This window comes from Pelecanus crispus, chromosome 4, assembly GCF_030463565.1.
Source record: "Pelecanus crispus isolate bPelCri1 chromosome 4, bPelCri1.pri, whole genome shotgun sequence".
NCBI classification, from domain to species: Eukaryota; Metazoa; Chordata; class Aves; order Pelecaniformes; family Pelecanidae; genus Pelecanus; species Pelecanus crispus.
In genome coordinates this window covers 19,717,655-19,784,754 of record NC_134646.1, presented here as the reverse complement: position 1 = coordinate 19,784,754, position 67,100 = coordinate 19,717,655, and the positions used below count along the sequence as shown (strand labels likewise).

The 67,100-nt window shown below is 44.4% G+C and overlaps 1 protein-coding gene across 3 annotated transcripts; it reads right to left on the bottom strand.

Annotated features, from left to right (window-relative positions):
• Window positions 1–23,456: 23,456 nt before the first annotated feature.
• Window positions 23,457–45,774, bottom strand: ABCG2 (ATP binding cassette subfamily G member 2 (JR blood group)). Of its 3 annotated transcripts, none has more exons than XM_075708722.1 (16): window positions 45,581–45,774; window positions 39,587–39,799; window positions 37,632–37,691; window positions 37,043–37,157; window positions 35,107–35,259; window positions 34,552–34,709; window positions 33,626–33,777; window positions 33,055–33,159; window positions 31,299–31,549; window positions 28,741–28,823; window positions 28,044–28,133; window positions 27,335–27,459; window positions 26,029–26,183; window positions 25,001–25,090; window positions 24,209–24,306; window positions 23,457–23,737 (listed from the first exon to the last, which is right to left on the bottom strand). In XM_075708722.1, exons 2-16 carry the CDS (start codon window positions 39,790–39,792, stop codon window positions 23,587–23,589), a joined length of 1,992 nt encoding a protein of 663 aa, XP_075564837.1. In that variant the 5' UTR covers window positions 39,793–39,799; window positions 45,581–45,774; the 3' UTR covers window positions 23,457–23,586. The 3 variants fall into 3 exon arrangements, with proteins under 3 accessions (XP_075564837.1, XP_009489087.1, XP_075564838.1); XM_009490812.2 differs by having other exon boundaries at window positions 31,299–31,546; XM_075708723.1 differs by lacking the exon at window positions 33,055–33,159.
• Between the last annotated feature and the right edge of the window lie 21,326 nt (window positions 45,775–67,100).

Genomic DNA, 67,100 nt, shown 5'->3' with positions numbered 1-67,100 from the left:
ACTTGGAAACAAAAATGTGGAAGACAGAATGGAAATCAGGTGTGACAAAATCTACCTGGACAGAATTTTGGTTCCGTACATGCATTATGGGGAACACTGTCATGAGGGCAGCAAGCTTCAGACAAAATAAACACCACCATAAAAATCACCAATGATCATAGAATTAAAATGTGCTGTGGCTAAAACAGTCAAATGAAAGGATGTGAGGTTTCTGCTTTCTATTGGAAAATATGACTTTTAAATGCTTGTAAAAGCAATTTTTAAAAAAGGATGGCATCAATTTCTTGTCTTATTCATTACAACAGCTGATACTTTCCAAAGAGATAAAACAGCACTTTTTTTTTTTTACTTTGAGTTGCTACCTATTTTTCTGAGTTACTCTCGGTGTACTAACATCTTAATTAACTTAAAATGTTCATTTTTACTATTTTTGAGAAATACTATGTTTCTTTAAACAGAAGAAAATGCATTTAGTTTGTACAACTGTAAATCACATTATTCCATAATAGAAACTGCATGCATTACATGTTTTTGCATTTCATTAGCATTTCAAAAGTAATATTTGAGAACTGCTCCTTCACACCCAACTAATGTAATCATTTTCAGCTTTGTTGCAAAGTGCTCATTTTTTGATGCTATATTTTCATGATCTAAGGGTTTCTGGGATAAACATTCCACAGGTTCTTAGGTAAATATGGTTACTTTGCAGAAAATATATTATTTAAAAGCACACAATTGAAAAACACTAACTGTTCCTTGGGTGTGACAGGGAAGGGGGCAGAGAAGTTGCTGACAGTTGGGAAAATCCAATTTCATGCTCTATCATGTTCTAATCATGTCTCAACTATGTAGTCTGTATTTACATTTAACAGAACTGCTTGTAAAATTATTAGGTATATTTCTACATTTGCTTTTCTGCTGAGGTGCAACATGTGATTCCTTTGGAAAGGTGTTTGTAGTATAATCACTGATTTTTAGTATTTCATTTCCTCTGCTTTCTGTGTCATAGAAGCTTTTGGTTTTTTGAAAGGAGATGCAACACTGAAATTATGTTGGTTTCCTATAGAAAGCATTGAGGCGTAGTGTTCGTAGCTTTGCCTAGCAACATGCTTCCATATGTGGAATGCTGGTTTAGGAGGGAGGTTGTCAATTGTATTTTTTTCCTGAAGATGGCAGTTGTCTTGTATTTAAAGACTTAGAGCTGGTGTAAAGGAAAATGGAAAGCTACGTAATCAAACAAATCTTAGCTATTAGTAGGGTATATAGAGGAAAAAAAATGCCTATTTAACAAAGTATAAGTAGAATGGATATGTTATGTTGGTGCTTTTTATTTCAAAAAGCAGTTGTTGCCAGGGGTTAGCACCTCATTCTTGTGGTAGTACTGCTTAGGCAAAGCGTTCATCTTGCATATGTTCTTACAGCTGCATTGCCTGGATGTACAACGACTCAGAATGCCTTCCCTCTAACCAGAGAACTTGCTAAAACTAAATAGATTTTGTGCCTTTTCCTATTTTTAGGTTTACGAGAAACCTAATGCACAGAAAATTAATGCAAGGTGGAGCAGGAGGAAGTTCAGTGTGGAGCCTGGAATTTCTTAGTAGCTTTGGCTGGAGAACAGAACAATGTGGGAAAACAAGTTATGATTCTTGTGAAGTATTTTTTCTTTCTGTGGGTTATTTTGTCCTGTATTAGGAAGAAATTCATACTGTTTCACAAGAGACTCCGTCAACTTCCCAAAACAGCGCACAGCACAGTGGTTAGGGCATTTGTGTGAAGCAAGAGACACTCAGACTAAGCTCTGTCTTGCCTTGATTGAAAGCTTTTTGGACCTTAGAAACCTTCCTGAGGAAAGCTTTCCTGTGTTGAACTGGCATTTCTGGCTTTAAACAAACAAACAAAACAAAAAACCACTAGCTGTACACATAGCTAGCTGGTGTGCAAGGAAAACAGAAAATACACTACAAAGCAATTTAAATATACATAGCTTTGTCTTTATATTCATATCCAAAATAGTGTGTTGGTATGTGATACGATTCGCAGCTTAAACTTTGAAGCATGCTAACTAATTACATGTGTGTAACATGTAATTGATGTTGGGTTTCCAGGGTCAAGGGTTAACTAAATGCTAAGATAGTATTTAAATAATCATGTACTCAAAATCAGTGACTTCAGTCAAATGATGCAACTTGAGTTGTCCAGCAATCAGCTGGAACCTTATTAAGAATACTTTGTGTTAAGGTTTGTTCCTGTGGCCTGTAACGCATGTGGCATGCTGAGGTTCGTGGCAGCAGGGGCTGGGGAGTGTGCAGAAGTGACCTAGTGGTCGTCTGTTGAGGTGAGGCAGGGCCTTCCTGGGGGAAAAGAAAACAAAACTAAACCTATCAGTATGATTTTAAATAGGTTTCCTGTAAAAATGTATCTTTCAAAATGTAAATTCAATCATGCAGTTCATCTTTATTTGTAGTATATGTTTATTATGAAAATGAAAATGTTTGCATTCATAGCTGTATTTGTTGAGGTATATTTCTGTAACGTGTCGTTACTTAATAACAAACTTCATCTTGAAGTGCAGTAAGTTTTCATGGGGTACCCGTGTGCATTGACAATGGGCCTTGCAGTAAGTGCCTGGCCACTTGACAAAAGTTACAAACATTTTATTATTTCATTTTTCAACTTTAGATTATAATATCATTTGTCACTTATTACAAAGGCAAGGTTTTTGCATAGTAATGTACAGTGTTTGGTCTTATTAGGAAGCTGTTAATTATGCAAGTCTTCTACAATGATCAAGAATGTATTGATCTGTAAAACTGAGCACTTTACTTCCTAATAAACATTTTATATCATCTATAAGGCAAACATTGTGCCATGCACTTGGTTTGTTTATAACGGAACATTAAGAATCCTACGTTTTATTTGTGTGCATTACTAATATCTCATACCTTATTCTCAGATTATCTAATAATGTAAAAAGGGAGTACAGGGTGTAAATGAACAGAGAGGACTGGGCTGGTCCTACTGCTTCATTGCCCAAACAGTACTTTTTTTAAACGCTTTATTTCACATCTGCGTTTGTGCAAGTGCGCAGGTCTATTTTCTGCTATTTCAGGTAGCAGCTCCAACTGCTAGTAACTCTGTCCCTTTATTACTTCACAGTTGCTGTGTAAGTTAATGTCTCTACTCTTTTTCTCTGTTCCCCTTTATTTTGTCCCTTTGTTTCAGGGAATCCTACAGGATCTGGAGGGTTGAATGGTCCTTGGAAATCCCAGGCTTGCATATAAATCCATCTCGGTCTTCAACGAAATACATGCATACTGAATTTATTAAGTATATTAAGCCTTTAGTCAGTGCACTATAAAAGCCATAGTGTGTGGAAAGTGGGATTTTTTTTTTTTTTTTTTTTATTTAATACTGTGTGTATGCTATAGTGTTGCTGACTTTTGAAAATTTCTTCAGGAATTGCTGTTTGAGATGCACATTTGGAATAAGAGCCACGTAATTCTTCCATATCCCACGGGCATCACTTGGATGCCTTGTGTATTCAAATACTCTTCTCCAGTAAATCTAAAGGAAAAAAAAAAAAACCAAACTGAGAAAAAGGGAAAAAAGTTAACATTATGATAAAACATCTGCAAGCAATTGTTACTTGTATATTTAGGCACCAATGGGGCTTTTTTGGTTCCCTGCTTATATGTGCAGTGTGTACGAAGAGGATAGCAATCGGAGGTGGAGGAGTCCTTCCCAGAGTCCGTTCTGCAAGCAGTCCTTTAGGAGAAGGTTTTTGCTGCGTTTGTCCCTGGACCCTCCCCATACAGCATCCCTGGCCCTGCTGGGGTCCCCAGGGCAGCGACGAGCCCCCTTGGAAACACAGGTAATTGGTGGTGGGAGGACCCATAAGCAGTGCTGCTTCCAAGAGGAAAGGCAGAGCCTAACATTTCAGAGACACTTAAGTCGTGTCCGTCTTTTTCTGAACTGAATCGCTGAAATTCTGATGCTCGCCAACCGTTCTTCCCTTTCTGCACACAAACTGAATTAATTCAGAAGTACGGTTGTCTTCTGTTTTACTATGAAAAAACATTTTTAGCACCTCAGATTATGCCCTGTTTTTACCTGAAAGTACCTGTGGATGGCTGGAAGAAAATCAGTTCTCAATTGCTAGCAAACAAATGATGAAGTATTATTTACTAAAGCATGCTAAATGGAAGAAAACATTACTCCTTAGTTTAGTTCGTGCTCTGTCTCTTCCAGAAAAGATACAATGTTATATTTCGAAAGAAAATAAATAGTTTGCAAAACAAACCAGTCTTCTACAGTGGAGAAATGCAAAAAAACTGTCAGAAACTTTTTTCCCTTTGTGCGATCTTAACAAAAATAGCAGCTTGGGTACGGACTTGTTTTCAGGAACGTAGGAGTGCGTTAGAAGATTTCTGATTTCACAGTGAGTCTGTGTTCCTCCTGTGCCATAACGGTCCTTCCAGGTTTTAAGCGCTGATCATGCAAAACAGGTACAGAAAGGTGGAAGGACAGCTTAATGATTCGGATGGTAGACTGACGTTCAAAAGAGTTGTCTCTCTTTTATACATGTCACCTCACCCTGATGTGTTAACACACAAATTCAACTGGTCCCAGCTTGGTTCAAAGGACTGTTATAAATATGCTGGTGCTGAAGTGTGGGAAACACTAAATGCTAAAACAGCAGTGGGATCACAAGCAAGTTTTCCTTGGGCTGGAGATTTCTGGCAGCACTCCTGCTTTGCTTCTACTCTAAGGAATACTCCGGGAGACTGAAACTGCATCCCAGGAGGCAAAGGGCAGGCCTGAAGGCAGCAAACTTGTGCCTCTTGTAACAGACCTGAATTCGGACTTAGTGTGAGAGCAGCCTTCCTGCAGCCAGGCGTTCAGGTATCTTGGAGCAGGCCTACCAGCAGTAGGATGCTAGGAAGAGTCCAAGAACTTTTTTGAGACTTGGGGAGTGTACTGGGTTTGTGTGGCTCTCAAGAAGTTATTAGTAATAAATGCAATACTTAGATTGCCAGTGGACTGATGGTGACAATTTGCATCAGCCACAGTTTTGCTGGTGACATTTTCACAAAATTTAGACCAGTAAGTGCATTCATTTGCAAAGCCTTGAAACAAGTAAGAGAAGATTAGCAGATACTCACAGGGACTAAATGCTCCTTGAAAGACTATTCACGCAAAACAAATCAACAACATTAAACTGTTACAGAGCTAGAATTTGTTTAACTGCTGTCCAGATTTTGAGACTTCTACTTCTGAAAAAAATCCTTCCACGGAGAAGAGTTGAGCTTTGTTTTCAGGTAAGTCACAGTTAAGGTATTTTTGAAATACTCTTAACAGTGCCTTGACTGCCAGAAATGCCTGTGTGTGCCTGCACAGGCTGCTGCTTTTCACTGTTGTACGGAGAATGGTATGATGAAAATTCCAAGAAACACTCAAAACAAAAAAACACTCCTTTCAGGCTACACTTGCAATTACTGGTTCATTCCAACATCTGAGGTAAGCACACTTTTGTACTGCTATCAGCTTTTCCTGCAGCTGAGATGGAGAGTGTAAGACCGGGTTCCCTGACTCCCCAGTTACTGATGGCTGTGAGAAACCTTAAGCTGCAGGAAGGCAGACCTGGCGAGCGTTGGAGACACTCAGTGTCTAGCTGTGAGCTGCCAGGGGCCACTGCTGCAGACCCACAGGAACAGCCAACTCCAGCGAGCGCCGCGTCCGGAGCTTCCTGGGGAGTCTCCTTCCGCAGCTGGTGGCACCCAGCCTCTTAGCTGCCTCCCAACCATTTCCCGACATAGGAGGAGGTAGCCCCAGATCTGAAAAGCTCTCAGCTCAAGTAAGTTTTCATATTTATCATATAGAAAAGGTATGCAGCTGTTCTGGTTTTAAAACTGTTATATGTTACTGAGCTTTGAATACTGTTACTGTAAAGATACTAGCTGTGCTTGGCCAATTAGTCTTGCTAAGCCAGGTAAATGTCAACAGAAAGAGATTCCTTTAGCAGGAATTCCTACCCCAGTATGACCCATTTCATCATAGTAATGCTTATCAAGGACCGAGGCGGATTTACTGAGGCATGGCTTTAGAAACTTGAGCACAGATAATTTGCCTAAAATTTGTGACACTTCTCCCCCTTTTTCTAAACAGGCAGCAAGTCCCCTTGCAAGAACCTCCAACTTCCATTTTGGAAAAATGATTGCTTTCTCATTGCAACCCCCAGAAAGCAGGGAAGGAATCCTTGCATGAGTCATGCTTTTGTCCTGATAAGAAATTTCTGTTTCTTTCTATGTTCTTATTACACAGCTCTAACATCATAAAGGCCAGTTAGCTTTCCTGGCTTGGTCATTTAAAACAATTCGGTGAAGAAACAGGTTTGACAAGGGTTTTAACTGTTTAACTGGCTGTTAATTCATGCCCAGCAAGCAATAGGAGGGAGACTCAGACTGGGAGAGAAAAGGCATTTATCTTATGTTCAGAAGTCTTTTCCCTTTTTTTGATAGCTGGCAGCAAGATGAATGTAGAAGGAGAACTCACTAAACAAAAGGAGGGAAATGTTTAGATTGAAAGAAGTTGTTTATATCTGTAAGAACCATAATCACACAGACACAGATTATTTAGAAAATAGAACTGTGTCTCATGGAAGATCCAGGGGAGCAACTCCAGGAGTCTTTGTTGTCATTGCTGCTATTTACATTATCAGATTGTACTCTCTTGTCCTGTGCTCTACGTTCTGTGTAAAAAATATACAGCTAAAAACAAAGTGAGTGATTGCACTTTAGTGAATGTTCAAGAGACAGCAAGTTGATGTTTATGAAAATAGCATTTACCAGTTAATATTAGAAAATCATTGCCCTTTTTTTCCCAAATTAAATGATGGTCTCTTTGGGAAGATTATTTGAATAAAATATGCAGAAAACCTAGCGCTATTAGGCTGTGGTGAGGAATACTGAAATTTTTCATTCAGGAAAGAAAAACTTGAATACTTGTAGTATTTATCAGCATCCCAGAGGAAATCTGCAAACAGAAAATATGTAACTACAAATCCATAACAGGGATTGTTTGAAGAGGTTTGACTACCTTGGACTGATGCCAGCGCATGTCCAGAAACAATTTTCGTCACGTTACCAGAGGTGCCTGACTGCAGGGTATTGCATCCTAAGCACTTGACTCTGTGCCCACTAGGTCAATGGAAATATAACCAATGCCTTAGAGGAGGCAGGTGGCTGTTTCATAATACTGGAGAGTGAGGGAATAATTGCAGTGTTGTATTCTTTGAAGAAGAAGGGTGCCTAGAATATTAGCAAGGCAGCTTTCTTGAGAATGAAATGGTCTGCTTAGCATGACTCAAAACCCTATGGAGGCAAAGATTATTTCTCTCAAAATATGAAGGAAATACATGAGACTGGAGAAGCACGATTTACTTATTTAACAGGCTATGTTAGGCTTTAGTGATGTTTGGATTTCTGCAGCAGGAATGTAGTCAAAAACAGGGGCAAGAACTGAGAGAAAGCGTCTGGGCCTATGAACGCATTTTGACCTGTTTGTGAGCTGTATGGGTTAATCAGTATGTCTGATGACTACTTTTACCCTTGTTTTGTGATTATTTCAATTCCATGTAGGGTCTTTATCTTTTTGGATAAGGATGGTTTGCAACAGTTTTCACCCTTTTCCTCATCCTTGTGTCCAAAGAAGGGCAACAAAGCTGGTGAAGGGTCTGGAGCACAGGCCTTATGAGGAGCAGCTGAGGGAACTGGGGTTGTTTAGTCTGGAGGAAAGGAGGCTGAGGGGAGACCTTATCACTCTCTACAACCACCTGAAAGGAGGTTGTAGTGAGGTGGGTGTTGGTCTTTTCTGCCAAGTAACAAGCAATCGGACAAGAAGAAATGGCCTCAAGTTGTGCCAGGGGAGGCTTAGACTGGATACTAGGAAAAATTTCTTCACCAAAAGGGTCATCAAGCATTGGAAGACGCTGCCCAGGGAAGTGGTTGAGTCACCATCCCTGAACGTATTTAAAAGACGTGTAGACATGGTGCTTAGGGACATGGTTTAGTGGTGGACTTGGCAGTGCTAGGTTAACAGCTGGGCTCCAGATCAAAAGATCTTGAAGGTCTTTTCCAACCTATTCTATGATTCTATGGAGTTGTCCAACTACATGTAAATATTTTACAGAATCAATTAAATAACTGACTTGCTAATATCAGTTTTGAAAACAAGGCAGCAATTCTGAAAACGAAATTTGCTTTCTATAGTGTCTAGCCTTCTGCTTGCTTCATCAAAAGCCCTTCAAATTGTTCTACTGCCAGGCTTACTAATGCATTTCAAATTCCACTGGAATAATTCTTTATTGCAGCAAAATTGCTCCACCAGTCGATATTGTTGATTATTAAATACCTTTTTAGCTACAGAGAAGTAGCTAAAAAAGTAAGAAATGTGGGGGTTTTTTAAACGAAATATCTTGTTGAAAGCTATAATAACCACAATATAAGACAAATATAAATACAAACATAAACTAACAAACAATGAAAAGGGATTTATGAAATTCCGAATTTTTTCAACCTCGGAGGTTAATTAGAAGCATAACAGTGTAATCTTAAGGTAAGTCACTCTTCAATGAGTTTTACAGACACAGATGATTTGCATAGTCAGTGAAGGCTATTTGTCTCTATTTCTTTATTTGTAGTTAGGACAAAGTGCTTTCAAATCAATAAGGCTCCTTCCTTTGTAACAAAACAAAACAAAAAAGTACACAGGAAGCCTTGTTAGGCACCTTGTTTTCTGTATTGGTAATATTTTGAAGCTTTGTGTATTAAGTTTTAAGAACTAAAATTGTCATAACTCAGGCTGAACTTCTACACAGCATTAACCATAGGCTACAACATGGTAAATCCTTAACAAAGCTTGCTAATGCATTATAAATAAAATGTAGTTGTTTCAGAAACATATTCAAACTTGATGTGTAAATTTCAGGGAAATGGGAAACCCACCAGATCTTTAGTTACTTGTGTAATTACTGTAGTTAGTTTTTAATTTTTGTTGTTATTTTTTTAAATTGCATTTATTTCCAAATTGGATACAAATTACTTCAGTTTTGTCAGCAGCCTTCTGCATATTAAAAGCTCTCAATTAATACAGGATTTCTCCTTAGGCTGCTATCACCACTTAAGTTACCTTTTACTTTTTTGCTCTTCTTAATAAATGAACATAGAGCTTTTTCAGGCTTCTCTGAAGTAAGGCATTCAGAACCTGTACAAGTTTTAAATACTCTTTCTGAAACACACTTGAATTGGATGATGTATGCTAACACTGACTAACAGGTCCATTTTTGGGGCACTGTAAATGTAAATTCACAGTAAATTTCTTCTGTAAGGGGTCTTAAGGATTATTAAGGCCATTTACACCTTCTGATGAGTGAGTGGCAAGACTAGATCCCTATGGAATTAAATGATGATTCTGCTGAGGACTGTGTATCAAATCTGTCACTTGTAATCTATGTAGTAGGTGCTGTAATTGCACCTATTCTTTAGCCGTAACAAGGCCTGTGATAGAAGTGAGAACTCTGATAGAAGTCTTAGTATATTGAACCCGTCTTTACTGATAAACACATACATTTGTAAAATAGTACTTCAAAGTCACTTGAAAAGATGCAGTTTTCCATTTAAAAAAAAAATCCAAATTGGATGTCTTTCCTATAATTATTTATTACTTTGAAAACTGGACTTCAGTCAATTACGTGTTGTAAAATAAGTAAAAGAGGAAGTTGCTTCCCAGGCAGCACTAGGGCAGCATGCTTGAAAGTACTAGCTGTATCTAGCCAGTTTAATATCTGTTCTTGCCTGTTACGTAGCGGTAACATTAGGTGCTTGCTAGTAACAGAATTTATGGCTGGGAGATTGTAACAGCTGATCAAACAGCTGGAAAAGTTGTAACTTCGACAATGAGCAAAAAGAACGCTCATACTGAGCAAGTCAGAAATGAGTATCTCGCACGACATATGCCAGTATTTGGGAGGAAAAACACTTCCCACAAGATCCCTGGTTTGCTGAGGAGGAACAAGGGTTAATAAAAACATATACCACCTGCTACTTAGCAACACTATACTATTAATTACAGCAAATGGAGCATTCATTACAAGGAACAAGGAATTACTTTCAGTTACTGGCACTGAAAATATAAAAACCTTACTTTCTGTACTGAAAGCAATAAAATTTAAAAGTGGTAACTTGTAAGATTATTGTTATTGTAAAGCTTCCTTCAAACTAATCAATTCAAACAAATTATAGTACCTCTTTAGAAAGTAACAACCTTCAGACTGTGATTTATTTTTAATTATTTTAAAGTTGTTCAGATGGAGGATTTAGAATAAAAATCTTCAACCAGATTGAATAATTTCACATAAAACCTAAACATAAGTAAGTCTTTTAAAGTTTCCCGGAGTCCAGATTAAATCACTTACTGTTAAATGTAAGCAAACTGCAATAGGAATTTTCATACACAAAACCACATTTTCAATTGGGTTAGTGATATAATCAGAATTATTAAATTCTGTACCTCACAACTGTTGAAGGCTAAGTTCAAATGACAAAAATCTCAGGAAAACAATGGTATCAGGCAGTTCTGTCATTTTTAAGCCTGAGCAATGCATGAGTCTTAACACTTATAAACCACTTGATCCATGGTGCTCTGTCACTAAGATCCTGCCGAAAGGAACAAATGCCAGGGATAATTCAGCTCCTAAACCAATTGCGGTGGAAAACAGGGATCATATCAAGACCAATTTGGAGCAGATTAATGAAAAAAGGCTTAATGAGCCATGTACCTCTCAAAGAATGCTTGTAAAATCCATCCCTAATGAGGGTGGGGAGATAGAAAAGATTGTGAGAAACAAGTCAGGACCATTAACCTTGGGGTATTACGAGATCCTTGAGAGTCTAATTCTTGTCACAAGGTCAAGCTTTTACAAAGCAATTATTAAGGATCTCCATAGTATCAACATGCAGACACACACACATACTCAAAGCCTTTTAACCTCGGGGATTCTGGACTCATTTCCCTTCTCCTATCAATCACTTTTTTCTTTTTCCTGCTTTCCTTGTTCATAAAGTTACCTATGCAGATGATGTATCACCTGGCTTGTGCAAGTGATCTAATTGTACTAGTCAGTGCCCAAACAAAAGGGGGGAACCAAGGTTTTATTTATTATTTCACTTCTGCCTTTCTCTCGGCTTGATTTGTATGCCTCTCTGTTGGAATGAAGAAAAAAAGAAAAATTCTCATGTCTCTGCCATAGTGGGCCAGCTGTTCTATACTTTAATCGTGAATGAGGACAGGCTGGCATTAGCGCCCACTGCCAATTTGAATTTTTCCAAAGTACAAGAAAATAGTCTGCCAATGGTTGGACTGGATGATCTTAAAGGTCTTTTCCAACCTAAACAATTCTATGATTCTATAAGTGATCAACTTGCAGCAACTTATTAGTCCTATCTTCTTCTGATCCCGATGGAAAGTAAAATGCTGGATAAAAAGAGAAAAATATAATCTTTATTTAAAGCCTATAGTGTGACAGCAAAGTCTGACATGACTGCTACTGTATTTCTGCTCATGCAACTAAGGTATAGAATTTTATAAATCTCATTATGGAGTTGCAGAGCTCAGCTAACAGTTTGATGGCTAGATTGTGCCGCTGTTCGTTAGCGTGTGGGCACTCTCATTAAAATCACTGGGAGCAAATAAGCTAAAAAGTGATGCACTTGGGAGTAGCAGAGTCTGTCCTTTCATTGACATAAATAGGAATTCTTCCTGGGCAACAACTCTGGGATTTGCTATGGTCATGTGGGCGACTTCAGTGGAAATAAAATCATACAGGCAGTACATTAACTTCTCTGCAGAGTGAAATACAGAGTTAAATATTGGACAGTGCAGGAAGAAACATCTGTTTAGCATAAATATATTCTTATAGATGGCCAGCTGCTAAAATGAGTAGTAAAAAGCAAGAAAAGTTTAGGAGTTTCTTGGTAAATGCTATCTGTGCAATACTGTGTCAAAGTCTGTTCAAAATGTGAGTAGTTAACTTCATTATTTCCTTTCTCAGAAGCCACTGTTGTATACTGAAGTTTTATTTTATTTTCAGATTGGAACACAGTCTGTGTGATCACATTTATAACTCTTTAACTGTTGAAATGTTAAGGACCAGCTACAACTACCTGGGCTATAGAGTTCTACGGTTTTAAATCTGGGCTGATGGATTTTTTTTTTTTTTTCTCCAAAGACAGCTTCTCCAATTCCACTTCCATATTTGTGGAGTATCCTCATTTTCTGCAGGACCTGGAGTACTTTTTCTGCCTATTTCTTTGCAACAACCACATCACTGTTATCTCCTCACTGTTTCCTTCTGCTTAAAAAGGAAAAATGTGTAAGTAAACTAAAGGTACAGAAAAATTTTTGCCAATTTTTGTACTCTGAAGCTTTCATTTTCCCCAGCAGCGCTACATCTTCCCATCAAAGCAATACAATAATTAGTGATTAGGTCAGCAAGGATCCTGAATTCATATGTATCAAAATGTTAAACTTAGAACATACTGTGAGCTGTCCAAAAGCTTAGATCCTTTAATTTACTTATAAGTAGCGTCCCAGCTCTGAATCTTCTGGAAAGAGAAAATCTGAATTGAAATTGAAGATCAATCAAATCTGTAAATACAAAACACAGCTGAAAGAGTTGAACAGATTTTATGATCAGAATTTTACCACCAAGAATGATGGTGCATTCTTGGAGCTACATGTTTCAGCACTGAACCACAAATTCCAACTAATTCCATTCTCAAGAAAATGGTCACAATGGAAGATGGTACTTCTGAAAGTTCTGTTATCTATCTTGATTCACATCTCTGTAGCCTTCTGCACAAAAGAAGGAACCAAATGAGAAATTCATACTGGCACAATTCCACAAGATGGAGGCTTAAATGAGGCAGGAATAAGGAGTTCATAAAGCCATGTTACCTTCTCTCTATGCCTCAGCAGTTTGTGATTATTGTAACTATCAAGGAAGCTGCACAGGTAAGAAATTAAGTGTTTTCATTTAACACAGCACGTATTTCTCTTGGGTATCATCTCTAATGATGTTGGACATAATTGATGGGATGAACACCGTGACTCAGCTTTCAAAAATTTAACAAAGGACTTCTTATGTTCAGGATGTGAAGAAGTTCCCCTGAGTTCTTTAGGAGGTTACGATACAGTGTTATGTTACAGTCTTAGCAGCTCTGAGCCAAGCAGTCAAGCCTTAATTGTATCTACAAGTACTCATGGATGCAAGCTGTGAAATATGTTTGAATATCTGCTTCAGTTTAATTCTTTTAATAATGACTGACCCAATTCTTGAATTAGTCACCATGTTTTAATATATTGAAATATTGGGCAGTATTTCAGTGGAATACTGGAATAGCAAGGTGAAGATTTTTTCAAATTTTTTAATAAAAATGTTGGGGTTTTGAAGAGATACAATACAAAATGTCAAAAATTTCAAATCTCAAATGCAAATTTTTTTCTTTTTTCATGAGAAAGATAACAGAAGCTGACATACTGGAAGGCTTTTAAACTCTTGCAAACATAAAGAAGTCTTCAAAAAGAATTCTGTAAGGCATCTCATCTCTTTGTGTATGATACCTGCCTGCTGTGACAGTTTGTTTACAGCTGTCTAGAGAAATCTCATACAGATTTTTAGAAGTATCCTCTGAACTTGCATTAAAACTAATCTAGCCTCAGAAATTTTTAACAAAATATTATTATAATTCTATTGGAAGTAGATTACCATCTTGCAAATAACAATTATTGTTGCTTATCCTCAAGCTGTGAAATGTTCTTTTGTCATAAAGGAACTGTCTTGTCATACCAGAAGGACTTTCACCTGTGCGTTTTTCAATGCTACAGCAGTTGAGTTTTCAGTAGTAATACTCGGGAGAAAAAAAAAAATCAGGATTGTTGTATGGCTCACATTCATAACCTGTAAAAAAATGAAACAATACTGGCCATCAAAAATTACTACAGTAAGATTTAATAACAGGGTACAGAATACTCTAAGACTAATGCTATGAAAAGTCGTAAAAGAGCAGTAACACAGGCACTATTGGTAACGAACCAAAAAAGCCCCAGCACTGCCAGCAGTGGCAAAGGGCCAAAGTCTTCAGGTCACGATTGGATCAAAAGTTCATAAATAGTTTCAGCATGTTGGTTCATTCCATTAGAAAGATGGAAAGTTAGAAAGATGACAGTTCAGTTATTACAAAGTTCAGATATGAACAGAGATAATATGTTCTCCATATATTTCAAAAAGTAACATTAAAATAGGCCCTTGATTCAGAAACTGAATTATCAGTACAATGAATAACATACCTGTATATATCTGTTCCCAGTAGCTGCAACTCACTCAGGTACTTTGGCTGTTAATTCTAACTAGGGTCCTACTAAACCTTGAAGACAGAAGCAGGGCATTCTGACTGCAAAGCACTAGTCACCAGACCTTTCCTACCCCAGGAATCGGTGAGTGAGTACCAGAATATTTAGGTAAATCACTTCCTGCAAATCATTTCATCATAGAGCTGGAGTATCTGAATTAAATGAACAAAAAGCATGTTGTCATTTAAATCCAGAGTACTGTTGTGTTTTAATGAAAGCAACAATTCCTCATAAGTTGTATGGGAAGCTCTTGGGGACAGGCATTTTACACAGCAGTGTAACATCTCAAACCTTACCATAAGAGGGAGCTATAGCACATTTAAGTAATATTTATCTTGTATAACCAAATGGGCTCTAATGAAATTTAGTATTTTTTTCTTCACAAACACAATCAATATAGTGCAAAGTGGAAGGTTTTAGTCTTTTTTAGTCAGTGCCTGTCGCTGTAACAAGAACCCACATTTGTTGCAAGCTCACCAATCTATCTGAAGTACTGTAAAGCATTATGAGCAGGGCCATGGTACACCTGAATATGGAATAGTGAGGCAGATGAATGGAAAAGATAATTTCCCTCCCTTGCCTCGACATCCTGAATGTAAATGAAAAAACAGAACTGGTATTTAGCTTCTGCGTTTATCCTTCCCCTCACCCCTTCTGTGAGAAATTGTGCTATGAATAACGAATAGCACGCGTGTGTGCAAATCTGAGTAGTATGAAGCATGTCAGTATGAATCCTGATGACCTCTTTCATGTTTAAATAGCTTTTATGAAATATATTGCCATTGATTTGAAATGTTTATGTAAAATCTGAGCAAAAGAGTAGGTTAGGATTTAGTGCTCACATGATATTTCTTGAGGATAAATTCTCTGTGTCGTAAGACCAACCGGAGGGGAAATCGACCGGCCTGGCTGAATAGGGAGCTTTTGCGGGGACTCAGGGAAAAAAGGAGAGTCTACCGCCTTTGGCAGAAGGGGAGGGCAGCTCAGGAGGAGTACAGGGATCTTGTTAGGTCCTGCAGGGAGGAAATTAGAAAGGCAAAAGCCCAGCTAGAACTCAATCTGGCCAGTGCTGTAAAAGACAATAAAAAATGCTTTTATAAGTACATCAGCAATAAAAGGAGAGCCAAGGAGGATCTCCATTCTTTGCTGGATGTGGGGGGGAACATTGTCACCGAGGACAAGGAAAAGGCTGAAGTACTTAACGCCTTCTTTGCCTCTGTGTTCAACAGCCAGACCAGTCATCCCCAGGGTACTCAGGCCCTTGAGCAAGAGGATAGGGATAGGGACCAGAATGGAGCCCTCATAGTCCAGGAGGAAGCAGTTAATGACCTGCTATGCCACCTGGACGCTCACAAGTCTATGGGGCCGGATGGGATCCACCCAAGAGTACTGAGGGAGCTGGCAGAGGAGCTTGCCAAGCCACTTTCCATCATCTATCAACAGTCCTGGTTAACAGGGGAGGTCCCTGATGACTGGAGGCTTGCCAATGTGACGCCCATCTACAAGAAGGGCCGGAAGGAGGACCCGGGGAACTACAGGCCTGTCAGCCTGACCTCGGTGCCGGGGAAGATTATGGAGAGGTTCATCTTGAGCGAACTCCACAGGCAAGTACAGGTCAACCAGGGGATCAGGCCCAGCCAGCATGGGTTCACAAAAGGCAGGTCCTGCTTGACCAACCTGATCTCCTTCTATGACCTGGTGACCCGCCTGGTAGATGATGGAAAGGCTGTGGATGTCATCTACCTCGACTTTAGCAAAGCTTTTGACACCGTCTCGCATAATATCCTCCTCGGGAAGCTGGCAGCTCACGGCTTAGACAGGCATACTCTTCGCTGGGTAAAGAACTGGTTGGGTGGCCGAGCCCAGAGAGTAGTGATAAATGGTGTTAAGTCCAGTTGGCGGCCGGTCACGAGCGGTGTTCCCCAGGGCTCTGTTTTAGGGCCAATCTTGATCAATATCTTTATCAATGATCTGGATGAGGGGATTGAGTGCACCCTCAGTAAGTTTGCAGATGACACCAAATTGGGTGGGAGTGTCAATCTGCTCCAGGGTAGGATGGCCCTGCAGAGGGACCTGGACAGACTGGATCGATGGGCCGTGGCCAACTGTATGAGGTTCAACAAGGCCAAGTGCCGGGTCCTGCACTTCGGTCACAACAACCCCATGCAACGCTACAGGCTTGGGGAGGAGTGGCTGGAAAGCTGCCTGGCCGAAAAGGACCTGGGGGTGTTGGTAGATAGCCAGCTGAACATGAGCCAGCAGTGTGCCCAGGTGGCCAAGAAGGCCAACAGCATCCTGGCTTGTATCAGGAATGCTGTGGCCAGCAGGAGCAGGGAGGTGATTGTCCCCCTGTACTCGGCGCTGGTGAGGCCGCACCTGGAATACTGTGTCCAGTTTTGGGCCCCTCACTACAAGAAAGACATTGAGGTGCTGGAGCGTGTTCAGAGGCGGGCAACGAAGCTGGTGAAGGGTCTGGAGAACAAGTCTTATGAGGAGCGGCTGAGGGAACTGGGGTTGTTTAGCCTGGAGAAGAGGAGGCTGAGGGGAGACCTTATCGCTCTCTACAACTACCTGAAAGGAGGTTGTAGTGAGGTGGGTGTTGGTCTCTTCTCCCAAGTAGCTAGCGATAGGACAAGAGGAAATGGGCTTAAGCTGCGCCAGGGGAGGTTTAGACTGGAAATTAGGAAAAATTTCTTTACGGAAAGGGTGGTCAGGCATTGGAAGAGGCTGCCCAGAGAGGTGGTGGAGTCACCATCCCTGGAGGCGTTTAAAAAACGGGTAGATGTGGCACTTCGGGATATGGTTTAGTCTGGTCTACCCTTGATTAGTCTAGAGTGGGCTTGGTAGTGTAGGTTAATGGTTGGACTGGATGATCTTAAAGGTCTTTTTCCAACCTAGATGATTCTATGATTCTATGATTCTCCTGGCAAGTAACTAAATAAAATTTCATCCTGTTGGTGGTTTGATTGCTAAAACAACATTATAAATATTGCCCCAAGAAAGACTTGTAGAAAATACTGCTTAGTCTCAGGTTTTTTTCCTTTCCAGAAATACTTGGGATCTCTTTCTTTAAAAATCATATATATTATTTACAAAATATAACGATGTAAATGAAGCAGGTAAAAATAGAGATTGGCTAAATCCTAAAAACAAAGCAGAGAGAAAGCTGGGTAGGGTCACATCTCACAGAACAAGGTAATACTATGACTCTTCTCCCAAATCTCAAACAGAAAAGACACTTCGAAGAAAAAGCAAACAAGCAACAACTTCAAGATATATCTAACCCAATGAGGCTGTCGTAAATGATATGTTGTTTAAGCTTAAACCAAATAATTTCCATGGAATTATGGGATGGGAGATAGGACAACAATTCCATGTATATAAATTATCCATATATCAATATATGGAAATACATTCAATATATATTCATATATTGATACTGATATATGGAAACTAGTATACAGGGGTTTTATCACAGTAAGCTTGATACCTGACATCTCAGTGCAAGTCTGCATGGAATGACTCAGTTCATTTTAATGCAGAATATGTCCCTCAGGGGACATAAACAGCAAAGGCAGTTATTTACCTCTACTGCATATCCAGGGGTACGCTTATCAAACTGTTTCCAGAGAGCCCATGTGCATCCTCCCTTGCAGCCAAAATATCTAAAAGCCTAAGAAGAAACAAAACCATTCTGAAAGGAATTTGGAGAAGTAAATGAAATGAAGTAAAAGGAAAGTAAAAATTGGCTTGCCTATCTAGTTAACATAGATACTTCCAGCTTCTGTGCTGAGTACGAAGTGGAGTTGTCTCCAATCAGTCACTAAGTACAGCTGGAACAGCCATTTTGAGAAGCCTGGTTTTCATTTTGCCAATCTCTTCTAACTTTGTACCATCTTGCAAAAGTCTTGAACTTAAATTTATACCACAAATAGTATTTCTGCTGTACAAATCATGTCACTGAACATCAGTGCCTAATCTGAGCAAAAAAGTGCCATGAAGATGGAATGTACATGTCCCAAACTCTGGGCTTGAACAGGAGCAATATAGAATGCTTAGGGTTGTTACATCTGTTCACTCATAGCAAAGTCATACGGTCATATTCTGTTTGCCAACATAGATGGTAAATACAGCTGATGTGGAACAAATCTTTTGCTTGAACACTTGGGATGCACTGGCGTGGCAAATATTCCGAAGATTGCGTTAAGGCTGGGTCTCATAATCCCACTCCAAAACAAAACCAAAATTATTCTATTTGTGTATTTGTTTTGTTAACTGGAACATCTGTCCATTTTGATATATTGTAAAATGAAAATTTGTCAAGAACTAATAAAAGGCCTGAGTACTACAAAACTATGATTTCATTCATATTTGGTTCTAATTGTTAGTTACATGCATAGAAGTACATGGTCAGACTTACAGTTCAGCTATACCAGTGTAATGTAGAGAATCTGTCTGTTAGTATAGTTTTAAGGTGACCATTTCCTGATAATCTAAGAAGAAGAAATTTTTATTTTCAGAAACTTAAGTTATTTGACCAAAGTTTTAAAATCTGTCTACCTAACTCTTGCATTACAAAATAGCTCACTGTTGATTTATACTTAACAGGGTTATAACCTATTTTCTGAAAACTGAGTACATTCAAATAACTAAATACAGAGATGTTAGTGATCGAGCAAGTTCTTTAGTTTCCTCAGTTTTTCCGAGCTCTTTGTAAAGTTGAGGATCTGATCTTTTTTGTCTGTGTTATTCTATTTGTGCATGTGTTGCTAAAGTCACATGTGTTTTCCCCGAAATTCAGCTCTGTGTCAACAACTTTCTGTACAAGATCCCCTTCTAGCTAAACTGGAAATCAAAAAGTTAACCTAGTGTGTGCTATTGTGCCTGTGAATCTGTCATTTTATCTGTATTACGCTATTTCACCTTTTACTTTTCAGTTCATTTGCTGGATGCATATGTGGAGTTGTGACAAAGCTGAAAGAAAAAGGGTATGAAACACAATGTTCTTAAAAACACCTACTATGATACCTATTAAAATGTCAACCACTTTTCGACAACATCAAATGCCACTCCACAATTCTCTGGCAGATGTCGTGGAAAGTAACAGTGGCTTCTGCAGAAACTACCTGTGTCTACAGAAAACAGACTTGTGGGAGAGCCGTCGGTGTGGTGGGGCTGCTTCTGTGTCACAGCCGAGGGCAGTCGCTGCTGGCTGCAACAAAAGCCTGTGAGAGCGCGAGTTACCAGCTTCACTCAGAGCAAGGACCTCACTGCCAGGACGTATCTTTGCCAAGGTGAGAAACTTCAACTTGCAGTTATATTTGGGATGCTGTTCTACAGCTGTCTGTTTCCTCTCATGAAGTTGAACTGTGAATAACAGTGTTTGATTAAAAGGTTATTATTCCACAGGACCTGTGTCGCTTGTTTCAAAACTCACAGTGAAATATTTCAGAGCACAGCTGCAGGTTACCATTGTAGAAAGCCTCATTCTGTGGTACTCGTTGCAAGGCTTGCAAAGGGAGGCTGGAGAACAATGTCAGGTTTTTTCCTGTTCTCCTTCACCCTCACTCCTCTGCCTCATGCCATTACCCCAGGTCTGCGCTGCTGCTTCCAAACCAAGTATTTCTGACAGAAAACGAGAGCATGCGCTCGTACTGCTTCTCCAGTTCTGTCAGCCTGCCTTGAATAATTTTTGAAACAGACATAAAACTACAACTCCTGGAAGGAGTGGTGTAAGTCTCTTAGAGAAATGAGGTCTTGTAAGAAACTCCGGTTGAGGAAAAAGATTAAAAGTACTTAAGTACAGGGAGATAAAGGCAGAAGGAACTCAGCTGTTCCAGGGGTATGACAGCAGCTTGTTCTGGCATACCTGCAGCACTTGCTGCCTTCTGCAGGAGCTGAGCTCACTGGTGTTTGCCCGGGGAGAAAACGTGCAGGAAAATTGGCAGAAGTCAGAAGGACACCACACTTCACTGGGCAGTAACTTATTTTAATACACTGTAATTTAAATGCATGCTAATAAATTTGGAGATACAAAAGTGTAACGATAATTTGTATTATGGTTAAATTTATGCTTTCTATTGGCAAGAGAGCTGGCCCGGTTAAAATCAGTTGATATAAAAAGTAACAAAAGCCAGGCAGCACTAAGACATTTCCAGATGTGACTGGGTACGGCCTATGCAAACTAGGGCACATGTTGCAGAGCAACGAGATTAAGAGTAACAGCCCAAGAAGGAGCTGTGAAGTTGTCTTCTATGCATTTTTATTTTATGCATACCTCTGCAGGTAAACTCCCTCGCACCGCAATCATTCTGGTTTTAACCAGTTTAATTTGATGTCAGATGACAACTGAAGGTGTGTCAGGCAGAGCACCGCTACGCCCTGCACCCGCCTTCGGAGCGCACACCGACCGACTGCCCGGGCGGCCGCTCGGGGCCTGCCGCCGGCCTCTGCGGGGCTCCGCGCCGGCCCCCCCCGGCTCCAGCCGCCCCGCGCCCGCCGCCGCCTGCGCCGCCCGGCCTGGCCCGGCGCCGAGGGCCCCTTCCTCCCTTTCCCCTTCCCCTCCCCGGAGCTGCGAGCGCGGCGGGCACCCCCCGACGGCGGCGGCAGGAGCGGAGCGCGCCGGCCGGGCCGGCGGTGATTGGCTGCGGGGCGGGAGGGCGGTGCGCGGCTGGCGGTTAACGGCTAACGGCTAACGGCTGGCGGGCCGCTGCGGCATCCGGGCCCTCGGGTGCGGCGCTGTGCGCCAGAGCCGGGGGAGGTGTGAGCGGAGGACGGGGCACGGCACGGCACGCCTCGCCTCGCCTCGCCTCATCCTCGCCTCATCCCCTCTCATCCCCTCTCATCCCACCTCATCCCACCTCATCCCATCTCATCCCATCCCCTGCTCCCGCGTCTGACATGGCAAAACCTCTGCGTACAAGGAGAAAACCGGGTCAGCTACAACACAGAGGATAAGCCGCGTGTGTGGATTTTTCGTGGAAGATGGCAGGTGAAGTATACAGTGTTCCCCTATAATGTTACTGTACTGCACGTGCGCCTCCTAAATAAACTCAAGAGGAGGGATGACTGGTGAGGAGTCCGTGGACCACAGCCAAAATTAAGCAACAGTTCTTTAAAACAGAGCAAATTTTATTGCACAAAACAACAATGGGGAGTAAGAAGGGCAGAGATCCTTGTTGGAAGTGCTGCTGCGTCTATACCAAGTGGAAGGAGATGAACTACCATGGCTGCATATGGCCAGGGGAGAAGCTGGCCTGCCAGGAAAGGGTTACTGCAACCTACGGACTCTTACAAACGTGGGACCATCCTGATTAGCTGTATGCTTGAAATTGGTCACCATAAAAAAGGCTCACGATAGCAGCAATAACAGGACAGTGAAAATGACTTGTGGTTACACAGAGAAAACACACACTTCAGTACAAGGATTGTGCAAACTGGCACCTTTACATGCTCACCTTTATTTAAAAATTAGTGATTGTACCACTCAAGCTTAGTAAGAAAAAACTTGACGGCATCAATCAAGTACACTCTAGAGCAGTAATGATTCCCAAATAGAAAAGGGCGTGAGACGTGCACTGGGATGGAGAGGATGTTTTTGTCGCTGTCTCACCATAGGCTCTGACCACATTAGCAGTCAAGACTGCATTGGTGTCCTGATAAGCATCATTTTGGACTGAATTACTTGCCAGTGAATGTAGGTGCTGATTAAAGTATGGAACCATTACTTTTTTCAAGTTAAGCCATTAAATATTAGTTTCATTGTTTAACGAGTTCATAGCTAGAATCATAGAATCACTTAGGTTGGAAAAGACCTTTAAGATCATCCAGTCCAACCATTAACCTACACTACCAAGTCTACCACTAAACCAGCTGAGGGTAGAGTAATAATTTCATGTTTCCTGGCTTGGTGGCTGGATTATTTTTTAATGAAAGTAAAAACTAGGAATCATTAAGGTTGGAAAGCATCTGTAAGATCATCAGTCCAACCATCAACCCAACACCACCATGCCTACTAAACCATGTCCCAAAGTGCCACATCTACCCATTTTTTGAACACTTCCAGGGATGGTGACTCCACCACCTCTCTGGGCAGCCTCTTCCAATGCCTGACCATTCTTTCAGTAAAGAAATTTTTCCTAATGTCCAATCTAAATCTCCCCTGATGCAGCTTGAGCCCATTTCCTCTCATCCTATCACTAGTTACTTGGGAAAAGAGAATGACACCCACCTCACTACAACCTCCTTTCAGGCAGTTGTAGAGAGCGATAAGGTCTCCCCTCAGCCTCCTCTTCTCCAGACTAAACAACCCCAGTTCCCTCAGCCGCTCCTCCTAAGGCCTGTGCTCCAGACCCTTCACCAGCCTTGTTGCCCTTCTCTGGACAGGCTCCAGCACCTCAATGTCTTTCTTGTATTGAGGGGCCCAAAACTGGACACAGTATTCCAGGTGCAGCCTCACCAGTGCCGAGTACAGGGGGACGACCACTTCCCTGCTCCTGCTGGCCACACCATTCCTTGATACAAGCCAGGATGCTGTTAGCCGCCTTGGCCACCTGGGCACACTGCTGGCTCATGTTCAGCCAGCTGTCGACCAACACCCCCAGGTCCTTTTCTGCCAGGCAGCTTTCCAGCCACTCTTCCCCAAGCCTGTAGCATTGCATGGGGTTGTTGTGACCGAAGTGCAGGACCCGGCACTTGGCCTTGTTGAACCTCATACAGTTGGCCTCGGCCCATGGGTCCAGCCTGTCCTGATCCCTCTGCAGGGCCATCCTACCCTGGAGCAGATTGACACTCCCACCCAATTTGGTGTCATCTGCAAACTTACTGAGGGTGCACTCAATCCCCTCATCCAGATCGTTGATAAGAACATTCAGAAAGACTGAATAGTCTCTTGAAGAAATGAATAGTTGCATCCTTTTTATGGCAAAGAGAACTGAGGCATGCTAGACATTTCAGCAAAGTACATCAATGCTAAGTATTTAATATACAATGATGACATTCACATTGTTGACTTGTGTAATCATAAACAAAAGTGCAAAGGAAGGTCTCAAATAAGAATCGAGTCAGTTGCACAGTTTATCAAACTACTGAACAGTGGGAATTGCATTTTTCATTTTGGTGTTAAGAGAACTTCTTCATGAAGTGCAGTTTCAGGAATGCAATGGCAAGGAACATTACTGTCATGCAGGCCAGAGCCAGGTGGTTCTGCCACAGGCCCCAGCTACTTGCATCAATACCTTGAGTTTTCAGATATTCATCTCCAGTACACCACCTACAGATAAACACACACATTTATAAACTTAGTCAGTTTGAAGTATCTAGGAAGATCCCTAGAAGTTGTAGTGTTTATAGTAGGCCAGGCAAACACCAGCTATATGTTACTATTTTATTTGCTATTTGTAAATTTCTTTTTCTTGCAGCTACAATCAGTTTCCTGTAGGAGGCTGAAATGGGTTTTGTGAGGCTTTATAATTGTAGTGTATGTATGTGTTTCAGTAAACACAGTTTAAAGAAAAGTGAGAAGCATAATGCCAGATATCTCTAGCGTTATAAATACTAAATATGACAATAAGCAGAATGTTCTCTGCAGACAGAATGCAAAAACCCAGTCAAAACATCATTGTCCATATAAAAACTCCCAGATTCTGCTGGTCATTAGCAAGTATCTCACAAACAGACTAATGTGCTAGAACTTTGTAAGTTACTGGTGGTGGGATTCACTTTAATGCACCAAAATACTTACGGCCCACTTATCTGTTCATAGTTATTGTTGCTAATTAAATTCGTGTTGTTACTGCTGCTGCAAAAGTTCAGACCAGTCAATTCATTGATTTGTAAAGCCTTTTAAAATAAAAGGAACAATGACAACAGAAATTAGCAGGTAAAGGAATGCTGCATTGACAAGACAAGATATAATTCAATTCAAATTTATTCTAAAAAAACGTGATGGTATCACTATTTATGATGTTGTCCAAATCCCTATTTTTTAACTGAGCATCACAGTTCTTTTAAGAGAGGAATGTATGCAGTCCACACCCTGTAATGCACCCTTGTCACCAGGCTTTAACACCTCCCCAGGCTAGACTATTTCTGCACAGGCATATTAATGCCCAAATTTCTCTGCAAAACATCATCCTGGCTTAAGTTATCAAAAATTGGGAGAAAAGTTTTAGCTTGACAACTTTTTGTTTGATTGATGGAAAAGAGAAGAATTGGGTTTTAGGGATAACATTGTTCTTTACTTTGTATCATTTTTGTCCAAGTGCATTCCAGTGGATGTAGTTGTTGAGGGTCTCTCTCTTGCATGGTGTTTCCAAGTTAGAGAAATGAGCTCTTCTAAACAGCAGTGGGTGCTGGTTGATGAGAAGCCTTTCTTGTTTCAAGATACTGCACTACATTCTGAGGTTGCTGTATCTAATTAGTTTACCTTTTGCTCATTAGCCCATAAAGTTTGGAGTTCTCTTTATCATGAGTAAAGACGTTCCTTTCTAGCAAATCTTTTCCATGTCTGTACACAGGAAAATACAGCACTTACTGTCATTCCATATCGAGGGATGCTAAAGTATTTGAGCCAGGAGAGCCAGGACATGATGCTTGTGAGATTGACCAGCAACCCGGAGAAAATCTAGAGGCAAGGATTACAAAAAAGCCACAACAACAACAACAACAAAAAAAACCCAAATTACAGATTACATGCTGTTACTGTGTGTTCTTCTCTAGCGCTTGACTCTGCTTCTTCAAATTAAAAACAAGTGGGAAGGCATTTCTAGCGGAAGAAACTCTTCCAGTAGAAGAACAGGGGAGAGGGAAGGAATAATATGTTACCCAGCTTTGAGACATAACCCCATGTGGTCCTTCTCCCGAAATGAGTAACAGGGAATGCTTTCACCCATGCACTAAACCCAGATGCTTCCCATCTGTGGGTCCCATATGGGTTCACATGAACTATCTGCTGTTACTTGGGTGTGTGGAGTTGCTGAAGGGGTGCACTTGGCTTTGCTTGTGTGCCCTGAGTCTGAGGCAACGTGGGTTTTGGCTGCTGGTTCAGCACTGCCTCGCTGTTTATGGTGCCTGTCTTCTAACTGTAGCTGTTTGTGTGTTGTCCAGTTCTAACATGCCCGATGGTTAGCTCTGCAGCTGGGGAGGGCAACTACAGTAGTGGTCTCAGAGAGCAGGAGGCTGCAGGTCGTGTCCTCAGCCAGCCAAATTTGTCTTTGGCAAAGCTTAAGGAGAGTGAACAAAATGTAGCTCTAGGCTGCTTTTCTGCTTTCCAGGCAGTATGCTGGCTGCCAGAGCCGCAGAGAAGAGGGCAGAGGAACCACTCTCCCTCCCCCTCACACCCAGCCCTCTGGCCCCCCGGTTCTTGTTAGCTAAAAGGACAAATCAGAATGTTCAACGCCCACAGTATCAGAATAGTGAAATCGGACAAATCAGGATATTCGACATGCTCAACCCCACAGTCTTTTTGCAGAATTCAGGAGAACTCTGTACTGGTAGGATTTCTAGATTTCAGAATTTCTAGGATTTCAGGATTCAGTCTAGAAAGTGAATAGTGCTACTCACAATCATAAAAACAAATGTGATAGTCGTGAGCAGGTTTGCTACAGCGACCACGCTCTGTCCTGCTGCAATGGCTAGTGCCATGGAAGTCGCTGTGTAGGACACCATCATAAGGGTAAACATCATTGTAAAGAAGGCTTCTACTGTTGGTTTCAAACCTTAAAGATCAGAACAAGAAGGGTATCAGTATGATCCTGCCAAAAGCTCTACCATAACCTGAACACTATCCTGACTTACATAGTGTATCCTGCCTACAGAATACATTTTGTCTGACAGCATAGGCTATGTCACTGAGACCCAAGACTGCAGTGGGGCTTGTGACAGCCCATATGTGTATGCCCTGTCAACAGAGGACAGGATGAATAAGTAGCATGCCTGTAACTGCAGTAACCCTGGAGATAGCAGAATGGGTAGATTTTACAGTACTGTACTCCACACAGTCCAAGGTGAAGGCTTCACTGTGGCTTCAAGTTGTCTTTCAAAGGAGACATTTCTAGTGCACTTCCACGAGCAGCAGTTGTACAGCTTTTCACTTGTTTCCAGCAGAGAGCTCTCCTAATGGACCTAGTGGCCTTTGGGTGGCTATGGATTTGGTAGCAAGGTCTGTCTCACTCCAGTGAGGAGTCTGAGAGCCTCTTGCTGATGCAGCCTTGTTTCCTATTCCTTAGGGAAAAAAACTCAGACCAAAGAGAACTGTGATTATTTTTAAATTTTGCTTGCACTTTCAAGCTTTTGGGACATCCAAAATGATGTTGTAATCTGAAACCTTACCCTAGGAAAATCATCTGCTTGGGACTTGTTTTGAGCATGACATTTGAAGGTGTTCTAGGGTTGTAAAAGTTGGTGCCAGCAATTTTCGAAGTCTGCTCACTAACCAGAAGGCATTTCACCAAAAAGAGTAAGCTGATCTTAATTCACACAATATTAAGTTCTTAAAAAAAACCTTTTCTTTGATAGATATTCTTGCAATGATGGAAAAAGTATCTTGTAGAAGTCACTGGAAGCTAAGATGGCCATAAATGAAAAGGAATAAATCAAACCCACATAGTAATGGTTATGGCACGCTTCCTTCTAGAGACAGTGGAGGTGAGACATGCCACGGATTCTAACATGAATGCTTACATTTTTGAAAGTGTGTCTTTTCTGTAAACAGCATGGTATGCTACAAGCAAGCGCAGTAACCACTGCCATGCTGATGTAGTGCTTTAGCCTATATAAATATACATGTATACATGCACATATATAAAATATGAGTGCCTTGTTGATTTATTGAGGGGGTTGTAATGGGACTGTAGGAGACCATACTTGCCTAACATGAAGTAAATTATACAGGTGAAGATGATGCTTGGTATAGTCCTCATGGGTATTAAATCAGCCATTAGCTTTGAGATTAAATACGGGGATGTTCCGTAGTACCCGCTGATATATTCATGTCTGGAACACATATTACAAATTTAATCACTAAAAAACAGTAAGATTATTTTCACCTGGAGACAAATGAATTCTAGCGTAAACTGGAAAAAAAGAGTTCTTTCACAGTTAGGCTGTAATGCAAATGTCCACTAAGCCACACACTTTAATAATGGTGGCATTTTCACATGCAAATGAATATGGATACTTGTGCGCATAGTTTCTAGTAAATGTATGTGTTGTGTCATCAAAACAGAGAGAGAGGGTAAAGCTCAAATAATTTTCCTTTTCTGTACAGTGTAATCTGCATAGCTTTAAAGAATCCAGTTAGGTAGTATTTACTGTCCTCACTATCAAGTCGCAAACTTACTAATCAATACCTAAATTGAGTATTCAGGGTTTTTTTCCTACATTTGTTAATAATTTTAAACTCTTGAGCTGTTTGCAATCATAGGTACTGTTTTGGGGATTTGCAGACAACTCACTAACAGGCTAAAAGAGTACATTTGCAATGTGCAGTAACAGTGAAATAATTTGAAAACTCTGCACAATTAGCTACAGCAGGGCAGCCAAACAAACCTGATAACTTTTTCATGTGTTTTACTTACATAAATATCTTTTTTTCCGCAACAAAGAGTTCAATAGCTGAGATGCTGCTGAAACACTGGTTGGTGGTCAGAAAGAACATGGCACCCACTCTACAAAAAGCAAACCAGCAAGCTGTTATTAAAAATGTGATGTAAATGTAGTGTTTCCACTACAGCGTACATTAAATCCAACCGTAGTGCCTGGAGCTCGGCAGTATGTGACCTCCCATCCCGAATTCCACAGGAGAAGGCTTGGCTACAAGTCTGAGTCCGTAACAAGCCTGAAGTAGATGTAGTACAGGCAGTATTTGTTATTTGCATGCAAAGATAGTATGTTCTCTGATGCAGTCAAAGGTTAGAAAATGAACAGATTTTCCTTAATTTTTTTCTTCTGTAATTTCCTGACACGTTAAAAATTCTGAGTCTGTGAGGCATTTGTCTGATGCAAGCTGCGAGGAACTGAATAAGCAATGTGAGAAGTTGTTTTCACCTTTCCACTTTCTTCCTAGAGGCAGAAGAACATCCTCACTTTGAAGTCACTAACATAGGCTTGGCCTTACCTACTGACGTGAAGTGAAGCATTTGCTTTAAAGAGGTACAATATATTTCATAAAGGGCTCACAGGTTCCTTCTCAGCCTCCAAGCTGTTCGTTATCCTATCACAACAATGAGGGAGCTTTATCAAATTTTTGGATATCCATCACCTAAACTGACTAACCTGTTCTGTAGTCCAGCGGAGTCCTTTTTAAGTCCAAAGAAAATGGCACCTACAACCAGTCCCAGGAAAGCCGCAACACACAGCTAAATGTAAAAAAGAAAACAAGGCGAAGAGTATTATTCTCATTGCTTTCAAAGCTTCAGTAGTTTTTTTGAAATATGTAGAAGGTGAGTGTAGATTGACAGGAAGCGTTTTCAGAAAGGAGAAAAACTGGGAAAGGAGTCAATGGGGCAGTTAGCAACCTGCAGCACGGCAGTGCTTTGACTCTTGCACCATGGTATCCTTCAAGAGGTGTCTGTGAGACACAGCAGCTCCCCAGTGCCACCTGCCCTTGGTGGTGGCCAGCCACCGCTGCCTCACGTGGGCAAGGCACTGGGATGGCTAGAAAGGAGGGACAGTACAGGAAATTCAGCTGCTGTCACTCTTCTGTGGTGGCACTGGCAGGAGGCACATTCCTGCAGCAGTATCACAGCTTTTCCCTGACCTCCTGCTGGGACAGATCTATGACCTGAGGGAACTGCTCTGGGAGTGCCGGCAGGGTGCTAGCACCAGCGATGGGAGGAGGGCGATAGCAGGGGCTTGGTGGGGCAGGTTAGAAAGAGGGAATAACACCTTTCCCCAGAGGAACCCCAGCATCACATGCACCTCAGCCGAGCTCCTTTCCCCCACCACCGTTTCAGCCGTTCTTGGATGTTGTGATTAGGTTAATTGGTGATGTATTGCAACATTGCTCCTCGCTCTCTGCTGATACTTTCCACCATTCATCCTCATTGGGACAGTCAGTGACTCCCCATCTGCTGTCAGTGACAAGGGTAACTTCAGTGCTAGGGCTGACCACAGCTCTTCAGTGCAGTGCTTCTGCAGGGGTTTCTCTGGAGGCATCTCAATGCTACTTTGAGCTTGGCAACCAATAACCAAAAGCAGTCTTCCCTGACTGCCGGGTTGGGGATGACAGTTTATTTTCATCCTCCACAGTGTGTAATTGCTGGGCTCTATCATACATCTTACTCACAGGATTGTTTTTAACATGAGTTAAGATACTACAATCAGGCTACAGGTGGACTGATATTTGCAGTCTGTAACACAATTTAAAAAGCAAAGATACCAGCTGCCTGAAAGATATAATTTAAAAGACTGAAGTGCGTACATCACACTCTTTTAATGCTAAATGCAAATGACAAAAATCTCAACAAAACTGATGGTATCAGGCAGTTCTGTCATTTTTAAGCGTGAGCAGTGCATGAATCATAATACCATAAACCCCTTGATCCATGGTACCCTATCACTAAGATCCTGCCGAAAGCGGCAAATGTCAGGGATAATTCAGCTCCTAAGCCAATTGCAATGGAAAACAGGGATCATATCAAGACCAATTTGGAGCAGATTAATGAAAAAAGGCTTAATGAGCCATGTACCTCTCAAAGAATGCTTGTAAAATCCATCCCTAATGAGGGTGGGGAGATAGAAAAGATTGTGAGAAACAAGTCAGGACCATTAACCTTGGGGTATTACGAGATCCTTGAGAGTCTAATTCTTGTCACAAGGCCAAGCTTTTACAAAGCAATTATTAAGGATCTCCATAGTATCAACATGCAGACACACACACATACTCAAAGCCTTTTAACCTCGGGGATTCTGGACTCATTTCCCCTCTACACTGGCCATTTTTCACTCATTATATAAACCATGATGATGATAATTTATACCCCTGGATCAGGACCAGTTTTTCTATTTGCTTCTCTAGAATTGCTGAGAATTGCAGTGGGAGTTTTCCTGGTGCTGGGACTGCAGAGTTTGGCTTGTGAATTACGGGATTCCTGAGGATTAGTCGCTCTGCAGAGGTCAACCAGGCATTCTTTATTTTTGAAGGCAATGTGCAGCTTTGAAGAAATCAACACTTTTGGTGTTCATTCTTCTCAAAAAGCTGCACTAACAGGGCCAGTTATGTAGAGCATGCTCATCTTCCATGGCAGGTGTTAGACCCTCTTGTAGTCTTCATCACATCTTCTCCAGAAGACATCATTGCCATTACGAACAGCCAAATGACCAAACAACACACACATTACGAGACTGTGAAAATATTTTTACACTTGAGCCAACTGCGAGCACTTCATTGTATGCTGAAGTTTAATTAAATATGCAAGTGTAGTCTGTTAACTTTCCCTGGTGGGGGAGAAGATTTGAGGCCAAACCCCGCAGTGGCAAGCCTGCACAATTACAGTTGAGTCTGGAGAATGTTGTTGAGCAAATGTGTGAAACTACTTCGGAGATAATCTGCTCCTGGCCTGGAGCAGCAGAATGCCCTGCTGCAAAAGATCATGCCTCCCGAAGTCTTTCAGTAGTCCCAAATTAATTACTGAACAGTCCCTCATGCTGCTCATTTGGGAGCATTCAGGACACCTTCTAGTGAATCAGATTTCCAGACCTTGAACGCACTTTTTTCAGATGCTTACTGCAGTCAAAATACCAAGATGCAAAACCATCCCAATGACTTATCTAATACAGGAGTGGAATAAATTCAATGTGTACCACAAAAGGATAGATACAAATAGCGTTACCTGAGCTATGGAGGCTTGAGGGTTTCCTACCAGATTTTTAAATGTGCGCTTGGACACCCATTTCAGCTGATGAAGGAAGGAATTGGCATACGTGATTTGTCGGAACACTGCTTTTGTTTTCTTTTTATTTCCCAAAGAAATATCCTCTAATACTGCTTTTGTTTCTCGGTAGTAGGCAGAGTTGGAGTATTTTTCTGCTAACTTCTCAGCCAACGTTTTATCATATTCAGTCCATTCTTCAGTGCTCTCTGCTGAAAAGGTTAAAAAGAAATATGGCCGTTTCTGTAAGGGATGGGCAGATTGTTTAGGAGTTAAGCCAGGAGAGTTATGTTGGGGTGGAAAAGTTACTAACGAACCAGAAGAATTAATATGCACATTTAGTTCCAGTGATTCATTGCATTCAGTCTCATAGCATGCAATTCAAAAGAGTCAGTATAAACAAGACCAAACCTCTGTGTTTGTCTGTGCAACCTGTCCCACAGGCAGTGGCTTCACAGCAGACTGTGTAAACCCTTGTCTGCTGATGAAGTTTCAAAGTGGCAGCAATCTGAATTTTAATCAAAAAGTGATTCCTCCCCCAGTTTCTGTAAGTGATCTGTTTTGCAGATCTGATGAGGTAATCCTAGACCTCCCAGACTCTGAGATTCAGGTAATCCTGCATGTGTCTACTTCAAACTTTTAAACTGTCATAAAGAAATTTCAGCTGGAGCTCCTTTTATTCCCAGCTGTAGTCCAGTGTGTGCTTTTCCAATGACAAATACGTGTGTTGCCAGCTATAATATTAGTCAGACCCTAAACACAGTCAGCATTTTTGTAAAATGCTGGTTGCTTCTTTGGAAAAGATACAGTGAAACTGTGTGTTTGGGCACATAGCATATTCATTACTTCATTTCCCTTTTCACTCGTGAAAAGAGGGTGTGCTATTAATGAGTAGCAACAGACAGGATGAAAAAGCAAGCTACTGAACATAGATGAGTTTTGATTTGTTAGTTTGGGGATAATTTCTGCCTTACCACAACTTCAGGGAAGCATCAGGAGAACACTGGTCCCCTATCTCTACCCCCTCTTCCCACCCTACTCAGAGGAAGGAAAACAGTAATTTCATGACAGATAAACCAGATAAGGGAAACAATACAAGTCATAACTGCATCAAATTATGTGTCTAACTGGAACAGTTATGTCCCTAACTGGAACAGTTGTCCTGGTTTATCATCTCTGCTTCTGCAGGACTTCAGTTGGTTTGCCTTGAAGATGAAAGAAGCTCTTTCTCTGTGTTGAGAGGTAACACAACAGTTTCTTGTATTCCCAGATGTTACAACTTCAACACAGGAAGATACTCTTTCACCTTTAACATCTCATAATTTCAGCATGACACAAAAGTATACAGGTCAGTTTATGAAGAAATGGATAGCAATGATAAATTAATAAATACCTATTTATGAGAGGCAAACTATTCTTGCATAGACAGGAATATTTTATATAGTAGGGCTGTATGTGAATTTGGTACTTATTTCAGGTTATGCTAATTATTTTCCACATATAGAAAAAAGGATTTAGGAACTGTGTGGGTCTTTTTTTTCCTTTAAAGCAACATGGATCAGCAGTACGTAATGCTCTCATGCATACAAAGAACTGTATGCTTGTACAACATGGTTATTGGTTGTTTGACACCTGTAAGTGATTTTTCCGTGTTGTGCTGGACGCCTTCTGGCAAAATACATGTTATGATGATTTCACTCAGCTCTGGGTTTCATACCTGTGTTAGTTTCATTGGTCTTGCTCATTGCCACTGCAGTGGAGTCTCCATTAATGACGTCCAGGAAAAAGTCGGCAGGGTTGTTGTACGGCTCACATTCGTAGCCTGTGGTGACAGAATTACAAGCCCTAAGCGGTGGTTGTGTGACTGGCAGAAGGCTGTGTGTGGCCATCATGAACACAGCCATACCATTGTGCCCATTGAGCAGCCTGCACCATAAACATTGCAGGCTTCAAAAGGTCTGTGCTTACCCAAGAGATGAATGGCACTGCTGGACAGCTCTGTCAGTGAAAGCAAGGTGACAGCTGGCAATGTGCCCTTCTCAACCCTAGCCTGGGCTTTGTCTAATTAAGATGCACCCAGGAACAGTTTGATTAGAGGTCAGCCCTATCATCCAAACCCACATATGGGTCAAGAGGTGAAACACCAAGAGAAATGCTTAGCCTGTTAAAATCCTGGGCTTGCTAATACACACTATGTCCAATTCTGATCGAGCGCTATTGGCATTGTATTCAAGTTAGTGCAAACTAAAGAAGTTGCTGCAGTTGGCCCTGCTGTGAATTGTGCTCACCGATAGACTGGAAGTACTCAATGGCGTGCTGAGCAGGCCCGTGGTACAGCACTCTCCCTGCAGCCAGCAGCGTCAGGTTGTCAAACAGTCGGAATATGGAGTACCGAGGCTGGTGGATGGAGAAGATTATTATTTTTCCTTGTTTTGCCATCCTGAATGTGAAGTGAAGAATGACAAAGATGTTAGCTTTGCAAGTCGATTCAGCATTTAGATAAGAGAATTTGCAAGTTCAGTTAAGCCTTGGTTAAGTTTGATTAACTTGGCATGCCAGAGAGGGGAGGGGGAAGGAAAAAAAACCAAAACCAAAAAAGAAAATATTTAGGTCATATTTACAGTGTCTGTGTGAGAAAAGAAAGTTCCCTCTCACTGGGAATGTTGTTGGAAGGGAAGGTCCCAGGAAGATTTTGATGCAAACAAAAAGCTCTGGAGACAGATGTTTGAGTCCTCTTTGCTTGTAGTAAATGCAAAATGATGTAAAATTGCAAATAGAGAGTGTGTTGTGCTTGATTTCCCAAAGAGAGGCTTGAGGTTTTGTGATGGGGAAACAGCTAGCAGTGTTCTAACTACTGTCCATATTAAAATTGATCACCTTACCAGACTGTACAACAGGTATTTTTATCACTTTTCTGGCCCAGGCAGACATGAAAATAAATGAAGCTGTCCGCAACAGCTATCATAAACAAATTGTAGTCCTGGCATGCACACACTTTGTGCAAGGCGCTTTGTGTACTGCTGCGAGCAGCTGCTTTGGAATGAGAGAATTCATACAGCCTTTTTCCTAACCCCTTTGCCGCCTTGGCTTGCTGGTAAACAATTACATGTCTGATTTTCTCATTTGCTCATTCTAACTGTAATTTAAGTCAATTACAACTGAAACATAGCAGAGTTGAGCGGTGAAAACAGGAAGCTGTTTCCAAGGCCATCACCTTTTCAGTAGCAGTAGGACAGCATTAGCAGTGCTGGCATCCAGTCCTGTAGTTGGCTCATCCAAGAACAAGATGGCAGGATCTGTGATGAGCTCCATCCCAATACTGGTCCTTTTACGCTCTCCTCCAGACACCCCACGAGTGAACTGGGTGCCAACCTGCCACAAAACAAGAAACTTGTCTCATTTGGCCTGATAACAGATACTTGAGTGAAGAGCATCCTACTGACATGGCAGCATTTGGGAAGAGTTGTAAGAAGTTTTGACCCTTCTCTCAGGTACAGATGTAGATGTTACCTCACACATAGGCTGTTTCTTAACATTAGTATTACTTGAGGTGTTCTCTTTTTCTCCAACCACAGACTACCTCTCCCCTTCCACGCAATGTAATAGCATATGGCAGTATCAGCGTAGAGTCTGTACAGATCGCCATACAGAAATTAGTACTGAAATTGTTTAATTTTACTTTTTTAAATCTGCCATGCTGAGCCATTTGGTTAATTAAATAAATCACGTAATATTTGTTCTGATTAAACACCATGTTTACACAGCTTACCTTGGAATCTGCCACTTTGCTCAAACCGAGTTCCTTGATAATCTGGTTCACTCGTTCATTTTTTTCCTGTTCCTTCACTGACTTTGGCAAACGGAGTGCTGCTGAGAACTTCAAATTTTCTCTTACAGTCAGGGTTCCCATCACCACATCATCCTTCATTTAAAAAAAAAAAAAGTAGATATTTGGTGGTTGCTTAGTAATTTCTATTTTTCCCTCTGAGAACTGCATCTACCTGTGTTTTATGTTGTCCTTGCATGCAGAGGGACAGAAGCAACTGCCGGAACACGCAGTAAAGTGCATCTTCAATGTCTGTGTTATAGCAGAGAGTTTATTTCATGCATGCAATTATATTTGCCTATTCATAAAGCAATGCAATACAGGAATGTCCTCCATCATACATGATATCAAAATGCATAAATAACAATGTATTCAAAACTACCCCTCATGTATTCTTGCCTTATTCAGTTTTTTGGAGGTATTGAGTGAGATACTGAAGGGCTAAAGGGACCTAAGGAGCAGCTACAGCTCATGTCACTACCACTGTGCGCTTGTTAGTGCAGCCTCAGCCCACCACAGGTAAGAGCAGGGAGAAGAGAAGGAAGGTCCAGGACAGTGGGGTAGGGTGAAGGCTTTCTGAGCTTGTTTCAGCAAAGGAGGAAGGAGGGTAGGTTTTTTAGATATTAGCTGCTTGTGTCTTGCAAAAGGAATCTGTCAGATGTAGGAATTTCAGAGAGTTAGTTATGTGTGTTTTGAGACACTACCTTTGTGTAACATGCTGACTGTACTTTTATAAGGGGTTTTCATAGATGCACCTCTTCAGGTCTTGATAAACTGTAAGCATGCTGCTGAGCACAGGTAGTGGGCAGGGGAAAGAAATGAAGAGAGGGATGCGGTTTTCTTTCTTTTGTACTTCACACGTCTTTCTCTCCAGCCCATCCTGGCAGGATAAAGGTTTTCTCAGAACGGGACTTATAGAATCATAGAATCATTTAGGTTAGAAAAGACCTTTAAGATCATCCAGTCCAACCATTAACCTAACACTACCAAGTCCACCACTAAACCAATTAAGGGTAGAGTAATAATTTCATGTTTCCTGGCTTGGTGGCTGGATTATTTTTTAATGAAAGTAAAACTAGAATAGAATCATTAAGGTTGGAAAGGACCTCTAAGATCATCAGTCCAACCATCAACCCAACACCACCATGCCTACTAAACCATGTCCCAAAGTGCCACGTCTACACGTTTTTTGAACACCTCCAAGGATGGTGACTCCACCATCTCTCTGGGCAGCCTGTTCCAATGCTTGACCACTCTTTCCATGCAGAAATTTTTCCTAATATCCAATCTAAACCTCCCCTGACACAGCTTGAGGCCATTTCATCTCGTCCTATCTCAAGTTAGGGAGCAAGAGACCAACAAGCAAGGGAGAAGAGACCAACACCCACTTCACTATAACCTCCTTTCAGGTAGTTGTAGAGAGCAGTAAGGTCTCGCCCCAGACTCCTCTTCTCCAGGCTAAACAATCCCAGTTCCCTCAGCTGCTCCCCATAAGACTTGCTCTCTAGACCCTTCACCAGCTTTGTTGCCCTTCTCCGACTTGACATTGTCCCTGGGCAAGCAGAGGTACAAGCTGTACATTACCAGAAAGCATGATGCTTGGAAAATACTCTATGCATAGTGGTAGCCTATGGCTGTTCCCCCAAATGGAGAACAAGGAGGGATCCAAAGCATCCACTCCTGTTGACTGTAGAGCATTAAGGAAGAGACTCAAATACAAAGCAGGGTCTCTTTCCCAGTGAGGGTGGACATGTGGAGAGTTAGTATTGCACCAGCATCAATTCTTGGACCAAGGCAAGGTACGTGCAACACTGCAGCAACTTCTTACAACTGCAGTCAGAAGGGGACAATAAAATTCAGAGTGATAAAAATTATTTACCTGTACTACATATCCAGAGGTACATTTAAAGTTGGCAGGCTGAGGAGCTCCATTGATCAAAATGTCACCAGAAAGCCCATGGGGATCCTTCCTTGCGGCCAAAATGTCAAGTAGACTAGGAGAAAAGTTGGTTACTTTGTCAGATGAGTGTGCAGGAGGTAAGCTCTCTGAACCACAAACTGAGTTCATGGAATGAACAGCTACATAAAAGCATCCCATGTTAAACATGTGCTGTTTAGAAAACCCCCAGCAACTTTCAAGGGCTGAGTTTCTTTTGTCCTGGTTTCCTAAGGAAATGAGATCTGTGCAATTTCATAGTGTATTTGTGTCCATTTGCTCAATAATATGAGCTTAACCTAGAATGATACATAAAGATCATTTATCAGGAAAGTGCGGACTAAAATTTAATTACATCTTTGTCATGTAAGCTGATTGTCTTTTTTGAATTCAGGTATTTCTCAGAAACCAGTGAGATGTGCACAGACCTAAATGAAAACCAAATCTTTCCCTGAAAGTGTTGTCCATTACTGCTAAATATGTTCATTTTCTGCTTGGTGTAATTTCTGTGTAGGGCAAAGAGGGCACTTACAAAGATTTACCACTGCCGGTGGGTCCCAAAATTGCATTCAGTCCTGGTCTCATGATGCCACTGTAAGACAAAACAAATAGGTTTTACAAGATAGGTAGTTTTTATCTCTCTGACTGTTTCATCTGGTAGGCTAGTGTAAATTATCTGTAGAACTACCTTCTGCATCCCATTAATTTTGGAATTAATGAAGCTGCCTGATCACAAACAATATTTATGATCAGTCAAATTCCACCTTAATTTTTGTTCCTAATTCAAGGAGAACTAATCTTCGTATAATGAAGACAACACAGAAACTTGAGTAAAATGTAACAAAACCTGTATGCATGCTTTTCCCCCATGGATCTCTAGAAGTGGAGCACACACTTGCTTCAACCGCATTCAGTTCTAAAGGTATTATTCTCTTAGCAGAGAGAATAATGGTTCCTGTAGAGAGAACATACTAGGGATTTGTCTGTACTTACAGAACTGCAGTTGATAGTTTCACTGTACCTGATTTTAAGCCACATGAAACTCAAAAGCCAGATAGAAAAGGGTTTCAAGTGTTTGGGGAAAAGACCCTATAGAAATGAAGTATATGGAAATACTGCTGCCTTTTTTTTATCTTTTTGCTGGAGCATGTGAAGACATCACTGCTATTTTTCCTGACTAGTCCCTAAAACCTGCGCTGAACAAGCTTTGGTGTACACAAGAATCATGCTGCACATACAAATGCCTGTGTGTATGTTATGATACCAGGTGTATCTTGAACTGCACTCTGGTACTGGTTGTTATCAGCAATCCAGGTATCAGCGATCTGAGTACTTGGCTGTGGGTCTGGCCCAGTAGAGCTGTTCTTACGGTCTAATGACATACGACCTTGGAGGCTTGGTTTTGCTCTTCCTGATGCATATTTGTTTCCTTCGATTTCTTATTCTGGTAATTTATGGTTCCACAGATTAAGAAGCATACACACTATATATACGTTACATTACGTTATGTGTGATTTTAACACACAAAACCAGTATGTAACAAAACAAATGCAGATGTTGCATTTTCTAAAAGGGAAAAGCATAATGTGTGTTAAACGTTGGTCTTTTGCAATAAGCCACAGGAGGAGCCTTCTGCTCACGTGGTTGCAAGTGACCAATGTCAGTCAATTGAGTTACCATAATGTACAGATCTTGAAAGGAGTAGGAAAGATTTTGAGAACTCATGTTTAGGAGGTGTGGAAATTGCTTGGGCAAAGAGCAGGACAGACAGAGCTACACAAAAGGGTGAATATTTATGATAGAAAATGGAGTTAGGGAGCTGAAAGTCATGGGTGGCTTGGAATTGCATGTTCTGTGCATACTTGCCACTTAGCTTAATTACTGAACTGTGAATGGGCAAACTTTATGCACCGGTTATTGAACAAAGGCCATAATGATGTGATTCCTTTACTGCAGTAGTGCTCAATGTTGAAAAAGAACCAAAAAGAGAGAAAACTTCACATCTTTTCAAAGTTAACCTAACCCTCATTTATATTACTGTCTTAAACATTTTAATTTAACCCCCCCAGAATTAACCTTCCAAAAGGCCACCTTAGGGAAGGAGACGCGTCATCGAGGACAAGCTGGTTGTATCTCAGTTAAACACCACGGCACAGTGGGAGACTTGCCAGGTTATGTAAAACGACCACAGCTGGCTGTGTGCCCCAGTGCTGATAGCAGCCAGGAAGGCTGTCCCTCCCTGGGGCTGGGGGAGATGGCGCCCAGCACCGTGACCTCTCTGTTGTACAGGCTCAGCTCTAGTGACTGGGGCCTAGCAGGAAGCTTGAGCACAGTTCATAGCAAACATGAAGCAACCGTACATATAATTTTCTAAATCTTAATCAAATTCTGTATATTTTGCTTAGTGGCTCAGTGACATGAGTGGATTCAACTGTCCGGATAGAAATAAAACATACACATACTCTAAAGAGATGTTTAAATACATACTTGACGTCTCTCAAAACTTCTTTATCAGCTGTTTTTTGACAACACAGGAACCCAGTCTTCAACTTCACATGGTAGCAGATGTTGTGGAAAGTTAGCATGCTTCCTCCCCTGCTGGCTAAGTCTGGAGAGGACTGCTTTCTGCTGGGGATGCCATTTGTATCCAAGTCTGACATCTGAATACTTAGGTGTGGCTGGCCTTCTGCCATTTTTCCTCTATAAATGAAAAAACAGGAGGGGGGGAAGATTTGATTAGGTATGGAGAGGAAAGATGTGTCTGTTGGGTCCAGTGTTCAGCACTGGACCTACTGGGGGCCTTGCAGATGTCCATCTAGGTCTCTCTCTTTCAGATAGGAAGTTTGGGTCCTGTGGGCTCAGACCTTGAGATGACACGGAGCTGATGGAGAGCTGGGTCTGCCATATTGCTTCCCACCACATGCGGTGTTAAGGAGGCAGAAGAGTCTCCCTCCACCCTGATGGTCTGTTGTGGTGGGTTGACCTTGGCTGGCCGCCAGATGCCCACCCAGCTGCCCTCTCAGGTGAATCTCTGCTCCAGTGCCTGGAGCATCTCCTCCCCCTCCTTCTTCACTGGCCTTGGTGTCTGCAGGGCTGTTTCTGCCACGTTTGCTCACTCCTTTCTCACAGCTGCTGCACAGCATCTTTTACCCTTTCTTAAATAGGTTTTCAGAGAGGCACTACCAGCATCGCTGACACGCTCGGCTTTGGCCAGCGGTGAGTCCACTGGCACCGGCTGGAGGCAGCTGTGTCCGGCACGGGGCAACCCTGGGTTCCTTCTCACAGAGGCCCCCCGGCAGCCCCCCTACCGCAGCACCTGGCCACAGGCACCAACTGCATCTATTCTCCCAGTACAAGGAATTAGGTACCTCTCACAGTGGGCACTAGCATGACATTATGCTCTTTCTGGGGGGCTGCCCCTGGCAGAGGGGTCTGTACATAAACTGCATGCTTGTTGCAAACCACAGGTAACTCACCGAAAGATCAGCTCAAAATTATTGAGGTCTAAAAGGACCTGGCCTTCTGCCCGCCCACTTCATCATGCTTCTTTCTAGCTATGAACATGCTTAGAGTTTGCCCATTAGATACCTTTTGAAAAAGGGTGGTTTGAAAGTAAAGATACTCCTCCTACCTCTAGCACTCCTGCTACAAAATCTAAAAATTGCTGGTTTATTTTTTTAATCAAAATAATTTTGCCAGGGGTAGGAACATGGAAACTGACACCACTGCCATGTAATTATCATCCTTGGATTTGCTTTTCATGTAAAAACCAGAAGGTAGTTGTGGAATAATTAAAGTTATCTCACCTCCCTTGTCAGCCAGGCTCCTGCCTGTGAGCCATTCACCTGCACCGTGGGGGCATCCCCAGCTGTCCCTTGTGCATACAGACCTTTGTCCCCTTTGTGCTTCCTAAGTGGCCCAGGGTCATTTAGGTGAGAGGCGGGATCTGGCCTCTCTTTATGTATCATGTTGACTCATTGGAGTCTAATTACTTTAATTGTCACTAGGGGAAATGTTAATAATGCAGTAGTTCATGGGAACCAAGAGGAGAGATGAGCAGCTAGGAGCTCTGGGATGATCAGTCCTGTACCTTAGCATAGATTACTGCTTTCAGCAAGGAAGAAGGCACATTATGAGACCATTTCCATTTCAGACATGCTGAATCAATTTGAGAGCCGTTAATGAAATGAGCCTTGCAAAAAAAAGCCGTTTAATCTAATGCAGTCATATGGTCACATAAAAAAACGAAGCCCTTATCTGGTTGGTTTGCTAAGGCTGCTTGACAGACAGCTGAACTCTCCTTTGTGGCTATCAGTGCAGTGAAACTGCTGGAAACCCCACTTTCAGCAACAGGCCTATCTGCATGTAAAGGCTGGTTCATCTGTCTCCCAACGATGCTATCCCAAATCTAGCCCAAGGTTGCCTCTTCTGACAAAACTGCAGTCTTCTGTGCTGGCAAAATTATAAGGTCTTAATGTTTTAGTAATCAGTAATCTTGGCCCAATTTTCCTACAACGAGAAGAAACTGTGTTCCAAATACAATTATAATGGGACAGCTTTAATTTCAGCTAAAACAGATTTTGAGTAAGTTGAATATAAATTAAATGTGCAACATTTAAAGTCTGGAGGCCTTTTATTGATAAACTGCTTACACTCTTCTCTACTTGTGCTGGAGAAGACTTACCTACCTGCAGGAAGGCAGCTGATTTTATAAGGTTATTTATATAGTAGTTTCTGAACATCAGTCATTGCCATTTGAAAGGATGCTTTGATAAAGTAGAGATGTGCATTCAGAAAAGCAGTGGGAACTTTTCACTTAAAGTCTCACTGTATGCTGAGCAGATGTTTTCTAGCATGCCGAGCAAGGTACCAAACACTCAACTGCAGAGTCAACACCACAGATGGACATTACAAAATCCCTTGAACTGCTGCATAACCAGCAGCATGATGTGAGCGCAGAATTCTTCATCAGACAGTGTGACTCTGGCCTTGATGCATCACTGCATTTATAAGGTATCTAGATCAGTATTTTACTTGATCAGATTTTTTTTCTCAGCTTAATGTTTCAGTATTACTGATGTAATGTTATGAGCAAATTAGGGAGAGTGAGGTGGAGTCTGACCTCAGGCATTATCTAGAATAGTTAAATTTTTCTTTGTTTCATTTGGGTTTGTTGTTTTTATTTTCCAAAGACCAGCATAAAAACCTAACTCAGCACTTGCACTGAAATTTCAGAAATGCTCTTTAGAAAATAAACTTTTCATTTAGGAATGAAACAGGTTCAATCTTCCAGACTGACTTGACTGGCAGACAATAAGCACAGGATCAGAAACTATTTTCATAAATACAGGATCACACTACTTTCACAGAGTTGTTCTTAAGAACAGACAGTATGTTGAAGTTAAATTTAATTTACCAATCAAGTTGTTATTAGATTGTACACTCTTTGCAAAGAACAATGCAGAAGCTAGGTAAACAAATCAGCTCAAGAAGGATTAGACATGTCCATAGCAGACAGTCCCTCAATGGCTATTTAATACAGCTGTCAGCAGGAAACCTCCAGTTCAGGAAGGCCCGAGCCCACCGATTGCCCAAATCTGCCAGAGAAAAATAGTGTTCTTTGATACCGTCCCTTGCGAAGGCACTGGTTACTGGCAGCTATGAGTAGAGGCTGGATTCAGGTCTAGCTGGACCTCTGGTGTAAATTGGCATGGCCCTTCGTGCCTGCACTGCACTTGTGCTACTTGCAGTGACAGGGTGGGATGCTGTAGGTGGAGGACACAGATTTGTCTGTGTGCTGTTCCTCCTGATGGCTGCCCCTTCAGGGAAAGGTGTATTTGTGGGCATATGCCACTTATCAAAGTAAGAAAAATCTATTTCAGATGTTAGGTTAATAATGAAAATAGCATTTTACACTTTCAGAGCTACTCGAATTTATTGCAGAAAGAAATTGCAGAATTCTTACTTGCTTAAAACTGGAATGGTTATTTATCAGTTGCTCTATGAAATCTGTGTTAGCCGTCTCTCTTCACAAAGAAACAACTCTTGCAAGGACTCCGTCACAGCAGCTCCTTGGGATGACAGAATGACAGAGTTCTGGACATGCAGGTGGGAAGGGGCCTTGGGAAGTCCCATAACCCAGCTTCTCCCTCCGAGCGGGACTGTTGCCAACATGAGATCGGGGCAGCCGTGGGTCTGCCTCGGTAACTTGTGGAAACCTCCAAGAGTGGCGATTTGGATCTCGGCTAACAGTGTGCTGAGAGAAGATGAAGTGCTAAAAGCAGAACTAACACCTGTGTGCTAGAGTTAGGCTTTTGATTTGCCTTTCTTTTTTGGACACCTTTTTTTCACTGTGGAGTAGGTATGTGCAGTGAGATAAACAGTTTGGTATTTTACAAACCAACCTTTCCATTTCTGATCTAGCAATAAACTTCACCATAGGAATACAGGGGCATGCTCCTTTACAGCTAATATAATTGTCAGCTGTTTGCAATTGCTCCTTAGGATTGGATTTTTTTAAAATCTTGCTTTAGGCCTTGTTTAAAAAATTATTTATTGCATTTAATGTGACATACAGCCATGAAAGATTTTAAGTAGAGCATGTGCAAGACAAAGAAACAACCATGATGAATGTTAATCAAATCAATTTCTATGCGAACTAAAATTCTTTAAATGAAGTTCCCTAGAATTCATTGCAAATGCCTTACAAATATCTACTTTAGATCAGAAGTGAGCAGGAGATTCAATGATAATAGGTACTGCCTGCTGTATTCAGAAATATTCATTAATATGATAAAGTGTTTCATATCCTCATATCAAGTCTGGGTATAATATATTATTTTTGCATCAGCTAAATATAAATTTTATGAACTCTTTCGGAATTTTACAAATTTAATTTGTTTTCCCAAATCTTTCTAAAATGTTTTTATTGCTACTGATTTCAGCATCAATTTCGGTTCAAGCCTAATAGAAAAACCTTTTCTTCAGAGATATTTAGTCTCAGAAAATTTTGTCAGGAGGCAAAGTACTAGATCTTGAGATTTAACTTTTTATTAATGGCAAAATGAAACTACTTTTGTGAAAACTATCATGAAATCTGCCCACTGTTTTGACGCACAGAAAATGAAACTCTCAGTACGGTCACTTTCCTGTGTATTCTTCTGAGACTTGTAAAGTACAAAGTGTCATTTTCCCTACGTATACATACACAGGGGCACTAAACAAAAACATAAAACAACAACAAAGTTACATCGACTTAAACTTACTTGAACCACAGCAATACCATACCTGGGGTCTTTCAAGCAATTTCAGTAAACCTATTTGTATGCCTTAAGATATATTGCCTGTATAAAAAGCTAAGTAACATTTATTCCTGCCAGTCTTCCTGCAAAGCTTTTGGCACCAGAAAGGATCTGCAGTTCAAATAGAAAAAACAATACTATAGGAGTGGTAGTAAAATTTTGAATGGCAAAATTCAGAAGTGCATTTTAATTGATTTTTTAAAATCCAGGCAGTTATTCAAAGTATTTTACCTCTATAGAAAATAAGCATTGAAATTACTTAAGGAGGAAAAGACACAAGCAGCTTTCAGCAGAGTTTTCTAAAGCAAGCTGGCTCAAACCCTTTAAAAAAATAGCCTGGTTTCTTTTTTCTGAATATTTGAACCTGCCAGAGAAACCACAATTAAGTGAGCTGTCATTTCTCTTATTTTTAATGGGTACAAAGCTCAGTCTTGCAACCTGCAAGCTGAAACAGTACAATATGTAATACAAATGTGCATTTTAGACTTCGGATACATATAAATTCACAGAAGTTGTAAGTATACTTTTTTTTTTTTCCTCTTTAGTTGCATGCATTTACAGGGGTGTAGACTGGCCAGAGAATGGATGTGGGCATGCAGAGAGGGCCGTACAGCCTCGGACCATACAGTGCTCTTTCTCAGGAACACGCATGGGAAATGAAAACCATTTGAGTAAATAAGGATAATGCGATTCAGGCAATCTGTAAGTTAATTGCCAACTGATTTACTAGGGATTTGTAACTTACCTTCTGTGAAAAGAGCCCTGTGTGTTAATTGGGGACCAAGTAAGCAGCGCTCTGTGCGTGCAGGCATTTGCATGCGTGTTATCTGCAGTGCATTAACATGCATGGGCAAACTCTGAGTATGGTAGTTCCTGCAAATATTCTAACTTTTCACCTTTTTACCGGTTTTACTTTAAGCCTTGAAGCTTTCGTTCCCCATTTATAAAACATATTTTCATTAATTTGTTGCTGAATTTCTCAATAAAATCTATTGAAAAGCTGGGAAAAGGTAGGGAAGCGTTTTGCTGTGTTTTCCTTGGCTGTTGGAGGAAAACAGCTGCTGAATCTAATTCCTTAGTGATGGCAGAGTAAGCAATTCATGGACAAGGAAGCAAGCCACTACAGAGAATTAAATCTATCTCAATATAAGGGCTGAACTGCTGCTACCAACTCACTTACCAGCAGCAGGTCTGGGCCAGTGCTGCAGGGCTGCCGCGGAGGTGGCAGAGGCGGTGGAAGGGAAGCAGGAGCCAGGGAAGAGAAGAGCGTGGTGTGTAGGAACGCAGCCCCGACGGCTCGCTCAGCTTGGAGTGCAGGGCAGTCCCACCCGTGCCATCACATCTGCTACAAAACGGCAGCGAGCCGGCAGCTGGGTTCCCTGCGCTCCGTCACCCCGGGGAGTCTCCACCCTCTCCCTGCACGCTGGGGAAGCCAGAGGGCTTCGTGGGGAGGGCAGGGGCAGGACGAGCCACAACTTTCACCTTTTTTTCTTGTAGCTGAGCAAGTCATAAGCGAGCTGCAGCGCAGCACCTCACTGGGAACTGCCCCAAACCAACCGCGTCAGTAGCAGTGACATTTGAATGAAATATAGCATCTCCACCTGCCAGAGGCTCGCAGCGATGGCCGGGTCTGGCAGAGCTGGCAGGGTGTGATGAATGCCAGCATGGCATGTCAGAGAAGGCACAGCTGGTTGTGAAGTCTTCTCCCCCAGCAGCCTGCAGACAGGTACTACCTCGGTATGCTTTCCTTCAGTTCAAAATACCTGCAATAATGCAAAGGCTGTGCTAAGCCCATCAGAGCAGGGTTTTCACAGGATAATATGTGGGCATGTAATTGGTGCATTGGAGGGAACCAAAGCTGAGGCAGCCTTTGTTATATGAGGTAGGGGCACTGGTCCCCAGCACATGCCATCTGCCCAGCTGGGCCCGCTGGGCAGCGCAGGCCACAGCTTTCCAGGAGCTAACATCTGGACCAGCACCGATGACTGGCATGCCGCTTCTCTCATTTGCTCCCTGGCACGGTTTTGCTTGCGAGGACAGCTGTAGCTTCTGAGTCCAGTAACCCCGAGGATGAGGTCAGCCAGGCTCTGGGGGATGCTGAAGGGACTCCTTCGGTTCAGCTGCCTGCGCTTGGTCAGCGCCCCAGGCGCCGTCCCATGGGAGGGCTCTGCCAGCGCTTTGACGAGAGCATGAACCCATGCGATCACAGTTGTTCACCTTGGCAGAGGGACGCAGAAGAGCACACGTTACAGATGGTTTCCAGTCAAAAACATGAGCTTTATGCTCTCATTTTCCTAGCAAGGCTCATCACTAATAAATGCCAACGCTGCCTCTAAGAGCTGTCTGGGTCAGAACATCACAAGGCCAACTTTTTTAGCTGGCTGTAACCTGGGATGGGTAAGTATCTCATTGTTCAGCAATCATGCTCCTGGGATCTTGTTCTTTCCTTTATCACTAATTTCATCATAATTAACTCTGTACTGTATTTATACAAGACAGCTGAGGACAGAAAAGAGATAGTGAAGGGCCCGACACACGTAATCCCTTTTGCTAGCCACAGTGGAAATGGTGAGGCAGACATATGAGCACCAGGAGAAGGTACTGTATCTGTTGTTCTGTGTAAAAATGCTGCTCCTTTATCAGAGCAGTCTCTCCCACAAGCACCTTCTAAAAACCCCACCCCATGTCTGCTGTCATACTTTGCCTCCCAGCTGTCTGATTTCTTTGAGACAGCAAGTCCCAGGGAGGGAGTTGAAGCACCATAGGTGGCAAGTACTGCGCTGACTGTGAAACATCACAAACACAAATGAGTAGAAGGGCAAAGACAACCTGATACTCAGAGTTTTTACATCCCTTCATTGCTGTTCTAATATGTACTAGGGACTGACATGTGTCCTTCCCACTGTTAAATTGCTATGACCTTGTGCCTGTGCAGAAATGTCCTGTCATGGGGGAATTGCCTGTGGGCAAACGGTGGCAGCAGCAGCAGGGCATTTCTGGAGAACTCTTTCTCCTCCGTATGCTGGGCTATAAAGCAGAGAAGCAAGTGGGCCTCTTCAGCATCCTTCTTCCCTGATGCCCTCTAGTGACTGCCACGCTATTCTCCCGCCTCATTCTGCACAGAGGATTTCTAAAATACAGAACGGCTGCCGGCCAAGCCCAGGGGAAGAAAATAAGTAGTATCGAGTTTGTCCATTAGTAACAGTGTGGGATGTGAAAATGCACGGTCTGGTTTAGTTTCCTGTACTTCAAGCAGGCACGCCACCGCTGCTTTGCCCCAGGTGAAACAAAAAAAAGGAATGGCAAAAGTGCTGCTTGAGAGTCTGGGGAACCACTCTCGCAAAGTAGGAGGACTGTTTCAGGAGGGGTTTGCAGTAGCTGTGCTTTTGCCACCATCCAGCATATTAACAGTCGCAGTGCATTAGCCTTTAATTAAGAGACCACCCGAACAGAACAGCCTGAGCTGCTGCTCGGGGCGGTGCCGTGCGGCTTCCCGTGTCCCCGTGGGAGAGGCGGAGCGCACCGGGGCAGGTTGCACCCCTCCCGCCGGCCGCTCTGCCCGCGCAGGGGCATCTCTCGCCTGCGCCCTGGCTCAGCTGCTGCACCCCGAGCTGCAGCACTCCTGCCCCAGGTGCCCGATGAGGCTCTTCCTCCAGCACTACCTAGAAAAGCCCCTCCTGCGCAGCGGCTCTGTGTGTCGGTGCGTGTGCGGCTGCTCTCCGCGGCTCCTGGGTGAGCCGGCGGAGGCTGTGTGCCACCCCGCTGTCTGAAACGGAGCCTCGCCAGGCGTGCGCAGCAGCTCTGCGCGCTCTTACCGCTGCCGTGCCAGCTTCAGGGCGCAGGGCAGTGCTGCTGCACGGTGCAAGCCGGGCACGCAAGCTCACAGCGCATGGGGAGACGCTTCCCGGTTCCCCGCAGCTGCACAGGAGGCCCTGCGCGCCCCGCCGGGCTCTTAACGCCGCCGCAGCCCCCCGCAGCAGCCGGCCGCCCCGGCCGTGCGCTCGGTGAGCGGCCGGCGCACGCCGCTGGCGGGCTGTCTGCCGCTCCCGGGAGCCCCTCAGGCTGTTCGCAAACAGCCCCCCCAGACCTAATTTCTGGTGTCGGGGCCGGGTGGCCGTCAGTCAGACCTGTGCGTGCTTCGGTCTGCCTGGGAACGCGGAGCGGGGAGCAGAAGTGCATTGTCCCTGGCTTCGGTCGGCAGCAGAGGGGGGCACGGCGGCGCTAAGGGGGGTGCGGGGGCGCAGGCACGGTGGGTGCCGCTGAGGGGGCGGCCCCGGGGAGCGGGCCGGGCCGCCTCTGCCGGCCGGGAGGCGGGTGCCGGCCGCGGGGCCTTCTCTGCCCCTTCTCCCCTTGCCCGCCCCGACGGGGGCCGCGGACCGGGAGCTGCCGCCGCGGCTGGGTGTGTGGCGGGCCCGGTGTGTCCGGGGCCCGGCTGCCTCCCGCGGGCCGCGGCCGTCGGTGGCCGGGTCCTACCCGCGGGAGCCCCCCCGGCGCGGGCGCTGCGGGCCGGGGCAGCGGGAGCCCCCCCGGGCTGCAGCGGGGCCAGGCGGGGCGCAGGGCCTCCAGCGGGGTGCCCGTACCAGGGCCGGGGTGTCCCCGGGTCCCCCTCCCGGTCCCCTCGGGGCAGCTCCAGCACAGGCGGGCTTTGCCCAGCCGGGGGGAGCCGGGTTCCGTGTGTGAAGCCTTTTTTTTTTTTTTTTTTCCTTCCCAGCGGAGACAGCGGGGTTGCGGAGGGTGCCCCCCCCCCCCCCCCTCCCCGGGGAAAAACAGCTGCGGGTCAGTGCAGGCATCTGGGGGGTACAAGCGGCTCAGGGCAGGGAGCTGGTACTGTAACTGGGTGTCCCCCCGTGTCCAGAGGGCTGCCAGTGACAGCCCTGGCACAGCCCGGCCGCAGAGGATGCACAGGTCAGGGGGCAGCAGCTTGCTCTGGCTGCAGCCCTGGCCTGGGAGGCCATAGAGAAACCCGGGGGGGAAAGCCTGATGTGACTTGCCTTGTGGGGAGCAGTCTGCAGGGCTGGCTACAAGCTGCCCTAGAGCATCTGGGCAGGGTTCCTGAGCAAGGCGCTGATCCCAGTACAGCTGGGGTTTGTGTCTGGGCTGGGGGACCAGGGGGAAACCCCTGCCCTGCACCCTGATACCTGCCTGGCTGCTTAGCTGAGGAAGCAGAGCAGCTTGGGTCCCTCCTGTACCCCAGGAGCAGCAGATGTTCCTGGATGCTCCTCTCCTGCTCAGACACCCGCCGTGGTGTGAGTGGCCCAACTGGGGCTGCACTCACAGGCACAGCTCCCTGCAGAGTGGGGAGAAGCTGCTGCTGCCGCCCTTGGATTTGCTGTATGGGATGGTGACTGTTGGCAGAGAGCAAATAAAGCCTGAAAGGCTAAAGCCTGGTGACTGCTTGCCTTCACCAACAGCTAATGCAGAGGGTTACAGGGCTGGGCCCTCCCAAGAGGGAGGGCTGCCCCCACCCCAGTTCCCAAGCATTCCCTAAAACTGCATGTGAGGTCCTAGGCTGTGCAGGGGCTATGTTCCCCCTACCCCCAACATCACATCACACACAGGGCAGAAAACAGAAATTCAGTGCTGGCTCAGAAAGACTAAGTCCTGTGTTTTTGGGTCTCAAAAGCAGACCCCTGTGTTTCTGAAGCTCAGAGAAAGACTAAATCCTGTGTTTCTGCGACTCAGCAAAAACTTAGTGCTACATTTTTGGGACTTTGAAACAGATGCTCGGGGCGGACTTTGGGAGGGCAGGGTGCGTGGACCCTTACTGGAGGTGGGGGTCTGCTCACATTGATCCTCAAAGTTAGGGAGGTTGGCATGCACCAGGCAAAACTCAACATCTGAGATTGGGGGGGAAAGGTGCTTTTCTCTGTCATGACCCAAACTGGGCTGCCCAGAGAGGATCATGGAGGTTCTGTGATTTCCTTGGGCTAAATTAAGGTGAAATGACACCAAATGATCGATTAAACACTTTGTTTATGGCAAAAAAACAACCTGAACTTGGAAAGCGTAATGGTAGGCAACATGGGTTCTAATTCCAATACTTGTAAGAGGTAAGGAAAAAGAAGAAAAGGGGAGATAGAGAGAGATATCACCACCTTGCATCCTGCAGTGTCAATGGTAAACGTGGCAATCCTCCAGTGGTGGGCGTGCTGCTCTTGGAGCGCAGGGCCTCTGGCTGTGCCCGCAGCACCTGCACCAGGTACGAGAGGCAGGTCTGGAGCCACAGCAGCATGGAGTCCTCGAAGCTGTGTCTTTTATAGGCTAGTCCCCACCTCCAGTCCTGCCGTACAGCTTCTGCTTGAGTTAGTCCTGACACCACTTCAACCCCTACTAGTACATATTGTTTCCCATCAGAGTTTCAGAGTTCTGAAATGGACAGATGTAGTCCACTGGCCAAGTTTCCCAGAGGCTCTTTCCATTCTGTAAATGGAGAGGGGGTTCTTGCAAGGGATGTCTTCCTAGCCGCGTACGGCACTGACTACAAGCAGAAATGATCGTGCTGCACAGTTCCGAGGTACCAGGCCAACCCATGCCACCAGTTTCTTTGAAAAGGTCTTTAAGCCCTGATGACCAAGCTTCACGTGTAACCACTCTGACAGATGCTCCCACTTTTCTTCTTCAGCCAATGCTTCCATTGTGGCTAAGCGGGTTAGCGAATCTACTTGGTTATTCCAAATGTGGGCTGGGTGATCCCTCTTTTGATGTGCAGCTACCCATCTCACCGAAAAGGTCCCCTGTTTAGCGATGTTTAAGATTTCTTCCCATTTTTCTCGCTGCCACACTGGTACCTGACTAACTTCCCACTGGTTTTGCTCCCAAAACGGAAGCCATTCGGTACATCCCTTGAACACAGCATATGAATCGGTGTCAATAAATACTCATTCATTGTTCTCTGCTTCCTTAATAATTGCTCTCCATACAGTGCAAGTTCAGGCATTTTCACTTGTTCAGGGGTAGTCAAGGTTTTGGGGGGAATACACACTGTCCCACCCCTCCACCACATACCCATGAACCTTACTTCTGAGGATGGAAACTGTATCTTCTCCGATGGCATCTGGAGTTCTAAACTCTCCAGATGAGCGATTATTTTTGTTTGGGTGTGTCCCACTACGTTGGTATCAGGGCCACCAATCAATACATCATCAATATATTGGTATACCTTAACTCCTGTCTCAGGAGTAACGTGGGCAACCTCCTGCACTAGTGCATAGTAGGTGATGGTCAGTGAATGGCAGCATCCCTGAGGAAGGCGTGTAAAAGTAAACTGCACCCCTTCCCACGTAAAAGCAAAATGATGTCTGTCTGCTTCCTGCAAGGGAACCATAAAAAACTTGTCTTTTACATCAGTAGTTGCCAAAATCTGGTGGGCTTGTTCCTCTGTAGTAGCAATCAGCTTGGCCATGTTAGGGACGGCAGCGGTCAAGGGGCCTGTGTTAGCATTTGGGCGCCGATAATTAATTGTCATTCACCACTTGCCAGTGGGTCTATGGACTGGCCACACCAGAGAGTTATGAGTGAGCTGGGATAATCATCCCCTTTTCCCGCAACTTGGTTACTACTGGGGTGATTTCCTCCCTTGCCCCTAATGGCAAGGCATAGGGTTTCACATTAACCAACTGGAGACAGTTTTCTGTACGGTCTCTAAAATGTGGTCCACCGTAGGCGTTTTGATCGAGAAGGGGTCTCCCCTTTCCATAGGATCTAATCCACCTGCCCTATATGCAACTCTCTGGGTCAGGGACCAGAACTCTCCATTATAATTTGTGCTTATAAAAACCCCCAGTCCTCAATGCCTTCTTGCCTCATTCTCACTCAGCAAGATACAGCCACCCCCAGTAAGAGATACTCTCCATACATATTTGGTCTCCATTTCTTGGGGTCCCCAGGAATTTTTTTCCTGAATTTTAGCCAAATCAGTAGGGGAACAGGGAATGGCACGTGTGGTAACTTGTTGAGCTCCTCCTTGACCATCATTTATAGTCTCGGTCTTAATTAGAGGTCGCATTTCAGCTTCGTCCCTTCCAGAGGAATACATCTCTAGGTCTTTAAGAGGCTATAGCAGCTCTCACTCTTTCCCCCCATCAGAATTGTATCCTTATCTTCTACACCAATCTGAGAACAAGTTTCATCCAATTGCTTCCTTAGTATTCTCTCCCACTCCAGAGCCTTCCCTAAAGCAGCATTTTAATCTTTGGTTAGTCATCCGCTCAGCAGTGAGCTGATAGGAGAAACTTCTAGTTTCATAGAATCATAGAATCATAGAATGGTTTGGGTTGGAAGGCACCTTTAGAGGTCATCTAGCCCAACCCCCCTGCCGTGAGCAGGGACAGCTTTAAACAGATCAGGTTGCTCAGAGCCCCAGCCAACATGACCTTGAATGTTGCCAGGGATAGGGCCTCCACTACCTCTCTGGGCAACCTGTTCCAGTGCTTCACCACCCTCACTGTAAAAAATGTATTTCTTATGTCTAGTCTAAATCTATTCTTCTTTAGTTTAAATCCGTTATTCCTTGTTCTGTCACAACAGACCTTGTTAAAAAGATTCTCCCCATCTTTCCTGTAGGCCCCCTTTAAGTACTGAAAGGCCACAATAAGGTCTCCTTGCCTTCTCTTCTCTAGGCTGAACAATCCCAACGCCCTCAGCCTGGCCTCATAGGAGAGGTGCTCCAGCCCTCGGATCATTTTTGTGGCCCTCCTCTGGACCTGCTCCAACAGGTCCATGTCCTTCTTGTGCTGAGGGCTCCAGAACTGGACACAGTACTGCAGGTGAGGTCTCACCAGAGCAGAGTAGAGGGGCAGAATCACCTCCCTCGACCTGCTGTCTTTTGATGCAGCCCAGGATTCAGTTGGCTTTCTGGGCTGCAAGTGCACATCGCTGGCTCATGTCCAGCTTTTCATCCACCAGTACCCCCAAGTCCTTCTCTGCAGGAATGCTCTCAATCTCTTCATCCCCCAACCTGTACTGATACCGGGGGTTGCCCGGTATTCTCTAATTGTTCCTGCAAAGCCTTGGTTAAATGTTTACCCTTCTGTGCCGCTGCCCAGGCAGTTCCTAAAACCATGTGCACCAACGATTTCCCCTGTGCTGCCACCGGGGCACCTTCTAAAATGGCAGATACCAACACTTTCCCCTTTCCAAGCCTCAATCCCCATTCCCCAGCCAAGGTAGAGATTCTGTCCGCTACTGCCCAAGCCATACCAGGGGGAGAAGGTCAGGCGTTATAGCCCTCTCATCTTTACTATACAATTATAGGGATCGGATCCCTTATTAGTCCTCCGAGGACTGTCTCCCCTTGTGTACGACTCCTCTCAGAGAGGGGCCACAGCAAAGCCTGGTCCCAGTGATCGCTTTAGCACCGGCAAAAGAATCCTGTCTGTGATGCCAATTTATGTCATGATCCAAACTGGGCTGCCCAGGGAGGATTGTGGCCATTCTGTGATTCCCTTGGGCTAAATTAAGGTGAAACGACACCAAACAATCGATTAAACACCTTATTGCTAAACACCAGACTGAACTTGGAAAACAACGGTAGGCAACCTGAACCAGGAAAGTGCAACGGTAGGCAACATGGGTTCTAATTCAAATACTTATGAGAGGAAAGGAAAAGGAAGAAAGAGGGGATAGAGAGATCTCACCACCCTTGCAACCCGCGATATCGATGGTAAATGCAGCAGTTCTCCAGTGGTGTGCACGCTGCTCTTGGAGCACAGGGCCTCCAGCTGCACCGGCAGCACTGGCCCCGGGTGGGAGAGGCTGGTGTGGAGCCACAGTGAAAGGGCTGAACCCCTGACAATCCCTGACTCAGACCTTACTGTAAGACATAAAACCTTTACTTGCATTTTTTTTTTTTTAGCTTCACTTGCATCCTTGTTCACTTATGTTTTCTTCCCCTGCAAGGCTAGTTTTAGTTATTTGCTGAGCAAAGTCGATAAATAGGACAGATATTTTGAAGTATGTGACTCCTTGTCTGGCACAATTAAAACAGACCTTAAGCAAGCTCATTGGGCCTCCTGTGTAAAGCACTGATAACATAGGCTCAGGACACCTGTGTGGAGATGAGCACTCAAGGAACTGGTTTTGTAGCATTCCAAGGCCGAAGGACTGATGAGCTAAGTCAGTGACCCTACATGGACAAAGGAGGCCCAAAGTTCAACCAGCAGACAAGTGAGGAAGACTATCGGAGACCACCGGAGGACCCCCCGACGACCACCAAAGAGGACAACTACGCATGCGGATCAGACATTTGCATATGTTAATGAGTTCCAGGAAATCTCATGTTTATGGAGATGAATTCTCGGAAATCCTATGAATATGTATGACTTAGTAGTATATAATCTTTGGAAGTTTGCCAAATCGTTGGAGCACTTATGGTGGAAGGACCCCCAGTGCTGCCCAGCACTGTAATAAAGGATGCCTGCTCAACAGTAACTTTGTTGCTATTGAGTTTTATTTCGGGAACTCTCTGAATACTCCATTTCCTCCTATGGGGAGGTTCAGACTTTGAAGAATAGCATCCGCGAATTTTTGTTTCAACAGCAGCATGGAATCCTTGAAGTTGTGTCTTTTATAGGCTAGTGATTCTGTATCTCATAGATCTATAAATATATGCAGTATGTGGCAGCAGGACACCCCGGGAGCTGGTCCCGCTGTAGGGCGGGAGCAGCAGCATGGCACTGCAGGGATGGCTGCCGTTCCCGGTGCTGGGGAGCACGCCCGCTCCCAGCCAGTTGTGTGTCGGTGCCCCAGCAGCCCCCCGTGTCCCCGGACGGCGGGTGTGAGGAGCTGCCCTACGTCCCCCGCGGCAGAGGCTGTTCCTGGCTGGGACTGGTGGTGTCCGTCCCCTCCCCGCCGCCTGCGCTGCCCCCCGGCCTTCTGCCCTCCCTCCAAGGAGGGGACAGCCTCCTTGGTGGGCATGGGGGTGGCTCCCGGGCTTCTCGAGCACGGCTCCCCACCGGGGTCTGTGGCTCCTGTGCCCCATGGGGGGGTTTTTGGGGTGCTGGGGAGATGCTAGTGGTAGTGGTGGTGGTGGTGCTGGGGAAGTGAGTCTGAACTGAAGTGTCCCCTTGCCCATGCTGGTGTTGCCCCACAGAACCCTGCGGCCGGGCTCTCCCTGCAGGGAGGGTTCTCCCCACCCTAGTTCCCAAGCACTGCATGTGGGTGTGTTACCACAAGCGCATATATTTTATTTTATTTTATTTTGTTTTGTTTTATTTTATTTTATTCACTTAGATAGATTAGAAATAATTTGGATTAGAAGACAACTTTAAAATAGGTAGAGAGCATTGTTGTATCTGTATTCCTAATCTGAATGAAGATCTCAGTAGGCAGACAGACCAGATCAGGGAAGTAGTGAAAGGGACTAGAGACCTACGAGAAAGTGCAGAGGATAACTGGATAAATAAAATTTTACAAAATTTGGGTGGATGGTCCCTAACAGGATGGTTAGCTAGTTTGGTCCAAAGTCTGATTATCATAATAGGGGTGATAATATTTATTGCAATGCTCATTGGAAGTGTTAAACAAGCAATTATGTGGACTCTGTTAAGAACATAATGATGATTAAAGACCTTGGCAGTCTCAAATGAAATATTTGAAACTTCCAAAGGGGGGAATTGTTACCACAAGCGCATATATTTTATTTTATTCACTTAGATTAGAAATAATATAGGACCAGTTAGCAGCTGAGAGAGGTTATAGTTTAAGGATGGAAACTAACACATGAGAAGTGTGGTAGGCATTACATTCAAAGCAATAGATAATGCTTAGACATTAAAGGCTGCATAAACAATGCATACCTTGCTAACGACTTTATGCTCAAAGAGGAACTTCAAGGACTGGTAATAGGAACATGCTACCACAAGGCAGGTTGTGGATAGAAGGATGCCACAACCATGAAATCGGCAGGAGGGGAAAGGTAAAGATAGCAGGGGGAGATTGCGACCACCAACTCACTTAAAGACTAAAAGGACTACCCCCGCACTCTCCTCAAGCACGCACAGTAAATTAAAATCCCACTGTAGCTTTAAATCCAAGTGAAGAAAATACAGACCAATGAAAGAAGAGTTTCAAAGAGAAACTTAATGTTATGCTTAGTTAGTTTAATGACTACGTATTAGATAGGCATGGTGTGTTAACTGTAACGTATAAACGTTGGAGAGAACTTCAAGTAGGTGTGCTTGATTTGTGGAAGTACTCCACCTTGCGCCCTCTGCAGAGCAAAGCAATGTCTCCTCTCTAAATATACTTCATGTGTTTTCGGGAATTATTTTAGAATACAGGTAACAGTTTTGGCGACCCAGATGGGACTTAAACATTGAGACCAGACTTCAATCGATACTTGCTACTGCCAGAGGAATCGCAAATTGGACTCCAGCGGGCACCGGAAGATTTTTCTGGGAAGTCTTCTTGTGATTCTCTGGTGGTGGTAAGTGACCGATTGGAACTGCAATAGAGGCATTGCTATTTTGATATATTAAGTGTATCCATTTAAAGTACAAATTGGTGGATTAATTGCAGCCATTGCATTTTGCAATTTGGTATTTTGGTCTCTCCTGTGTTAGTACAGTGACAACTGGAGCAGGCAGAGTTGGGTTTGGTTTGGTGCACTTGTATTTTTGGTGCTATTGGTTATTTTAAATTGTTGTATTGTGGTATATTGGAATATATTTACAAATGGGAAGCCTGACTTCTGAAGAAGGGGGAATAACTAAGGCTTCCTTGTTGGGTTGTATTTTGAAACATTGGAACAAGTTTGGAGGTGATCTGTTAACATGGAAAAAGCTAATAGATTATTGTAATCAATAGTGGCTGGTGTATGTATTAGAAGATCAAGAAAAGTGATCAAAGAATGGAACTCTGAATTATAATACCATATTGCAATTGATGTTGCTTTGTAGAAGAGAAGGAAAATGGGACGAGGTACCGTATGTGGAGCTGTTTTTCACACTACGGAATGATTATAGGAGCAGAAAAGACTGTGGATTCATAACATCTGATGCAAATGTTTTGGCTTTAGAACAAATAAAGGATAAAACACTTAGACAGTGTTGTTCTGCTTGTAGTATTGGTAAGAGATGTAAGAAATACAGTGAAAGAGGAAGATGATGTAGAATTATTGGTGGCTCCTAGAAGGGAAGATACATGGGAATGTGATCAAGAGGGAGATGGGAGAATTGGAGAACATGTTAGGAATGGTAACAGTGACATTGAAAGTGAAGATTCAGAGAGAGAGGATTTTAGTCCGATAGCCAGAAGGACAAGAAGAGGAGGAGCGGTATTGCAGGTGCCCCTCAGACAGGAAAACCAGTGTGGATTAAAGTCCTTTTCTCGGTAGCAGGTTTAAAGGCTTGGAAGGAAATGGCTGGAACATATAGGGAGGATCTGGAAAAGGTTGCAAAAGTATTAGAAACTATTGTGGAAAATCATGACCCAGACTGGAAAGATATACAAGTGATATTAAGGGCATTGTTAACTTACGAAGAATGTAGAACTGTTGGAGTTAAGGCTAGGGAGGAAGCAGAAGGGGTTCGTGCTCAAGATGCACAGGCAGGGAGACTTGAGGATCATTTTACCACCACCAATCCAAATTGGGATCCTAACAATTGGGCACAAAGATTATTGTTAACCAAATATCAGAGACTGATATTGTTCGGTGTAAAGAATGCAATCCCTAAACCAAAAAAATTATCGAAATTATATCAAATGGTACAAGGGAAAGATGAAACTCCATCAGTCTTCTTTGAACAATTATGTGAGGTGGCTAGAAGATGGGTGGATTTGGATCCTGAAAGGGAAACCAGTATGCTGACATTTATCACTTTGTTCATAGGACAATCAAATCCAGGTATTAGAAGGAAATTATGGAAAATAGAAGGGGCAGATGTGAGATCTATTGATAAGCTGTTGGAGATTGTGTGGAAAGTGTATAACAATAGGGAGGAAGAGGAAAAGAAGTGGTTGGAGAAGGAGCAGGTTAAGAAAGAGAATCAAAAGGCCCAATTGTTGGCTGCAGCCATAGCAGAGGGCAACCGGAATAGCAGGAGGCAAAATGATGGGTATAGGCAAAATTGTCCTCCTATGGGAGGGAACAGTGGAAACTCCTTTAAACCTGGAGTAAATAAGCTATTAGATAAAGATCAGTGTGCTTTTTGTAAGCAGAAAGGGCATTGGAAAATGGAATGCTCTTGGAATCAGTTTCAAAGAAACTTTCCAGGAAACAAGGAAAATCCCAAAGTGGTGAATTTGCTCACTTTATATCAGGATTCGGACTGATGGGGATGGGGGGAGGAATCAAAAGTTTCCCCAACAGAACCCCTGGTTACCTTAAAGTTGGGGAATGAAAAGATAGATTTCCTGATTGATACAGGTTCAACTTGTTCAGTGTTAAATACATTTAAAGGTAAATTGAGTAAACAAACTATATTGTTGGTGCCACAGGGAAGAAGGAGGTCAGACCTTTCTTTCAACCAATTAAATGTGGAATTGGAAGGCAAGTTTTTACTCATAAATTTCTATAAGTACCTGATTGCCCAACGCCTTTGTTGGGAAGAGATTTACTCAGGAAACTAAATGCCCAAATTGTTTTTGAAAAAGGAAGTATACAGGTACAAATACCAGAAGAGAAAGCCCTGGAAGTGCAAGTATTTATATTACAGGAAGAAGTACAAGAAGCACCAGAACCTGAAACGATCCCTGAAGAAGTGTTGAATACAGTAACTCCCTGGTATGGGCCTCAGGGATTCCAGGATGCTCTCGCGCAGCCGAACCGGTAACAATCTTACTGAAACCTGGAGTAAAACTGGTAAGATGAAAACAATATTCTATTAAATTAGAAGCAAAAAGGGGTGTAGAGCCTTTAATAGAAAAATTTATGACTTGTGTGCTGTTACAAGAATGCCATTCGGAGTATAGCACTCCAATTTTACTGGTAAAGAAACCACATTCAAATGAGTATAGATGAGCTCAAGATTTGAGAGCAGTAAATCAAATTGTGCAAAATGCCCACCCAGTGGTAACAAATCCTTATACTTTACTAACCACAATTAAAGAGACAGATCAGTGGTTCACTGTATTAGATTTAAAGGATGCCTTCTTTTGCATCCTGTTGGAATTGCAAAGTCAAAAGATGTTTGCCTTTGAATGGGAAAACCCAAGGACTGGTAGAAAGATTTAATTATGCTGGACTGTTCTTCCACAAGGATTTAAAATTAGCCCAATAATTTTTGGAAATCAGTTGGGAAAGGAATTGAAAAGCTGGCAAAAAAGATATACTGAAATAACTTTATTACAATATGTGGACAATATCCTCTTGGGGGCCCGAACACGAAAGGACTCTATACAGTATACCATTGACCTTTTGAATTTTCTAGGAGCAGCAGAATATCGGGTGTCAAAAAAGAAGGGCCAAATAGCACAACAAACAGTGACTTATTTGGGGTTCACCATTACCCAGGGCCAGTGAAACCTTGGTCCAGAGAGAAAGGAGGCAATTTGCCAGATACCAGAACAAGAATCTAAATGAGAACTGAGAGCATTTCTGGGAATGGCCAGATGGTGTCAGCTGTGGATCATTAATTTTGGACTGACTGCAAAACCACTGTATGAGGCTGTGAAAGGTACCAGAGAATTTCCGGAATGGACCCCAGAATGCCAGGTAACTTTCCACCAGTTAAAGCGAAGCTTGATGTCTGCACCTGCATTAGGACTTTCCAACTTGGAAAAACCTTTTGAGCTTTTTGTGAACGAGAGACAGCATGTTGCATTGGGAGTCCTGGCTCAAAAGACTGGATCCTGGAAAAAGCCAGTACCGTATTTCTCCAAACAACTAGATCAAGTGAGCAAAGGATGACTCGCATATTTAAGAGCTGTCGTGGCAACTGTGTTGCTTATCCAAGAAGCTAGAAAATTGACTTTGGGACAGAAAATAACAATACAGGTGCCTCATGCTGTAACAACAGTTCTGGAACAAAAAGGGGGACATTGGTTATCTCCCAGTCGGATGATGAAATATCAGGCTGTGTTGTTGGAACAAGACGATGTGGAACTGAAAGTGACAACCACTTTGAATCCAGCTACCCTGTTGCCGGTGTCTGGGGAAACTGAATTGTAACATGATGGTTTAAAAACCATTGAACAAGTATATGCAAGTAGGATTGATGTGAAAGATACACCTCTGGATTCAGCCAAATTGAATTTGTTTATAGATGGGAGTAGCCAAGTGATTGATGGAATTTGAAGGGCAGGATACGGAGTTATTTCTGGAGAAGAGGAACTGGAAGCAAAAGCCCTTCTTGCCAACACTTCCACCCAAAAGACGGAGTTGATTGTGCTAATAAGAGCATTGGAACTAGCAGAAGGAAAGACTGTAAATATATGGACAGATTCTAAATATGTTTTTGGAGTAATACATGCACATGGAGCAATTTGGAGGGTAAGGGTTCTCCTCTCATCACAAGGAACACCAGCTAAGTATGGATAACTAATAAGAAAGTTACTACAGGTCATAGACTTACCTAAACAAGTGGCAATTATGCATCGCAAAGCTCATCAATTTGGGAATGCTCCTGAAGCTGTTGGAAAGTGACAAGCAGACTTGGCAGCCAAAAGAGCGGCAGGAAAACAGATCTTAGGAATGTGGCCTGAGAAGCATGAGGATTTGAAGGGACCACCGACCTATAATAAGGAAGACTGTCAACTAGCCAAACTGCATAAGGCTGAAAAGAGCAAATAAGGATAGTGGATCGTGGAAGATGATTGAATAGTAGTACCTTCTAATATCATGTGAGAACTTATGGAAAAAGAACACAGAAGAACTCATTGGGGAATAGAGGGTCTGACGGGCAACATCAAACTTTACATGTTAAGTGTAGGGAAGTATAGCTAAGAGTATTGTCAGGAAGTGTGAAATTTGTCAGCAAAATAATCCCCAGATTCAACCTAGCCCGCCACCTGGGAAAACCAAAAAGGGAAATCAATTAAGTCCTATGTTTTCAGAGCTGCGACTAAACCCTGTGGTTTGGGGGCTCAAAAACAGGGCAAGTGCTGCATTTCCGAAGCTCTGAAAAAGACCTAAGTTATGTATTTTGGGGACCTGGAAATGGAGGCTCAGTTGGAAGTTTTCAGCCCACAAAATGGAGGCTCACTGGGGGCAAGGTGGGCAGGGTATGTGGCCACCACCAGAGGTGGGGGTTCCACCATGTTGGTCCCCAAAGTTAGGGAGGCTGGCACGCATCAGGCCAAACTCAACATCTGAGCTAGTCTCTGGGGGGAAAGGTGCTTTTTCTCCTACTCTTTGGTCAAGGTTTGTACAACCATCAGAATAGTTATTAAATAAACAATACTTAAGCAACATACAATTATGACAGGTAATATTCAAGTTATGACAATGATTGATTTACAACCTTGCCAAAAGCCCAGGCTGCTTTAATTAGCTGTTAACAAGAAGGAACAGTTACTAAGCCAGAGCTGTAATTGGGTGGTGCTTATCAGATGAAGGGGTAGAGCTTTAGTTAGCTTGTAACAAGAAGAAGCTTCTACAGTCCAGAGCTGGAAGCAGCAGGAGCATCTCTTCTCCACCACAGGCAGTAGCTGGAGCTAAAATACCTCGGGGCTTCAAATAACCTGAGCTGGAACATCAACTGCCTGGAGCTGAAATTACTTGAAGCACAAATGTCCATCAGCCAGAGCTGCAACAAGCAGGAGCACCTCATGTCTGGAGTGTCCAGGAGCAGAAGCTGGAGCTGGAATTACCTGAAACTCAAGAGAAGCCCAAGTGTCCATCTGTTGGAGCTGCAGTATAGCTGGAGTGTCTGCTAACCAGAGGTGGAGCATCTCATATCCCAGCTGTGCAGCAGCCAGAGCCGTGATTTGGAGCAGGAGCTGAAATAACTTGGACTTTCAAATACCTGGAGCTGTGAGAACCAGGAGCATCTCTTATCCAGAGCGTCCAGTAGCTGGAGTGTCTATCAGCTGGAACTGTAACAAGCCAGGGTGTCTGCCAGCCAGGAGCCAGGCGGGCGCAGGCAGGGCTGTCCCCAGCAGGGAGACCAGTTGTCCTTCTGCGAGCGGGTGCCCAGCCTCTTCCCTCGGGGATTAAATCCGTGCCATGTGCTACTCTCTCCATGGAGGGTCTCTCCCAGTCTGGTTCCTGAGGGCAGAAGTGAGGTGGGGATCCCCCCAGCTCTCCTGGGGCAGCCCCTCTGTGAGGGGGTGCAGGTGAAGCAGCAGCACAAAGCTCCCTGTGAGGGGAGAAAACACAGTTAGTGCTCCCGGGTGCACAGCCCAGCCCCGGAGACCCCACAGGAGATGCCTGTCCCCTCCTTAGCCAGAAGAGTCACATTTCTCCCCAGAAGCGCAGGCAAGAAAGAGCATCGTGCTCAAACTCCTCCACTAAGCAGGGTGGATTTCAGCACAGCACAAAACAACAGGGAGCAGCACTGGGGCTACCAACAGGCTGCAGCTGGGTCGGACCCCAGCAGCTCTCACTCCACCTCCCCTGAACTCCCTTCGCAGCTCCCAGCCCCCAAACGCGAGGCAAAAACCACCAGGGAGGGGCTTTGGTTGGGGGGCTGTGGGTGCTCCCTACGCAGCATTGACCCCCCCTCCTTGGGCATCGCCTGCCCCACACCCATGATTGTACAATGCAGCGAGAAGCCATGGGGGCAGCCCCCCGGCCCAGCCAGCCCCGCTCCAGCAGTCCCTCAGCCCAGCTGCAGGAACAGCCACAGAAGCGTCCCAGTAATGGACTGGACTGGCCAAGAGGGACAAGTGCGGAGCCGGGAGCCCCAGGCGTCCCTAATGAGCTCAGCAGGGAGCCGAGACCTCCTGAGCCAGAACATGCGAACCGAAATGCCAGCGAGCACAGAAACCACAGCAACAGCAAGTGGACCTTCCAGCAACAGCTGCCCTGTGGTGTCCTTCACCCACTTAACATCTCTATGGTACCAGGTAACGTGGTGCCTACCCAAGACAAGCTGCTCTGCAGAGATCTCCCAGACAGACACTTGTTCAGGGATGCCTGGCTGACTACCCCCTCCGTGACATGGATCACCCGTGGCAAGAGGCTTTTCTGTCATTCCTGATCCTGGCAGCAGTTTGGGGAGTGTCATGCCGTTAACACCTCAAATAATACATACAGGTGTGCCTATAGGTAGGTGATCATAAGTACCTACTTGCTTTACTAGTCGTGATTTGTAAGTTGCTTGTAATAAAGAAATTCCCAGAAACAAAGCCTCTGTGTCCTTGTGCACTACAGCATCGTACAAACCTGCTGCAGTGACATTCACACACCTGTGGATCATGGTGCCTGGGGCAGTTCCATGTGGTGCCGAGGGCCAGCCCAGAGGGGGGCACTCGCGGACCCCCGCAGTGACACCCCATGCAGTGCCAGAGACCTCCCGGCACCCCACACAGTCCCCAGCCCACTGCAGCCTGCACCTGGCCCAGGGACAGGCACCTCTGCCCCCAGCAACACTCGGACTGCTCCCCAGCCTGCTGGGATGGCTCCCTGGCCAGAGCTTCTCTGTCAAGTGGGGTCCTACACCCACTTAACATGTCTACACCAAAGAGGTATAAAAGTAACATGGTACCTACCCAAGATGAGCTTCCCTGCTGGATCTGCTCTGCAGAGATCTCCCAGACAGGCAGACCCTTGCCAGGGATGCCTGGCTGACTCCTGACTCCATGACATGGATCATCTATGACGAGGCTTTTCCCTCATCCCTGCTCCTGGCAGTGGTTTGGCAAGCATCATGTGGGGTAACACCTCAAATAATACATATAGGTGTGCAAATAGGTAAGCGATCGTAAGTACCTACTTGCTTTACTAGTTGTGATTTGTAGTAACTTGTAATAAATTCACAGAAACAAAACCTTCATGTCCTTGTGTGCCACAGCATCCTACAAACCCACTCTTGCAACCTTCACGCACCTGAGGGTCATGTCACCCTCACAAGTTGTGGCAGTGACACCTGGCACAGCCAAATCAGCCCAGCATGGGGCTCGCACAGGGACAGGGACACAGGCCCCGGGCTGGCGTCACCCAGCTCTGCCTGGCGCAGCCATGCCCACCCCACAGCCCCTGCACAGAGGATGAGGACCCCAGCAGGGCCAGCCCTGCACCCAGAAACTGCTCCCAGAGAAGGGAGAAACCTGCCTGGGGCAGCTCCCTGTGGCACTTGGCACCGGCCAGCCCCGAGGGAGGCACCCACGGACCCCCACAGCAACACCCCATGTGGTGCTGCCACCCCACACGGCCCCCAGCCCAGCCCAGGGACAGGCACCACTGCCCCCAGCAACACTCGCACTGCTCCCCGGCTGGGCAAGCAGTGACAGCCAACACCATCACCCGCAGTGGTGTTTTCCTGAGCAACAGCTGGACACAGCCCCGGCGTGCTTGACCCCACCGGGCTCTGCTGTGGGTGCCGCACCACCAGCCTTCCGCCCCGTGGCACAGCACCTCTCCTGTGGCATGACCCCGAGACCCCTGTGCCCTGGCCAGCCCAGCCCCCAGCTCAGCCCTGATGGCGCGGTCAGGTGCGGGGCTGTTGGGCTGCTGCTTTGGGCACTCACCGGGCATCGCCTGCAGCTCCTGCATCCCTCGACGCTCCTTGGATGAGGTGGGCGCTGGTGCCCCTCACCCAGGCTTGGGGCTGGCTGCTCCTGGCTCCTCACTGCGCTGCCGCGGCGTTGCCTGCAAGAGCAAGAGCCCCGTGAGGACCCAGGTCCCTGCAGGGGTCAGAGCTCTGGTCCCTGGGCCCAATGGCCCAACCCCCGTGAGCGCTGGGGGAGAAACAGCCCTGGAGAGGAGACCCCCTGTCCTGTTTTCAGCTGGGATAGAGTTAATTTTCTTCCTAGTAGCTGGCATAGGGCTGTGGTTTGGATTTAGTATGAGAATAATGCTGATAACACACTGATGTTTTAGTTGTTGCTAAGTACTGCTTACGCTCATCAAGGACCTTTTCAGCTTCCCATGCTCTGCCAGGTGCACAAGAAGCTGGGAGGGGGCACAGCCAGGACAGCTGCCCCAAACTGGCCAAAGGGCTATTCCATACGATATGATGTCATGCTCAGTATAGAAACTGGGGGGAGTGGGTCAGGGGGCAGCGATTGCTGTTTGGGGACTGGCTGGGCATTGGTCAGCAGGTGGTGAGCAATTGCATTGTGCATCACTTGTTTTCTACATTCTTTTATCATTATTATTATTATTATTATTTTCTCTTCCTCTGCTGTCCTATTAAACTGCCTTTAGCTCAACCCACAGGTATTACTTTTTTTCCCCCATTCTCTCCCCCATCCCACCGGGGACCGGGAGGGTGAGCGAGCAGCTGTGTGGTGCTTAGTTGCTGACTGGTGTTAAACTACGGCACCTGCCATGATCAGGGGCAGGCAAAGCCACAGGGTCCTGGCAGCCCCTGCCAGGATGGGCCAAGGGGTAGAAGGGCAGTAATGACTCTTAGGGCACCCCATAACAACTGTCACGGTGGGAAGGGAGATGGGGGTCTGTAGGAGTCCCATGCTGGGGACACAGGGTTCACCTGTCACTGGGAAGGGTGGGACACCAGCGCTCATGGTTGGGAGGCTTTGAAGACCTTGACCCCGGGTGCTTCTCAGCTCATCCATGAGCTCCTGGAGCATCAGGGCTGTCGCTCAGCTGGCCACCCCAAATGACGCAGCTCAGACCCAGCCCCCCACTCTGTGCCTGGCAGGCTGCGGGTGATGGGGATTTGGGACCAGCAACCAGGAGCGAGCAGAGATGACCCAGCACGTCTGTGGGCCACGCACAGACCAGCGCAGTGACATCCGTCCTCACAGCGGACACACACACACACTTGTCAGCTCCCAGCTCGGGCTGTCATCGTGCCAAAAACACCTTCTCCTGCTTCTCTATGCACATGTGTTTTGAGTGTGCAAATACACGCGTACGTGCTGTCAGCAGGGGCACAGCCTCACCCCTTCACGCCAGGGATGGATGGTGCTGTGGCCACCGCAGAAAATGCGCCAGGAGTTGCAGTGGGGAAAATGGGGGAGGGGGAGGTATTTTTTAATAAAACCCACTCCTGTTCTGAAGGTTCCAGGACAGGAGACCCACAGACGTGCCAGAGCCTGAGGGCCCTGTGCCCACTGCCCACTCTGGGCAAAAAGCACCTTGTTCTGTTAAAAGCAACAAAGCTTGCACCAGCCCGAGCCGGCGCTCGTCGGCTGCAGAGCAGCCCCAGCCGCAGGGTTACCCCTTCCCCATGTTAAAGCAGCAGCCGCTGCCCGAGCGTTCACCCACCATTCGGGGAGTCGCACGCACGCGCCACCCGAGGCTTTGACTGCTCGGACCCGAGCCCCTTCGCAGCGGGCAGCCCCACTGAGCTGACGGGTGCCCCTTTCGATGCCCCCACGTGCTTGCTCACTCTCGGGCGCGTTCTCTCCCCTCAGGCTCGACCCTAGGTTTCCCCGAAGTGGAGTCTTCGACACGACATACGCCAGGTGGGTTTATTGAGTGGTACAGCGGTAAACGACAGCTTGAGCTGGGTGCCTCCGGAAAGGGACCCTGAACAAAGAAATCCCTGGGCAATTATACCCTTACAATTTAAGTTCTCCTCCTCTCAAGCAATGGTTCAGTCCAATAGCAATATCTGGGTCTGGGGTGTTCTTCTTCCTTATTGGAAACTTTGTCTCCAGGTGAGACATTCCTTCTCTTATCTTAATGGATA

Excerpts from the sequence above, each read along its gene's own strand:
- ABCG2 (XM_075708722.1), bottom strand. The coding sequence starts at position 39,792 with ATGGCAGAAGGCCAGCCACACCTAAGTATTCAGATGTCAGACTTGGAT. Across the intron at positions 28,134-28,740 it reads TCCGCTGGACTACAGAACAG|AGTGGGTGCCATGTTCTTTC; the intron begins GTTAGTCAGTTT and ends TGCTTTTTGTAG. Across the intron at positions 27,460-28,043 it reads GCGGAAAAAAAGATATTTAT|ACATGAATATATCAGCGGGT; the intron begins GTAAGTAAAACA and ends TATGTGTTCCAG.